The sequence below is a fragment of the Stenella coeruleoalba genome, assembly GCF_951394435.1.
Source record: "Stenella coeruleoalba genome assembly, contig: scaffold_164, whole genome shotgun sequence".
In the NCBI taxonomy this organism is placed as follows: Eukaryota; Metazoa; Chordata; class Mammalia; order Artiodactyla; family Delphinidae; genus Stenella; species Stenella coeruleoalba.
Genome location: NW_027646405.1, coordinates 227,269 through 299,357, shown reverse-complemented (window position 1 = coordinate 299,357; position 72,089 = coordinate 227,269).

Genomic DNA, 72,089 nt, shown 5'->3' with positions numbered 1-72,089 from the left:
CCTCTTTTCCTATGCTTTCAATGCAATTCCAGTCTACCTCCTGAAATCGGTTTCCTGCAATTCTGCCCCGCTTTCAAGTCCTCTTGGCAGCCTTACTTCAGTCTATTTTTGGACGATAGCTGTCATTTATAACTCTGCATGTTTGTGAATTACAGTGCCCCTGAGCTCCTTTCTTCAACTCGCTTTCTTGTGACCTGGCCGCAACACCGCAGGATGGCTTCAGGCCCTAATCTGGTTCCGGCACGGCACGCTGAGCCTTTGGTTATTTCCTCTTCCTGGTGGGAAATGAGAGTTAAATTTGCCCGTCCAGACACCTCCAGCTAGTCTCTCATTGGTTCTCGCTATTCCTGTTCATCTTCCGCAGAAATTGCAAACTGGGCCAAACAGGAGGTTAAAGGCGCTGACTCTCCAAGTGGGGAGAGTGTTAGTAAAGCGTCTGGAATGTTGCACCCGAGTACCAGGGGAGGAAAACTGAGACATCTTTGAACACGTCTCCTGTTCACATGGTTGATCATACTTGGGTTCCACATGCATGTTTTAGCTGAAAGAAGAATACTTTAAACGTCGGTATTTGAAACCCGTGGAATGGGTACCATGCAATATGACTTCAAAGGGTCTTCATTTGCTCACCGAACCTCTCCAATCCTATCACTGCTGCGTTTATGCCCCTGTACACATGCTTGATTCTCTTTCGGAGACATAGCAATCCATAGGTTTTAAGATACTTACTAGTCAGGTACATTCTTAGGCGTTTAATATGCGGTGTTGAGTCCATTTCGTTGAGCAAGGAGTAGCTCTTGTCTATTCCATATTTGGCTTAAGGAACTTTATCTGTGCTCATTTCAATCTCTCATTTTATGCAGCACCACAACTCACCTTTACCCTTAAGCAAGCATAAGTTGGTTTTCTAAATTTGAGACCCTGTTCTGTTTTGGAATCCAGTTCCTGTGTAGCCAAGTTTCATTCCGTGTATTACTGATATCTTATGATGTTTCTTTTTCTGTGTGACTTATTTCAGTTAGAATCATCATACCTGAATCCACTCATTGTGCTGCTAAGGGCCTGATGACACAGATTTCATTGCTGAGTGATATTGCTTTGTAAGTAAATACCACAACTTCTTTATCCATTTTTCACTTTCTGCGATGTTGAACTTGTACTGTAAACGAGGTTCTTGTAAACAGAGCCATTCCAAACTTTGGGGTGGCTGTGTCTTTTTGATTTTAAATTCCCTAAGCTATAGGACCATAAGTGGCAGTGCCCTAGGCTCTGTTGCTTTGTTTTTTCGATGTTTCAGGAAACACCATACACTTCTCCCGAGTGTTTGTTGGCAATTTACATCCCGCCCTTCAGCATAACAAGGCTCCCAGTTCTCCATGGCCTGTCCTGCCTTTCTGGATTTTACACTTTTTTCAGATGGCCCTTTTGACCGGGGGGAAGTGAGACTTCATTGTAGTGCAGATTTCCTTTGCAAGCTTGCTTGGTTGGCCAAAAGGGGCGTATGCGTTTTTTCCTGAATATATTCAGGAAAAAACGCATACGCCCTTATTGGCCAAGTGCATCATTGTGGACGTTCTGCCTCTTTTCCTATGCTTTCAATGCAATTCCAGTCTACCTCCTGAAATCGGTTTCCTGCAATTCTGCCCCGCTTTCAAGTCCTCTTGGCAGCCTTACTTCAGTCTATTTTTGGACGATAGCTGTCATTTATAACTCTGCAGGTTTGTGAATTACAGTGCCCCTGAGCTCCTTTCTTCAACTCTCTTTCTTGTGAGCTGGCCGCAACACCGCAGGATGGCTTCAGGCCCTAATCTGGTTCCGGCACGGCACGCTGAGCCTTTGGTTAATTCCTCTTCCTGGTGGGAAATGAGAGTTAAATTTGCCCGTCCAGACACCTCCAGCTAGTCTCTCATTGGTTCTCGCTATTCCTGTTCATCTTCCGCAGAAATTGCAAACTGGGCCAAACAGGAGGTTAAAGGGACTGACTCTCCAAGCGGGGAGAGTGTTAGTAAAGCGTCTGGAATGTTGCACCCGAGTACCAGGGGAGGAAAACTGAGACATATTTGAACACGTCTCCCGATCACATGGTTGATCATACTCTGGGTTCCACAGGCATGTTTTAGCTGAAGGAAGAATACCTAAAACCTGGGTAGTTGAAACCCGTGGAATGGGTACCATGCAATATGACTTCAAAGGGTCTTCATTTGCTCACCGAACCTCTCCAATCCTATCACTGCTGCGTTTATGCCCCTGTACTCATGCTTGATTCTCTTTCGGAGACATAGCAATCCATAGGTTTTAAGATACTTACTAGTCAGGTACATTCTTAGGCGTTTAATATGCGGTGTTGAGTCCATTTCGTTGAGCAAGGAGTAGCTCTTGTCTATTCCATATTTGGCTTAAGGAACTTTATCTGTGCTCATTTCAATCTCTGGTTTTATGCAGCACCCCAACTCACCTTTACCCTTAAGCAAGAATAAGTTGGTTTTCGAAATTTGAGACCCTTTTCTGTTCTGTAATTCAGTTCCTGTGTAGCCAAGTTTACATTCCGTTTATTACTGATATCTTATGATGTTTCTTTTTCTGTGTGACTAATTTCAGTTAAATTCATCATACCTGAATCCACTCATTGTGCTGCTAAGGGCCTGATGACACAGATTTCATTGCTGAGTGATATTGCTTTGTAAGTAAATACCACAACTTCTTTATCCATTTTTCACTTTCTGCGATGTTGAACTTGTACTGTAAACGAGGTTCTTGTAAACAGAGCCGTTCCAAACTTTGGGGTGGCTGTGTCTTTTTGATTTTAATTTCCCTAAGCTATAGGACCATAAGTGGAAGTGCCCTAGGTTCTGTTGCTTTGTTTTTTAGATGTTTCAGGAAACACCATACACTTCTCCCGAGTGGTTGTTGGCAATTTACATCCCGCCCATCAGCATAACAAGGCTCCCAGTTCTCCATGGCCTGTCCTGCCTTTCTGGATTTTACACTTTTTTCAGATGGCCCTTTTGACCGGGGGGAAGTGAGACTTCATTGTAGTGCAGATTTCCTTTGCAAGCTTGCTGGGTTGGCCAAAAAGTGTGTATGCGTTTTTTCCTGAATATATTCAAGAAAAAACGCATACACCCTTTTTGGCCAAGTGCATCATTGTGGACGTTCGGCCTCTTTTCCTATGCTTTCAATGCAATTCCAGTCTACCTCCTGAAATCGGTTTCCTGCAATTCTGCCCCGCTTTCAAGTCCTCTTGGCAGCCTTACTTCAGTCTATTTTTGGACGATAGCTGTCATTTATAACTCTGCAGGTTTGTGAATTACAGTGCCCCTGAGCTCCTTTCTTCAACTCGCTTTCTTGTGAGCTGGCCGCAACACCACAGGATGGCTTCAGGCCCTAATCTGGTTCCGGCACGGCACGCTGAGCCTTTGGTTAATTCCTCTTCCTGGTGGGAAATGAGAGTTAAATTTGCCCGTCCAGACACCTCCAGCTAGTCTCTCATTGGTTCTCGCTATTCCTGTTCATCTTCCGCAGAAATTGCAAACTGTGCCATACAGGAGGTTAAAGGCACTGACTCTCCAAGTAGGGAGAGTGTTAGTAAAGCTTCTGGAATGTTGCACCCGAGTACCAGGGTACGAAAACTGAGACATATTTGAACACGTCTCCCGATCACATGGTTGATCATACTCTAGGTTCCACATGCATGTTTTAGCTGAAGGAAGAATACCTTAAACCTGGGTAGTTGAAACCCGTGGAATGGGTACCATGCAATATGACTTCAAAGGGTCTTCATTTGCTCACCGAACCTCTCCAATCCTATCACTGCTGCTTTTATGACCCCTGTACACATGCTTGATTCTCTTTTGGAGACATAGCAATCCATAGGTTTTAAGATACTTACAAGTCAGGTACATTCTTAGGCGTTTAATATGCGGTGTTGAGTCCATTTCGTTGAGCAAGGAGTAGCTCTTGTCTATTCCATATTTGGCTTAAGGAACTTTATCTGTGCTCATTTCAATCTCTGGTTTTATGCAGCACCCCAACTCATCTTTACCCTTAAGCAAGCATAAGTTGGTTTTCTAAATTTGAGACCCTGTTCTGTTCTGTAATTCAGTTCCTGTGTAGCCAAGTTTCCATTCCGTGTATTACTGATATCTTATGATGTTTCTTTTTCTGTGTGACTTATTTCAGTTAGAATCATCATACCTGAATCCACTCATTGTGCTGCTAAGGGCCTGATGACATAGATTTCATTGCTGAGTGATATTGCTTTGTAAGTAAATACCACAACTTCTTTATCCATTTTTCACTTTCTGCGATGTTGAACTTGTACTGTAAACGAGGTTCTTGTAAACAGAGCCGTTCCAAACTTTGGGGTGGCTGTGTCTTTTTGATTTTAATTTCCCTAAGCTATAGGACCATAAGTGGCAGTGCCCTAGGCTCTGTTGCTTTGTTTTTTAGATGTTTCAGGAAACACCATACACTTCTCCCGAGTGTCTGTTGGCAATTTACATCCCGCCCATCAGCATAACAAGGCTCCCAGTTCTCCATGGCCTGTCCTGCCTTTCTGGATTTTACACTTTTTTCAGATGGCCCTTTTGACCGGGGGGAAGTGAGACTTCATTGTAGTGCAGATTTCATTTGCAAGCTTGCTTGGTTGGTCAAAAAGGGCGTATGCGTTTTTTCCTGAATATATTCAGGAAAAAACGCATACACCCTTTTTGGCCAAGTGCATCATTGTGGACGTTCTGCCTCTTTTCCTATGCTTTCAATGCAATTCCAGTCTACCTCCTGAAATCGGTTTCCTGCAATTCTGCCCCGCTTTCAAGTCCTCTTGGCAGCCTTACTTCAGTCTATTTTTGGACGATAGCTGTAATTTATAACTCTGCAGGTTTGTGAATTACAGTGCCCCTGAGCTCCTTTCTTCAACTCGCTTTCTTGTGAGCTGGCCGCAACACCGCAGGATGGCTTCAGACCCTAATCTGGTTCCGGCCCGGCATGCTGAGCCTTTGGTTAATTCCTCTTCCTGGTGGGAAATGAGAGTTAAATTTGCCCATCCAGACACCTCCAGCTAGCCTCTCATTGGTTCTCGCTATTCCTGTTCATCTTCCGCAGAAATTGCAAACTGTGCCAAACAGGAGGTTAAAGGCGCTGACTCTCCAAGTGGGGAGAGTGTTAGTAAAGCGTCTGGAATGTTGCACGTGAGTACCAGGGGAGGAAAACTGAGACATATTTGAACACGTCTCCCGATCACATGGTTGATCATACTGTGGGTTCCACATGCATGTTTTAGCTGAAGGAAGAATACCTAAAACCTTGGTAGTTGAAACCCGTGGAATGGGTACCATGCAATATGACTTCAAAGGGTCTTCATTTGCTCACCGAACCTCTCCAATCCTATCACTCCTGCGTTTATGCCCCTGTTCACATGCTTGATTCTCTTTTGGAGACATAGCAATCCATAGGTTTTAAGATACTTACTAGTCAGGTACATTCTTAGGCGTTTAATATGCGGTGTTGAGTCCATTTCGTTGAGCAAGGAGTAGCTCTTGTCTATTCCATATTTGGCTTAAGGAACTTTATCTGTGCTCATTTCAATCTCTGGTTTTATGCAGCACCCCAACTCACCTTTCCCCTTAAGCAAGCATAAGTTGGTTTTCTAAATTTGAGACCCTGTTGTGTTCTGTAATTCAGTTCCTGTGTAGCCAAGTTTCCATTCCGTGTATTACTGATATCTTATGATGTTTCTTTTTCTGTGTGACTTATTTCAGTTAGAATCATCATACCTGAATCCACTCATTGTGCTGCTAAGGGCCTGATGACACCGATTTCATTGCTGAGTGATATTGCTTTGTAAGTAAATACCACAACTTCTTTATCCATTTTTCACTTTCTGCGATGTTGAACTTGTACTGTAAACGAGGTTCTTGTAAACAGCCGTTCCAAACTTTGGAGTGGCTGTGTCTTTTTGATTTTAATTTCCCTAAGCTATAGGACCATAAGTGGCAGTGCCCTAGGCTCTGTTGCTTTGTTTTTTAGATGTTTCAGGAAACACCATACACTTCTCCCGAGTGTCTGTTGGCAATTTACATCCCGCCCATCAGCATAACAAGGCTCCCAGTTCTCCATGGCCTGTCCTGCCTTTCTGGATTTTACACTTTTTTCAGATGGCCCTTTTGACCGGGGGGAAGTGAGACTTCATTGTAGTGCAGATTTCCTTTGCAAGCTTGCTTGGTTGGTCAAAAAGGGCGTATGCGTTTTTTCCTGAATATATTCAGGAAAAAACGCATACACCCTTTTTGGCCAAGTGCATCATTGTGGACGTTCTGCCTCTTTTCCTATGCTTTCAATGCAATTCCAGTCTACCTCCTGAAATCGGTTTCCTGCAATTCTGCCCCGCTTTCAAGTCCTCTTGGCAGCCTTACTTCAGTCTATTTTTGGACGATAGCTGTAATTTATAACTCTGCAGGTTTGTGAATTACAGTGCCCCTGAGCTCCTTTCTTCAACTCGCTTTCTTGTGAGCTGGCCGCAACACCGCAGGATGGCTTCAGACCCTAATCTGGTTCCGGCCCGGCATGCTGAGCCTTTGGTTAATTCCTCTTCCTGGTGGGAAATGAGAGTTAAATTTGCCCATCCAGACACCTCCAGCTAGCCTCTCATTGGTTCTCGCTATTCCTGTTCATCTTCCGCAGAAATTGCAAACTGTGCCAAACAGGAGGTTAAAGGCGCTGACTCTCCAAGTGGGGAGAGTGTTAGTAAAGCGTCTGGAATGTTGCAGCCGAGTACCAGGGGAGGAAAACTGAGACATATTCGAACACGTCTCCCGATCACATGGTTGATCATACTGTGGGTTCCACATGCATGTTTTAGCTGAAGGAAGAATACCTAAAACCTTGGTAGTTGAAACCCGTGGAATGGGTACCATGCAATATGACTTCAAAGGGTCTTCATTTGCTCACCGAACCTCTCCAATCCTATCACTCCTGCGTTTATGCCCCTGTTCACATGCTTGATTCTCTTTTGGAGACATAGCAATCCATAGGTTTTAAGATACTTACTAGTCAGGTACATTCTTAGGCGTTTAATATGCGGTGTTGAGTCCATTTCGTTGAGCAAGGAGTAGCTCTTGTCTATTCCATATTTGGCTTAAGGAACTTTATCTGTGCTCATTTTAATCTCTGGTTTTATGCAGCACACCAACTCACCTTTCCCCTTAAGCAAGCATAAGTTGGTTTTCTAAATTTGAGACCCTGTTCTGTTCTGTAATTCAGTTCCTGTGTAGCCAAGTTTACATTCCGTGTATTACTGATATCTTATGATGTTTCTTTTTCTGTGTGACTTATTTCAGTTAGAATCATCATACCTGAATCCACTCATTGTGCTGCTAGGGGCCTGATGACACAGATTTCATTGCTGAGTGATATTGCTTTGTAAGTAAATACGACAACTGCTTTCTCCATTTTTCACTTTCTGTGATGTTGAACTTGTACTGTAAACGAGGTTCTTGTAAACAGAGCCGTTCCAAACTTTGGGGTGGCTGTGTCTTTTTGATTTTAATTTCCCTAAGCTATAGGACCATAAGTGGAAGTGCCCTAGGCTCTGTTGCTTTGTTTTTTAGATGTTTCAGGAAACACCATACACTTCTCCCGAGTGTCTGTTGGCAATTTACATCCCGCCCATCAGCATAACAAGGCTCCCAGTTCTCAATGGCCTGTTGCCTTTCTGGATTTTACACTTTTTTCAGATGGCCCTTTTGACCGGGGGGAAGTGAGACTTCATTGTAGTGCAGATTTCCTTTGCAAGCTTGCTTGGTTGGCCAAAAAGTGTGTATGCGTTTTTTCCTGAATATATTCAGGAAAAAACGCATACGCCCTTTTTGGCCAAGTGCATCATTGTGGACGTTCTGCCTCTTTTCCTATGCTTTCAACGCAATTCCAGTCTACCTCCTGAAATCGGTTTCCTGCAATTCTGCCCCGCTTTCAAGTCCTCTTGGCAGCCTTACTTCAGTCTATTTTTGGACGATAGCTGTCATTTATAACTCTGCAGGTTTGTGAATTACAGTGCCCCTGAGCTCCTTTCTTCAACTCGCTTTCTTGTGACCTGGCCGCAACACCGCAGGATGGCTTCAGGCCCTAATCTGGTTTCGGCACGGCACGCTGAGCCTTTGGTTAATTCCTCTTCCTGGTGGGAAATGAGAGTTAAATTTGCCCGTCCAGACACCTCCAGCTAGTCTCTCATTGGTTCTCGCTATTCCTGTTCATCTTCCGCAGAAATTGCAAACTGGGCGAAACAGGAGGTTAAAGGGACTGACTCTCCAAGTGGGGAGAGTGTTAGTAAAGCGTCTGGAATGTTGCACCCAAGTACCAGCGTACGAAAACTGAGACATATTTGAACACGTCTCCCGATCACATGGTTGATCATACTCTAGGTTCCACATGCATGTTTTAGCTGAAGGAAGAATACCTTAAACCTGGGTAGTTGAAACCTGTGGAATGGGTACCATGCAATATGATTTCAAAGGGTCTTCATTTGCTCACCGAACCTCTCCAATCCTATCACTGCTGCGTTTATGCCCCTGTACACATGCTTGATTCTCTTTCGGAGACATAGCAATCCATAGGTTTTAAGATACTTACTAGTCAGGTACATTCTTAGGCGTTTAATATGCGGTGTTGAGTCCATTTCGTTGAGCAAGGAGTAGCTCTTGTCTATTCCATATTTGGCTTAAGGAACTTTATCTGTGCTCATTTCAATCTCTGGTTTTATGCAGCACCCCAACTCTCCTTTACCCTTAAGCAAGCATAAGTTGGTTTTCTAAATTTGAGACCCTGTTCTGTTCTGTAATTCAGTTCCTGTGTAGCCAAGTTTACATTCCGTGTATTACTGATATCTTATGATGTTTCTTTTTCTGTGTGACTTACTTCAGTTAGAATCATCATACCTGAATCCACTCATTGTGCTGCTAAGGGCCTGATGACACAGATTTCATTGCTGAGTGATATTGCTTTGTAAGTAAATACCACAACTTCTTTATCCATTTTTCACTTTCTGCAATGTTGAACTTGTACTGTAAACGAGGTTCTTGTAAACAGAGCCGTTCCAAACTTTGGGGTGGCTGTGTCTTTTTGATTTTAATTTCCCTAAGCTATAGGACCATAAGTGGAAGTGCCCTAGGCTCTGTTGCTTTGTTTTTTAGATGTTTCAGGAAACACCATACACTTCTCCCAAGTGTCTGTTGGCAATTTACATCCCGCCCATCAGCATAACAAGGCTCCCAGTCCTCAATGGCCTGTTGCCTTTCTGGATTTTACACTTTTCTCAGATGGCCCTTTTGACCGGGGGGAAGTGAGACTTCATTGTAGTGCAGATTTCCTTTGCAAGCTTGCTTGGTTGGCCAAAAAGGGCGTATGCGTTTTTTCCTGAATATATTCAGGAAAAAACGCATACGCCCTTTTTGGCCAAGTGCATCATTGTGGACGTTCTGCCTCTTTTCCTATGCTTTCAACGCAATTCCAGTCTACCTCCTGAAATCGGTTTCCTGCAATTCTGCCCCGCTTTCAAGTCCTCTTGGCAGCCTTACTTCAGTCTATTTTTGGACGATAGCTGTCATTTATAACTCTGCAGGTTTGTGAATTACAGTGCCCCTGAGCTCCTTTCTTCAACTCGCTTTCTTGTGACCTGGCCGCAACACCGCAGGATGGCTTCAGGCCCTAATCTGGTTCTGGCACGGTACGCTGAGCCTTTGGTTAATTCCTCTTCCTGGTGGGAAATGAGAGTTAAATTTGCCCGTCCAGACACCTCCAGCTAGTCTCTCATTGGTTCTCGCTATTCCTGTTCATCTTCCGCAGAAATTGCAAACTGGGCCAAACAGGAGGTTAAAGGGACTGACTCTCCAAGTGGGGAGAGTTTTAGTAAAGCGTCTGGAATGTTGCACCCAAGTACCAGCATACGAAAACTGAGACATATGTGAACACGTCTCCCGATCACATGGTTGATCATACTCTAGGTTCCACATGCATGTTTTAGCTGAAGGAAGAATACCTTAAACCTGGGTAGTTGAAACCCGTGGAATGGGTACCATGCAATATGACTTCAAAGGGTCATCATTTGCTCACCGAACCTCTCCAATCCTATCACTGCTGCGTTTATGCCCCTGTACACATGCTTGATTCTCTTTCGGAGACATAGCAATCCATAGGTTTTAAGATACTTACTAGTCAGGTACATTCTTAGGCGTTTAATATGCGGTGTTGAGTCCATTTCGTTGAGCAAGGAGTAGCTCTTGTCTATTCCATATTTGGCTTAAGGAACTTTATCTGTGCTCATTTCAATCTCTGGTTTTATGCAGCACCCCAACTCACCTTTCCCCTTATGCAAGCATAAGTTGGTTTTCTAAATTTGAGACCCTGTTCTGTTCTGTAATTCAGTTCCTGTGTAGCCAAGTTTACATTCCGTGTATTACAGATATCTTATGATATTTCTTTTTCTGTGTGACTTACTTCAGTTAGAATCATCATACCTGAATCCACTCATTGTGCTGCTAAGGGCCTGATGACACAGATTTCATTGTTGAGTGATATTGCTTTGTAAGTAAATACCACAAGTTCTTTATCCATTTTTCACTTTCTGCGATGTTGAACTTGTACTGTAAACGAGGTTCTTGTAAACAGAGGCGTCCCAAACTTTGGGGTGGCTGTGTCTTTTTGATTTTAATTTCCCTAAGCTATAGGACCATAAGTGGCAGTGCCCTAGGCTCTGTTGCTTTGTTTTTTAGATGTTTCAGGAAACACCATACACTTCTCCCGAGTGTCTGTTGGCAATTTACATCCCGCCCATCAGCATAACAAGGCTCCCAGTTCTCCATGGCCTGTCCTGCCTTTCTGGATTTTACACTTTTTTCAGATGGCCCTTTTGACCGGGGGGAAGTGAGACTTCATTGTAGTGCAGATTTCCTTTGCAAGCTTGCTTGGTTGGCCAAAAAGGGCGTATGCGTTTTTTCCTGAATATATTCAGGAAAAAACGCATACGCCCTTCTTGGCCAAGTGCATCATTGTGGACGTTCTGCCTCTTTTCCTATGCTTTCAATGCAATTCCAGTCTACCCCCTGAAATTGGTTTCCTGCAATTCTGCCCCGCTTTCAAGTCCTCTTGGCAGCCTTACTTCAGTATATTTTTGGACGATAGCTGTCATTTATAACTCTGCAGGTTTGTGAATTACAGTGCCCCTGAGCTCCTTTCTTCAACTCGCTTTCTTTTGAGCTGGCCGCAACACCACAGGATGGCTTCAGGCCCTAATCTGGTTCCGGTACGGCACGCTGAGCCTTTGGTTATTTCCTCTTCCTGGTGGGAAATGAGAGTTAAATTTGCCCGTCCAGACACCTCCAGCTAGCCTCTCATTGGTTCTCGCTATTCCTGTTCATCTTCCGCAGAAATTGCAAACTGGGCCAAACAGGAGGTTAAAGGCGCTGACTCTCCAAGTGGGGAGAGTGTTAGTAAAGCGTCTGGAATGTTGCAGCCGAGTACCAGGGGAGGAAAACTGAAACATATTTGAACACGTCTCCCGTTCACATGGTTGATCATACTTGGGTTCCACATGCATGTTTTAGCTGAAGGAAGAATACCTTAAACCTGGAGAGTTGAGACCCGTGGAATGGGTACCATGCAATATGACTTCAAAGGGTCTTCATTTGCTCACCGAACCTCTCCAATCCTATCACTGCTGCGTTTATGCCCCTGTACACATGCTTGATTCTCTTTTGGAGACATAGCAATCCATAGGTTTTACGATACTTACTAATCAGGTAAATTCTTAGGCGTTTAATATACGGTGTTGAGTCCATTTCGTTGAGCAAGGAGTAGCTCTTGTCTATTCCATATTTGACTTAAGGAACTTTATCTGTGCTCATTTCAATCTCTGGTTTTATGCAGCACCCCAACTCACCTTTACCCTTAAGCAAGCATAAGTTGGTTTTCTAAATTTGAGACCCTGTTCTGTTCTGTAATTCAGTTCCTGTGTAGCCAAGTTTACATTCCGTGTATTACTGATATCTTATGATGTTTCTTTTTCTGTGTGACTTATTTCAGTTAGAATCATCATACCTGAATCCACTCATTGTGCTGCTAAGGGCCTGATGACACAGATTTCATTGCTGAGTGATATTGCTTTGTAAGTAAATACCACAACTTCTTTATCCATTTCTCACTTTCTGCGATGTTGAACTTGTACTGTAAACGAGGTTCTTGTAAACAGAGGCGTCCCAAACTTTGGGGTGGCTGTGTCTTTTTTATTTTAATTTCCCTAAGCTATAGGACCATAAGTGGCAGTGCCCTAGGCTCTGTTGCTTTGTTTTTTAGATGTTTCAGGAAACACCATACACTTCTCCCAGGTGTCTGTTGGCAATTTACATCCCGCCCATCAGTATAACAAGGCTCCCAGTTCTCCATGGCCTGTCCTGCCTTTCTGGATTTTACACTTTTTTCAGATTGCCCTTTTGACCGGCGGGAAGTGAGACTTCATTGTAGTGCAGATTTCCTTTGCAAGCTTGCTTGGTTGGCCAAAAAGGGCGTATGCGTTTTTTCCTGAATATATTCAGGAAAAAACGCATACGCCCTTTTTGGCCCATTGCATCATTGTGGACGTTCTGCCTCTTTTCCTATGCTTTCAATGCAATTCCAGTCTACCTCCTGAAATCGGTTTCCTGCAATTCTGCCCCGCTTTCAAGTCCTCTTGGCAGCCTTACTTCAGTCTATTTTTGGACGATAGCTGTCATTTATAACTCTGCAGGTTTGTGAATTACAGTGCCCCTGAGCTCCTTTCTTCAACTCGCTTTCTTGTGACCTGGCCGCAACACCGCAGGATGGCTTCAGGCCCTAAACTGGTTCCGGCCCGGCACGCTGAGCCATTGGTTATATCCTCTTCCTGGTGGGACATGAGAGTTAAATTTGCCCGTCCAGACACCTCCAGCTAGCCTCTCATTGGTTCTCGCTATTCCTGTTCATCTTCCGCAGAAATTGCAAACTGTGCCAAACAGCAGGTTAAAGGCGCTGACTCTCCAAGTGGGGAGAGTGTTAGTAAAGCGTCTGGAATGTTGCACCCGAGTACCAGGGGAGGAAAACTGAGACATATTTGAACACGTCTCCCGATCACATGGTTGATCATACTCTGGGTTCCACATGCATGTTTTAGCTGAAGGAAGAATACCTAAAACCTGGGTAGTTGAAACCCGTGGAATGGGTACCATGCAATATGACTTCAAAGGGTCTTCATTTGCTCACCGAACCTCTCCAGTCCTATCACTGCTGCGTTTATGCCCCTGTACACATGCTTGATTCTCTTTCGGAGACATAGCAATCTATAGGTTTTAAGATACTTACTAGTCAGGTACATTCTTAGGCGTTTAATATGCGGTTTTGAGTCCATTTCGTTGAGCAAGGAGTAGCTCTTGTCTATTCCATATTTGGCTTAAGGAACTTTATCTGTGCTCATTGCAATCTCTGGTTTTATGCAGCACCCCAACTCACCTTTCCCCTTAAGCAAGCATAAGTTGGTTTTCTAAATTTGAGACCCTGTTCTGTTCTGTAATTCAGTTCCTGTGTAGCCAAGTTTACATTCCGTGTATTACTGATATCTTATGATGTTTCTTTTTCTGTGTGACTTATTTCAGTTAGGATCATCATACCTGAATCCACTCATTGTGCTGCTAAGGGCCTGATGACCCAGATTTCATTGCTGAGTGATATTGCTTTGTAAGTAAATACCACAACTTCTTTATCCATTTTTCACTTTCTGCGATGTTGAACTTGTACTGTAAACGAGGTTCTTGTAAACAGAGCCGTTCCAAACTTTGGGGTGGCTGTGTCTTTTTGATTTTAATTTCCCTAAGCTATAGGACCATAAGTGGAAGTGCCCTAGGCTCTGTTGCTTTGTTTTTTAGATGTTTCAGGAAACACCATACACTTCTCCCAGGTGTCTGTTGGCAATTTACATCCCGCCCATCAGCATAACAAGGCTCCCAGTTCTCCATGGCCTGTTGCCTTTCTGGATTTTACACTTTTTTCAGATGGCCCTTTTGACCGGGGGGAAGTGAGACTTCATTGTAGTGCAGATTTCCTTTGCAAGCTTGCTTGGTTGGCCAAAAAGGGCGTATGCGTTTTTTCCTGAATATATTCAGGAAAAAACGCATACGCCCTTTTTGGCCAAGTGCATCATTGTGGACGTTCTGCGTCTTTTCCTATGCTTTCAATGCAATTCCAGTCTACCTCCTGAAATCAGTTTCCTGCAATTCTGCCCCGCTTTCAAGTCCTCTTGGCAGCCTTACTTCAGTCTATTTTTGGACGATAGCTGTCATTTATAACTCTGCAGGTTTGTGAATTACAGTGCCCCTGAGCTCCTTTCTTCAACTCGCTTTCTTGTGACCTGGCCGCAACACCGCAGGATGGCTTCAGGCCCTAATCTGGTTCCGGCCCGGCATGCTGAGCCTTTGGTTAATTCCTCTTCCTGGTGGGAAATGAGAGTTAAATTTGCCCGTCCAGACACCTCCAGCTAGCCTCTCATTGGTTCTCGCTATTCCTGTTCATCTTCTGCAGAAATTGCAAACTGTGCCAAACAGGAGGTTAAAGGTGCTGACTCTCCAAGTGGGGAGAGTGTTAGTAAAGCGTCTGGAATGTTGCACCCGAGTACCAGGGGAGGAAAACTGAGACATATTTGAACACATCTCCCGATCACATGGTTGATCATACTCTGGGTTCCACATGCATGTTTTAGCTGAAGGAAGAATACCTAAAACCTGGAGAGTTGAAACCCGTGGAATGGGTACCATGCAATATGACTTCAAAGGGTCTTCATTTGCTCACCGAACCTCTCCAATCCTATCACTGCTGCGTTTATGCCCCTGTACACATGCTTGATTCTCTTTCGGAGACATAGCAATCCATAGGTTTTAAGATACTTACTAGTCAGGTACATTCTTAGGCGTTTAATATGCGGTGTTGAGTCCATTTCGTTGAGCAAGGAGTAGCTCTTGTCTATTCCATATTTGGCTTAAGGAACTTTATCTGTGCTCATTTCAATCTCTGGTTTTATGCAGCAACCCACCTCACCTTTACCCTTAAGCAAGCATAAGTTGGTTTTCTAAATTTGAGAACCTGTTCTGTTTTGGAATTCAGTTCCTGTGTAGCCAAGTTTACATTCCGTGTATTACTGATATCTTATGATGTTTCTTTTCCTGTGTGACTTATTTCAGTTAGAATCATCGTACCTGAATCTACTCATTATGCTGCTACGGGCCTGATGACATAGATTTCATTGCTGAGTGATACTGCATTGTACGTAAGTACCACAAGTTCTTTATCCATTTTTCACTTTCTGCGATGTTGAACTTGTACTGTAAACGAGGTTCTTGTAAACAGAGCCGTTCCAAACTTTGGGGTGGCTGTGTCTTTTTGATTTTAATTTCCCTAAGCTATAGGACCATAAGTGGAAGTGCCCTAGGCTCTGTTGCTTTGTTTTTTAGATGTTTCAGGAAACACCATACACTTCTCCCAAGTGTCTGTTGGCAATCTACATCCCGCCCATCAGCATAACAAGGTTCCAAGTTCTCAATGGCCTGTTGCCTTTCTGGATTTTACACTTTTTTCAGATGGCCCTTTTGACCGGGGGGAAGTGAGACTTCATTGTAGTGCAGATTTCCTTTGCAAGCTTGCTTGGTTGGCCAAAAAGGGCGTATGCGTTTTTTCCTGAATATATTCAGGAAAAAACGCATACGCCCTTTTTGGCCAAGTGCATCATTGTGGACGTTCTGCCTCTTTTCCTATGATTTCAATGCAATTCCAGTCTACCTCCTGAAATCGGTTTCCTGCAATTCTGCCCCGCTTTCAAGTCCTCTTGGCAGCCTTACTTCAGTCTATTTTTGGACGATAGCTGTCATTTATAACTCTGCAGGTTTGTGAATTACAGTGCCCCTGAGCTCCTTTCTTCAACTCGCTTTCTTGTGACCTGGCCGCAACACCGCAGGATGGCTTCAGGCCCTAATCTGGTTCCGGCACGGCACGCTGAGCCTTTGGTTATTTCCTCTTCCTGGTGGGAAATGAGAGTTAAATTTGCCCGTCCAGACACCTCCAGCTAGCCTCTCATTGGTTCTCGCTATTCCTGTTCATCTTCCGCAGAAATTGCAAACTGTGTCAAACAGGAGGTTAAAGGCGCTGACTCTCCAAGTCGGGAGAGTGTTAGTAAAGCGTCTGGAATGTTGCACCCGAGTACCAGGGGAGGAAAACTGAGACATATTTGAACACGTCTCCTGTTCACATGGTTGATCATACTATGGGTTCCACATGCATGTTTTAGCTGAAGGAAGAATACCTTAAACCTGGAGAGTTGAGACCCGTGTAATGGGTACCATGCAATATGACTTCAAAGGGTCTTCATTTGCTCACCGAACCTCTCCAATCCTATCACTGCTGCGTTTATGCCCCTGTACACACACTTGATTCTCTTTTGGAGACATAGCAATCCATAGGTTTTAAGATACTTACTAGTCAGGTACATTCTTAGGCGTTTAATATGGGGTTTTGAGTCCATTTCGTTGAGCAAGGAGTAGCTCTTGTCTATTCCATATTTGGCTTAAGGAACTTTATCTGTGCTCATTTCAATCTCTGGTTTTATGCAGCACCCCAACTCACCTTTCCCCTTAAGCAAGCATAAGTTGGTTTTCTAAATTTGAGACCCTGTTCTGTTTTGGAATGTAGTTCCTGTGTAGCCAAGTTTCCATTCCGTGTATTACTGATATCTTATGATGTTTCCTTTTCTGTGTGCCTTATTTCAGTTAGAATCATCATACCTGAATCCACTCATTGTGCTGCTAAGGGCCTGATGACACAGTTTTCATTGCTGAGTGATATTGCTTTGTAAGTAAATACCACAACTTCTTTATCCATTTTTCACTTTCTGCGATGTTGAACTTGTACTGTAATCGAGGTTCTTGTAAACAGAGGCGTCCCAAACTTGGGGTGGCTGTGTCTTTTTGATTTTAAATTCCCTAAGCTATAGGACCATAAGTGGAAGTGCCCTAGGCTCTGTTGCTTTGTTTTTTAGATGTTTCAGGAAACACCATACACTTCTCCCGAGTGGTTGTTGGCAATTTACATCCCGCCCTTCAGCATAACAAGGCTCCCAGTTCTCCATGGCCTGTCCTGCCTTTCTGGATTTTACACTTTTTTCAGATGGCCCTTTTGACCGGGGGGAAGTGAGACTTCATTGTAGTGCAGATTTCCTTTGCAAGCTTGCTTGGTTGGCCAAAAAGGGCGTATGCGTTTTTTCCTGAATATATTCAGGAAAAAACGCATACGCCCTTTTTGGCCAAGTGCATCATTGTGGACGTTCTGCCTCTTTTCCTATGCTTTCAAGGCAATTCCAGTCTACCTCCTGAAATCGGTTTCCTGCAATTCTGCCCCGCTTTCAAGTCCTCTTGGCAGCCTTACTTCAGTATATTTTTGGACGATAGCTGTCATTTATAACTCTGCAGGTTTGTGAATTACAGTGCCCCTGAGCTCCTTTCTTCAACTCGCTTTCTTGTGAGCTGGCCGCAACACCGCAGGATGGCTTCAGGCCCTATTCTGGTTCCGGCACGGCATGCTGAGCCTTTGGTTAATTCCTCTTCCTGGTGGGAAATGAGAGTTAAATTTGCCCATCCAGCCACCTCCAGCTAGCCTCTCATTGGTTCTCGCTATTCCTGTTCATCTTCCGCAGAAATTGCAAACTGGGCCAAACAGGAGGTTAAAGGGACTGACTCTCCAAGTCGGGAGAGTGTTAGTAAAGCGTCTGGAATGTTGCACCCAAGTACCAGGGTACGAAAACTGAGACATATTTGAACACGTCTCCCGATCACATGGTTGATCATACTCTGGGTTCCACATGCATGTTTTAGCTGAAGGAAGAATACCTAAAACCTGGGTAGTTGAAACCCGTGGAATGGGTACCATGCAATATGACTTCAAAGGGTCTTCATTTGCTCACCGAACCTCTCCAATCCTATCACTGCTGCATTTATGCCCCAGTACACATGCTTGATTCTCTTTCAGAGACATAGCAATCCATAGCTTTTAAGATACTTACTAGTCAGGTACATTCTTAGGCGTTTAATATGCGGTGTTGAGTCCATTTCGTTGAGCAAGGAGTAGCTCTTGTCTATTCCATATTTGGCTTAAGGTACTTTATCTGTGCTCATTTCAATCTCTGGTTTTATGCAGCACCCCAACTCACCTTTCCCCTTAAGCAAGCATAAGTTGGTTTTCTAAATTTGAGACCCTGTTCTGTTCTGTAATTCAGTTCCTGTGTAGCCAAGTTTACATTCCGTGTATTACTGATATCTTATGATGTTTCTTTTTCTGTGTGACTTACTTCAGTTAGAATCATCATACCTGAATCCACTCATTGTGCTGCTAAGGGCCTGATGACACAGATTTCATTGCTGAGTGATATTGCTTTGTAAGTAAATACCACAACTTCTTTCTCCATTTTTCACTTTCTGCGATGTTGAACTTGTACTGTAAACGAGGTTCTTGTAAACGGAGGCGTCCCAAACTTTGGGGTGGCTGTGTCTTTTTGATGTTAATTTCCCTAAGCTATAGGACCATAAGTGGAAGTGCCCTAGGCTCTGTTGCTTTGTTTTTTAGATGTTTCAGGAAACACCGTACACTTCTCCAGAGTGGCTGTTGGCAATTTACATCCCGCCCATCAGCATAAGAAGGCTCCCAGTTCTCCATGGCCTGTCGTGCCTTTATGGATTTTACACTTTTTTCAGATGGCTCATTTGACCAGGTGGAAGTGAGACTTCATTGTAGTGCAGATTTCCTTTGCAAGCTTGCTTGGTTGGCCAAAAAGGGCGTATGCGTTTTTTCCTGAATATATTCAGGAAAAAACACATACGCCCTTTTTGGCCAAGTGCATCATTGTCGAGTTTCTGACTCTCTTCATATGCTTTCAATGCAATTCCAGTCTACCTCCTGAAATCGGTTTCCTGCAATTCTGCCTTGCTGTCAATTCCTCTTCATAGCCTTACCTCAATATATTTTTTAAAAATAGTTGGCCTTTATAACTCTGCAGGTTTTTGAATTGCAGTGGCCCTTAGCTCCATTGTTTAGCTCTTATTTTTGTGGTCTTTCCCCATAACCACAGGATTCCTTGAAGCCCTATTTTTCTTCTGGGGCACCTTGCTGTGCCTTTGGTTAATTCTTCTTACTGATGTGATATTAGAGTGACATGTGCCCATTGAAACTGCTACAGCTAGTTTCTCACTGGTTCCCCCTATTCCCATTCATCCTCTGCACTAACTGCAGACTGTGCGATACCAGAACTTAAAGGCATTGACTCCATGTGGGGATGTTGTTAGTAAAGCGGCTGGAATGTCGATCCGGAGCCCCAGGAGAGGAAAAATGAGGTGCGTTTTAGAAACCTTTCCCGATCATATGGTATACCAGTCCCTGGGTTTCCCAAGCATGGTTTAGCTGTAGGAAGATTCCCTTCAACCTGGAGTGTTGAGACCCTTGGAATGAGTAACATGAAGTATTGCATTAAACTTTCGGCAGTTGCTCACCAAAGCTCACCAATCCTGTCAGCCCCAAGTGTCCAGCCTTATGTCTTATCCAGCTGTGGGTTTATATGTGGTCAATCCAGGTTGCATCACAGCCCCTGAGCGAATTTTGTAAGAATTTTTCTCTCTTTCATTGTTTCAGCGTTTTGTTTTTAAAATTTATTTCTATAATGGGGTTTAGCTCCTTTTCACTGCTGTGTTTGTGCCGCTCTGCACACACTTGATTCCCTTATGGAGATATATCAATACATGGGTTTTAAGATTCTTATTCCTCGGATATATTTCTCTGCGGTGTATAGGGTGTGTTGAGGCCTGTTCATTGAGCAAGGTGTAGATCTTGTCTAATACCTATTTGGTTTATTGAACGGTATCTGTGCTAATTTCAAACTCTGGTTTTATGCATCACCCCACCTCTCCTTTCCCCTTAAGCTGACATAAGTGTGTTTTCTAAATGTGAGACACTGTTCTGTTCTGTAATTCATTTCTTGTGCAGCCATATTTACCCTCCCTCTATAAGTGATATCTTATGATATGTTTCTTTTTCTGTTTGACTTATTTCAAGTAGTATTATCGGACCTAAATCCACTCTTTATCCTTCTACTAGCCTTATTACATTGATTTCATGGTGAAGAGATATTCCATTGTACATAAGTACCACATCTTCTTTATCCATTGTTCTCTTTCCTGGGATATTTAAGGTGTACTGAAGTTGAGGTTCTTGTAAACAGAGTAGCCCTAAACTGTGGTGTGCTTGTGTCTTGTTGATTTTTAGACTTCCCTAGATATACTCCCATGATTGGAAGTGTCCTATGCTCTGTAGCTCTGTTTTTTAGATGATTTAGGAACCACCATACACTTCTCCAGAGTGGCTCTCGGCAGTTCACACACTGCCCATCAGCGTATAAAGGCTCCCTGTTCTCCATGGCCTGTCCTGCATTTCTGGTTTTTACAATTTTTTAGGATGGCCCTTTTGACCGGTGGGAAGTGAGACTTCTTTGTTGTGCACATTTGCATTGCTTGCTTGCTTCGTTGCCCATAAAGTGCGTATGCGTTTTTTCCTGGATATAATCAGGAAAAAACGCATACGCCCTTTTGGGCCAACTGCATCATTGTCGAAATTCTGCCGCTTTTCATGTGCGTTAAAGACGAGTCCAATCTATCTCTTGAAATCTGTTTCTTGCAATTCTGTCTTGCATTCAGATCCTCTTCTTTGCCTTACCTCAACATATTTTTGGACGTTAGTTTTCATTTATAACTCTGCAGGTTTGTGAATTGCAGTGACCCTGAGCTCCATTTTTTAAGTTGCTCTTTTGTGAGCTGGCCTCAAACCCGCAGGATTGCTTCAGGCCCTATTTTGGCTCCGGCGAGGCAGGCTGAGCCTTTCTTTAATTCTTATTCTTAATGGGAAATTAGAGTGATATGTGCCCGTCCAAACCCCTACAACTCTTCTCTCATTGGTTCCCCCTCTTCCCGTTCATCCTCCTCACAATTTGCAAAATGTGTGAAACAGAGGTTTAAATGTGCTGATTCTCCAAGTGGGGAGATTCTAAGTAGCGTGGCTGGAATGGTGAACAGGAGCACCAGGAGAGGATAAATGAGGTGCATTTTAGACACATCTCCCGATCACATGGTGTACAGTCCTCTGGGTTTTCCATGCATGTTTTAGCTGTAGGAAGATCCCTTGAACCTGCAGATTTGGGACCCATTGAATGGGTACCAGGTAGTATTACTTTAAAGGGTGTGCATTTCCTCACCCAACCTCACATTTCTCTTAGCGCAAACAGTTTCCAGCCTTATGTCTCATCCTGCTGTGGGTCTAGATGTGTTCAATCCATGTTGCATCACCGTCCCTGAGGAAAAGTTGTAAGAGGTTTTCTCTGTCTCTCTGTCGTTTATTTTTTTCAATTTATTACTATATTGGTTACAGCTGATTTTCAAAGCTCTGTTTCTTGCTGCTGTACATCCACTTGATTCACGTACAGAGAGACATCAATAAATTCTTTTTCAGATTCTTACCAGTCGTATATATTCTTTTCCGGTGACTTGAGTGTGCTGAGTGCAGTTCTTTTAGCTACCGTGTAGGCCTTGTTGATTATCAGTTTGGTATTTGGAATGGTATCTTTGCTAATTTCAACCTCCTGGATGATGCCTCACCCCTCCCCACCTTTCCCGTTTAGCAGCCTTATGCGTGTTTTCTACATATTTGACTATGTTTTTGTTTTGTAATTTATTTCATGTGTAGCCATTTTGGATTCCACCTTTAAGTGATATCTTATGATATGTGTCTTTTTCTTTTTGAATTCTGTCACTTAGAATGATCATACGTAACTCCTCCGGAGTTGTTACAACTGGCCATATTTCATTGATTTCCAGGCTGAATAATATTCCACTCTACCTAAGTACCACATCTCTATCCATTTTTTCCCTCCAGAGACATTTAAGTTATATCCTAGTCGAGGATCTTTTAAACAGAGAGGGGGTAAACATTGGGGTGCCTGTGTCCTCTCGATTTTTGTTTTTCCCAAGATATACGCCCATGAGTGCAAGTGCCCTATGCTCTGTAGCTCATTTTTTAGATGCTTTAGTAAACACAATACACTTCTCCAGAATGGCCGTTGGCAATATACATTTCCACTATAAGTCTCACAGGGCTCCCTCTTCTCGTTGCCCTGTCCTGCATTTCTGTTGTTTACGCTTTATGAGGATGGCTCTTCTGACTGATGCGAAGTGATATCTTTTGTGGTATTGACTTCCAGTGCCCACCTGTTTGGTTGGCTAAAAAAGTGTATGCCCTTTTCTTGAATATATACAGAAAAGAACGCATACACCCTTTTTGGCCAACTGCAATGTTGGCAATGTTCAGCTCCTTTTCTTGTGCTTAATGGCGAGTCCTTTCTACCTCTTCAAATCCCTTTCCTGCCATTCTCCCTTGCTTACAAGTCCTTTTCTCTGACTTTCCTCAAGACATTTTTCAGTGATGGATATTTTCAACTCTGCAGTTTTGTGAATTTTACTGCCCCTGAGTTCCATTGTTCAACTCGTGTTTATGGGAACTGGCCACAAAGCAGCGGGATTTCCTCAAGCCCTATACTGTTTCCATGGGCAACCCTAGCCTTTGGTCAATTCGTCTTCCTGATTGGAAATTAGAGTGACATGTGCCTGTCTGAACACCTAGGACTTGTCTCTCATTGTTCCTCATCTTTCCGCTTCATCCTCTGGACAAATTCCAAACTGTACGCAACAGGATGTTGACAGTGCTGACATCTCCAAGTGGGGAGACTGTTAGTAAAGACGCTGGAGGGGTGAACCCGAGCACCAGGAGATGAGGAGATGAGATGCCTTTTCCAAACTCTTCCCGATCAGACGGTATACCATCCTCTGGGTGTGACAGACATGTTTTAGCAGTAGGAAGAGTCCCATTCATGTAAGGAGAAGACCAGGGCTTTTTCAAAATCAGTGTCTCCCCGAAACCCAAACTGGGGAAGTTTTTAAGCTACGGCTACACATATGTTCATTAAGGGCCTTGGGAAGTAGGCAGAGTCCAAACTTTAGATGATTGAAGTCTTCAGGGTCAGAAGCACTCACCACCAGCTTCCCTTAGGCTACACTTTAACTGTCATTGATAGATGATGTCAATAAAAATATCTATTCTTTTTCAGATTATTTCCCCTTATAGGTTATTGCAAAATGTTGAGTGTAGTTCCCTGTGCTATACAGTAGTTCCTTGTTGATGATCTATTTTATACATAGCAGTGTGTATGTGTTCATTCCAAACTGTTAATTTATCCCTCCTCCCACCTTTCCCCTTTGGTAATAATAAATTATAAGATTTTATACTTCTCAGAAATGGGGGAGCTGAAAGAGAGGTATCATTTTCAATGGAAAAGCATTTAAAACAAGATTGAAGGTTTAACCAAGATTATTAGCTGTACATCCTTGGAAAGAAATCACTTCGTTTCTCTAATATTGACCTGACAAATAAGACAAACCTTTTCACTGAACTTGCTTATAAAAAGTGATGGAAATATCAAATGGAAGTGTTAAAAGCATCTTATTTTACCCGAGCCTTATACACTGTTCTATGTTAACTACAGTTTGGCTCACACATCTGTTCATTGAGGTTACAATAGTCTCAATTTCTGTTACTGATCCTCTAGAGTGGACCCCAACAAGTGTCCCCCTGCCCAGTGTCATTGGGGCCAACAGATCGAGACTGAGTTTGGTTCACAAGCAAAGGAAACTTTATATTTTGATCAGAGAATGGAGAGGTGAGAGCATGCACTACCCCGTGGGCTGTGGGCTGGGCTGCTGTGTAGAGATCCTGTCAGAGTCAGTGGGAGGGAGGGAGGCGGCGGAGCTCTCGAGGGCCGGGTTGGCTGTAGCTCAGGCTCTATATCGTGGAGTCTGCACTGGGCCCCAGGAGCTGAGGTGTCGCCCCAGCCATTCTGCACTAGGAAATCTGGTCTGAAGTGCCGGGTGTGGAACCTCTGCATGCGGGACCCTAGGAGCACGTGAAATTAGACAAAGCACAAAGGATAAAAAAGGTTAGACTTGACTTTATTGCCCAGATTCTATTTTTATCTCCCAGGGATTTTTAATGGGCTTTGCTGGGGACAAACCCCTCCTCTGCCTTTTGTCCCGTTCCTCATTCTTGGAGTGCTGAGGGTGCAGACCCTTCTTCTGTAACTGCTGAGTGCTGAGTTGGGAGCCCTCATACCCTGGGGCGAGGGTCAGAGCTTCTCCCCAGCAGCCTCCCGGTGACGTTGATTGTCCCCAGGACCCCTGCCTCCCTGCTCGTCCACCTGAGCACCAGCATTGGAAGTGTTATAGATTCTAATGACCTTTAAGGGTCCAGGAAAGAGATGTGCAGAGACGCTGTGGGGGCCGGTTTCACCCCGCCCCACATTTGTTCGGCCACCTTAGGCTGACCGTCTCTGCCAGCCTAGATGCTCTGACCAGTAGTCTGCGCTTTCTTCAGTTAGGCCCCTGAATTAACGTACAAACAGCACCAGGTGTCAGAGCCCTGCCCGCTCAACTCCCAGACAGTCCAGGGTCAGTGGTGACCAAGGACCATGATGGCTACTGAGTCAACAGCCTTTTGAAGTAAACAGGAGTCCAGCCGGTCTTATTGGCCACCATCATCACGGTGTCTGTAGGCTTTTCTATGGTGACAGTGTGGTATACTGTTCCCCCGCCAAGATTATTAGCTCCCCTCTGGGTGCAGTAAGTCCTGCAAGCAGTAGTCTACTCTTTTGGGACACACTCTTGTTGTTTTATGAGAGAAACTCCAGGTCAAGTGATGTTCACACGAGTCGTCATGGTGCCCTGTTGCCCCCGGTTATCTCTCTGGATGTTGGAGTTGGAGGGCCTCCTCACTCGAGGTTGGTGTGCCCACGGAGCGAACCCTGCAACTTCAGGGCATGGTTGGTGGTTAGGATCACCACGTGGGGTCCTTTTCCCTTAGGAGGGAGGTGGCCTTTTGGGCTGCTGATTTCCAGGTTTTTAGATACCGCCAGTATCTTGGCCAGATGTGGCAGTGGGCCAAGCCCCTTAGTGACCGTAGTTTATCCTACCTGGATGGCATTCTTGCATTGTTCCATTTCAAGTGGTCCCAGTTTTTGCACTAATTCTCCAATGGCGATTCACCTTTCACCGGGAATGTAAAGGTCAAAGGGTTTAGCTAAATTAGGGAGTTCCAGGGCAAGGGTCTGAATTGACTGCTCTTTCCATTCTTGAAAGGCCACTTCTGGATTCTATTCAAAAGGATCATCATCTTTTCCTTTCAGTGTTTCATATAGAGGCCCAGCTAGTAGACTGTAGTTAGGGATCCAGAAGCAGCAAACCCTGGCCTCCCCAGGAACCCCTAAGCTGTCTTCTAGTTTTAGAAAGGGGTAAGGCTGAAAATGGTTTCTTCCCTTTCCTGGGATGGGCTTCTCTGACCTTCTGTGAGAATGAAGCCCAGGCAGGTCACCGCAGTCTGTGATATTTGAGCTTTTTCTTGGACAACTTCTATCCTTTATTGGCTTGGTAGTTCAGAGGCCTCCTTAGTAGGGCTGGTGATCAGAATGTCGTCTGCATATTGAAGGAGGATTTCCTTTTCCAGAGGTAGAACTTTTAGGTCTTTAGCTAAGCTTTCCCCAAAGATGGTGTGGGAATTTTTGCACCCTTGGGGCCAGACGGCCCGGAAGTATTGTTTTAGTTGTATGTTGAGTCCTGCCACTCACAAGCCAAAATTTCTTGTGACTCTGGGACTAATGGAATACAAAAGAAGGCATCATTGAAGACTAATACAGAATACCATGTCCTGGTGGTTGGTAGAATGACCAGCAGGGTGTAGGAATTAGGAGCAACTGGAGGTATATCCTCGGTGGCTTCACTGACTGTCCTGACATCCTTTACCAGGTCCCCAGCGGCCCATGGGGCTCTCGTGGTCAGACCAATCCCAGAATATGGAGCTCACCTGGGCAGGTACCCCACCCCCACCCCAGCCCACGGGGCTCTCGTGGTCAGGCCCCTCCCAGGATACAGAGCTACCCTTGCAGGTACCGTGGCAGGGCTGGGCACACAGGAACCGTGCACATAGCCCTCATTGCAGAGCACCCCCAGCTCACCTGTCGCTCAGAGCTGACACAGAGCACCTCAGAGCAGGACTTGAACTAACAAACAGCAGCTGCGACAGGTCTGTGACCCTGGGCATCACTCCGTGAGGCCTCCCTCCACCTGGTCTTCCAGAGACTTCCACTGCACCCGGGGCACCAGGCCTCTGTCTCCAACCACCACCCACCCCTCCTCTCCCTGACTCCTGGGTTCCTCTCATTAGGAGAGGGTTTTCTTGAAGTTGTCTCCCACTCATGGGCCAGATAAAATGATTAGAAAACAAGCCAAAGCTGCAGCCCCTTGTCTATCCTGACTCTCAGGAGCCCACACCTGTTCCTTGGACCTGGCCGGTTCAGCAAGTTCCATTTTCTGCAACTGTGAGCCCCTGAGGGGTGATGATTGGCTGACCTGGGCAGCCTTACCGTGCCGGCCAGCCCTCCCCAGGTGTGCCTGGGTTGAGATCAATATAAATACCACTCCAGGCAGCAAGAGCCCCTGCAGCCGTGCCTGACGCCATTTTCTCTGCCCTGTCAGCAGTCTCGGGGCTGGGCTGGTGGGAGGGAGTGAGAGGCCACGGCTTTGTGGGTGGCCCAGTGTGAGTGGGGCTCTGCTGGACTTTCTGCAGCAGTTGCCAGGCTGCCACCTGCTAAAGAAGAGGGTGTGTCACCCATACCTGCTGCTGGAATTTCTCCCTGGGCAGAGGTGAGGAAGGAAAAAAGCAGTGGGGGCAGGGACAGGACGGGTATCTCAGGCAGGGAAATGGAAATCTTCCAGAAGAGCACCCAGGGCCAGGACCATCCTGGCTGGCCTGCAGGCACCAAGTCGGCCGGCATGCTGTCACTCGTGTGGCTCTATGGCCCTTCCTCTAGGCTTTCAAGTCCTTGTATATATTCAGGTGTTTTACCTGGGACGGGTGGGAATAGTTCAGCAGCAACTGGCCTGGGGCTCAGCTCACGTTTACTCACAGATGCCTCGGCACGGTGCCCCAGCTTTGCAATGAGGATGCTTGTTGCGTGGGGGCTGCTGGCTGAATGGGAGACGATTCCCCACCACTGACCAACTTCAGAATTGTTCACAACTGGAGCAAGTGCCCTGATACGGTTTTCCTCTGTGGAACTGGTGGGTTCTGTGTTTTTTTTCTCTTTTTCGTTTTTGGTTCAAGGTAGATTTTATTCCTCTTTTTTGTATTTACAGATATAAGCATGGAAATAATTTATTCATATAAATACATGTATGTGCAGGGAATAATTGTTTTTTCTGTTTTATTTTTTAAATTTTACTTCTTTTTAATTTTGAATTTTATTTTATATTTTTATACAGCAGGTTCTTATTGGTTATCTATTTTATACATATAAATGTATACATGCCAATCCCAGTCTCTCAACTCCTCCCACCACCACCCCCGAACAGCTTTCCCTCCTTGTTGTCCATACGTTTGTTGTCTACATCTGTTGCTCTATTTATGCCTTGCAAAATGGTTAATCTGTACAGTTTTTCTAGGTTCCACATATATGCATGAATATACAAGATTTGTTTTTCTCTTTCTGACTTACTTCACTCTGTATGACAGTCTCTAGATCCATCGACGTCTCTACAAATGACCCAATTTCATTCCTTTTCATGGCTTAGTAATATTCCATTTTATATATGTACCACAGCTTTATGCATTCGTCTGTCTGTGGGCATTTAGGTTGCTTCCATTACCTCGATATTGTAAACAGTGATGCAATGAACATTGCGGTGAATGACTCTTTTTGATTTATGGTTTTGTCTGGGTATATGTCCAGTACTGGGATTGCTGTATCATATGGTAATTCTATTGTTAGTTTCTTAAGAAATTCCATATTGTTCTCCATAATGACTGTATCAATTTATATTCCCAACAATAGTGGAAGAGGGTTCCTTTTCTCCACACCCTTTCCAGCATTTTTTCTTTGTAGATTTTCAATGATGCCTATTCTACCAGGTGTGAGGTGATACCTCATTGTTGAATCCATTTCGTTGAGCAAGGGGTAGCTCTTGTCTATTACATATTTGGCTTATGGAACGGTATCTGTGCTAATTTCAAACTCTGCTTTTATGCAGCACCCCAACTCACCTTCCCCCTTAAGCAGGCATAAGTTGGTTTTCTAAACTTGAGACCCTGTTCTGTTTTGTAATTCAGTTCATGTGTAGCCAAGTTCACATTCCGTGTATTAGTGATACCTTATGAAGTTTCTTTTTCTGTGTGACTTATTTCACTTAGAATCATCGTGCCTCAATCCACTCATTATGCTGGTACGGGCCTGGTGACATAGATTTCATTGCTGAGTGGTATTCTGTTGTACATAAGTACCGCAACTTCTTTATCCATTATTTGCTCTCTGGGATATTTAACTTGTGCCGTAGAAGAGATTCCTGTAAAAAGAGCCGTCCCAAATTTTGGGGTTGCTGTGTCTTTTTGATATTAATTTCCCTAAGCTATAGGACCATAAGTGGAAGTGCCCTAGGCTCTGTTGCTTTGTTTTTTAGATGTTTCAGGAAACACCATACACTTCTCCCGAGTGTCTGTTGGCAATTTACATCCCGCCCATCAGCATAACAAGGCTCCCAGTTCTCCATGGCCTGTCCTGCCTTTCTGGATTTTACACTTTATTCTGATGGCCCTTTTGACCGGGCGGAAGTGAGACTTCATTGTAGTGCAGATTTCCTTTGCAAGCTTGCTTGCTTGGCCAAAAAGGGCGTATGCGTTTTTTCCTGAATATATTTAGGAAAAAACGCATATGCCCTTTTGGCCAAGTGCATCATTGTGGACGTTCTGCCTCTTTTCCTACGCTTTCAATGCAATTCCAGTCTACCTCCTGAAATCGGTATCCTGCAATTCTGCCCCGCTTTCAAGTCCTCTTGGCAGCCTTACTTCAGTATATTTTTGGACGATAGCTGTCATTTATAACTCTGCAGGTTTGTGAATTACAGTGCCCCTGAGCTCCTTTCTTCAACTCGCTTTCTTTTGAGCTGGCCGCAACACCGCAGGATGGCTTCAGGCCCTAATCTGGTTCCGGCACGGCCCGCTGAGCCTTTGGTTATTTCCTCTTCCTGGTGGGAAATGAGAGTTAAATTTGCCCGTCCAGACACCTCCAGCTAGTCTCTCATTGGTTCTCGCTATTCCTGTTCATCTTCCGCAGAAATTGCAAACTGGGCCAAACAGGAGGTTAAAGGGACTGACTCTCCAAGTCGGGAGAGTGTTAGTAAAGCGTCTGGAATGTTGCACCCGAGTACCAGGGTACGAAAACTGAGACATATTTGAACACGTCTCCCGATCACATGGTTGATCATACTCTAGGTTCCACATGCATGTTTTAGGTGAAGGAAGAATACCTTAAACCTAGGTATTTGAAACCCGTGGAATGGGTACCATGCAATATGACTTCAAAGGGTCTTCATTTGCTCACCGAACCTCTCCAATCCTATCACTGCTGCGTTTATGCCCCTGTACACATGCTTGATTCTCTTTCGGAGACATAGCAATCCATAGGTTTTAAGATACTTACTAGTCAGGTACATTCTTAGGCGTTTAATATGCGGTGTTGAGTCCATTTCGTTGAGCAAGGAGTAGCTCTTGTCTATTCCATATTTGGCTTAAGGAACTTTATCTGTGCTCATTTCAATCTCTGGTTTTATGCAGCACCCCAACTCACCTTTACCCTTAAGCAAGAATAAGTTGGTTTTCTAAATTTGAGACCCTGTTCTGTTCTGTAATTCAGTTCCTGTGTAGCCAAGTTTACATTCCGTGTATTACTGATATCTTATGATGTTTCTTTTTCTGTGTGACTTATTTCAGTTAGAATCATCATACCTGAATCCACTCATTGTGCTGCTAAGGGCCTGATGACACAGATTTCATTGCTGAGTGATATTGCTTTGTAAGTAAATACCACAACTTCTTTATCCATTTTTCACTTTCTGCAATGTTGAACTTGTACTGTAAATGAGGTTCTTGTAAACAGAGCCGTTCCAAACTTTGGGGTGGCTGTGTCTTTTTTATTTTAATTTCCCTAAGCTATAGGACCATAAGTGGAAGTGCCCTAGGTTCTGTTGCTTTGTTTTTTAGATGTTTCAGGAAACACCATACACTTCTCCCGAGTGGTTGTTGGCAATTTACATCCCGCCCATCAGCATAACAAGGCTCCCAGTTCTCCATGGCCTGTCCTGCCTTTCTGGATTTTACACTTTTTTCAGATGGCCCTTTTGACCGGGGGGAAGTGAGACTTCATTGTAGTGCAGATTTCCTTTGCAAGCTTGCTTGGTTGGCCAAAAAGGGCGTATGCGTTTTTTCCTGAATATATTCAGGAAAAAACGCATACGCCCTTTTTGGCCAAGTGCATCATTGTGGACGTTCTGCCTCTTTTCCTATGCTTTCAATGCAATTCCAGTCTACCTCCTGAAATCGGTTTCCTGCAATTCTGCCCCGCTTTCAAGTCCTCTTGGCAGCCTTACTTCAGTCTATTTTTGGACGATAGCTGTCATTTATAACTCTGCTGGTTTGGGAATTACAGTGCCCCTGAGCTCCTTTTTTCAACTCACTTTCTTTGAGCTGGCTGCAACACCGCAGGATGGCTTCAGGCCCTAATCTGGTTCCGGCACGGCACACTGAGCCTTTGGTTATTTCCTCTTCCTGGTGGGAAATGAGAGTTAAATTTGCCCGTCCAGACACCTCCAGCTAGCCTCTCATTGGTTCTCGCTATTCCTGTTCATCTTCCGCAGAAATTGCAAACTGGGCCAAACAGGAGGTTAAAGGCGCTGACTCTCCAAGTGGAGAGAGTGTTAGTAAAGCGTCTGGAATGTTGCACCCGAGTACCAGGGGAGGAAAACTGAGACATATTTGAACACGTCTCCCGTTCACATGGTTGATCATACTTGGGTTCCACATGCATGTTTTAGCTGAAGGAAGAATACCTTAAACCTGGAGAGTTAAGACCCGTGGAATGGGTACCATGCAATATGACTTCAAAGGGTCTTCATTTGCTCACCGAACCTCTCCAATCCTATCACTGCTGCATTTATGCCCCTGTACACATGCTTGATTCTCTTTCGGAGACATAGCAATCCATAGGTTTTAAGATACTTACTAGTCAGGTACATTCTTAGGCGTTTAATATGCGGTGTTGAGTCCATTTCGTTGAGCAAGGAGTAGCTCTTGTCTATTCCATATTTGGCTTAAGGAACTTTATCTGTGCTCATTTCAATCTCTGGTTTTATGCAGCACCCCAACTCACCTTATCCTTAAGCAAGTTAAGTTGGTTTTCTAAATTTGAGACCCTGTTCTGTTCTGTAATTCAGTTCCTGTGTAGCCAAGTTTACATTCCGTGTATTACTGATATCTTATGATGTTTCTTTTTCTGTGTGACTTATTTCAGTTAGAATCATCATACCTGAATCCACCCATTATGCTGCTATGGGCCTGATGACATAGATTTCATTGCTGAGTGATACTGCATTGTACGTAAGTACCACAAGTTCTTTATCCATTTTTCACTTTCTGTGATATTGAACTTGTACGGTAAATGAGGTTCTTGTAACCGGAGGCGTCCCAAACTTTGGGGTGGCTGTGTCTTTTTGATTTTAATTTCCCTAAGCTATAGGACCATAAGTGGCTGTGCCCTAGGCTCTGTTGCTTTGTTTTTTAGATGTTTCAGGAAACACCATACACTTCTCCCGAGTGGCTGTTGGCAATTTACATCCCGCCCATCAGCATAACAAGGCTCCCAGTTCTCCATGGCCTGTCCTGCCTTTCTGGATTTTACACTTTTTTCAGATGGCCCTTTTGACCGGGGGGAAGTGAGACTTCATTGTAGTGCAGATTTCCTTTGCAAGCTTGCTTGGTTGGCCAAAAAGGGCGTATGCGTTTTTTCCTGAATATATTCAGGAAAAAACGCATACGCCCTTTTTGGCCAAGTGCATCATTGTGGACGTTCTGCCTCTTTTCCTATGCTTTCAATGCAATTCCAGTCTACCTCCTGAAATCGGTTTCCTGCAATTCTGCCCCGCTTTCAAGTCCTCTTGGCAGCCTTACTTCAGTCTATTTTTGGACGATAGCTGTCATTTATAACTCTGCAGGTTTGGGAATTACAGTGCCCCTGAGCTCCTTTCTTCAACTCGCTTTCTTTTGAGCTGGCCGCAACACCGCAGGATGGCTTCAGGCCCTAATCTGGTTCCGGCACGGCACGCTGAGCCTTTGCTTAATTCCTCTTCCTGGTGGGAAATGAGAGATAAATTTGCCCGTCCAGACACCTCCAGCTAGCCTCTCATTGGTTCTCGCTATTCCTGTTCATCTTCCGCAGAAATTGCAAACTGGGCCAAACAGGAGGTTAAAGGGACTCACTCTCCAAGTCGGGAGAGTGTTAGTAAAGCGTCTGGAATGTTGCACCCGAGTACCAGGGTACGAAAACTGAGACATATTTGAACACGTCTCCTGATCACATGGTTGATCATACTCTAGGTTCCACATGCATGTTTTAGCTGAAGGAAGAATACCTTAAACCTGGGTAGTTGAAACCCGTGGAATGGGTACCATGTAATATGACTTCAAAGGGTCTTCATTTGCTCACCGAACCTCTCCAATCCTATCACTGCTGCGTTTATGCCCCTGTACACATGCTTGATTCTCTTTCGGAGACATAGCAATCCATAGGTTTTAAGATACTTACTAGTCAGGTACATTCTTAGGCGTTTAATATGCGGTGTTGAGTCCATTTCGTTGAGCAAGGAGTAGCTCTTGTCTATTCCATATTTGGCTTAAGGAACTTTATCTGTGCTCATTTCAATCTCTGGTTTTATGCAGCACCCCAACTCACCTTTACCCTTAAGCAAGAATAAGTTGGTTTTCTAAATTTGAGACCCTGTTCTGTTCTGTAATTCAGTTCCTGTGTAGCCAAGTTTACATTCCGTGTATTACTGATATCTTATGATGTTTCTTTTTCTGTGTGACTTATTTCAGTTAGAATCATCATACCTGAATCCACTCATTGTGCTGCTAAGGGCCTGATGACACAGATTTCATTGCTGAGTGATATTGCTTTGTAAGTAAATACCACAACTTCTTTATCCATTTTTCACTTTCTGCAATGTTGAACTTGTACTGTAAATGAGGTTCTTGTAAACAGAGCCGTTCCAAACTTTGGGGTGGCTGTGTCTTTTTGATTTTAATTTCCCTAAGCTATAGGACCATAAGTGGAAGTGCCCTAGGTTCTGTTGCTTTGTTTTTTAGATGTTTCAGGAAACACCATACACTTCTCCCGAGTGGTTGTTGGCAATTTACATCCCGCCCATCAGCATAACAAGGCTCCCAGTTCTCCATGGCCTGTCCTGCCTTTCTGGATTTTACACTTTTTTCAGATGGCCCTTTTGACCGGGGGGAAGTGAGACTTCATTGTAGTGCAGATTTCCTTTGCAAGCTTGCTTGGTTGGCCAAAAAGGGCGTATGCGTTTTTTCCTGAATATATTCAGGAAAAAACGCATACGCCCTTTTTGGCCAAGTGCATCATTGTGGACGTTCTGCCTCTTTTCCTATGCTTTCAATGCAATTCCAGTCTACCTCCTGAAATCGGTTTCCTGCAATTCTGCCCCGCTTTCAAGTCCTCTTGGCAGCCTTACTTCAGTCTATTTTTGGACGATAGCTGTCATTTATAACTCTGCAGGTTTGTGAATTACAGTGCCCCTGAGCTCCTTTCTTCAACTCGCTTTCTTTTGAGCTGGCCGCAACACCGCAGGATGGCTTCAGGCCCTAATCTGGTTCCGGTACGACACGCTGAGCCTTTGGTTATTTCCTCTTCCTGGTGGGAAATGACAGTTAAATTTGCCCGTCCAGACACCTCCAGCTAGCCTCTCATTGGTTCTCGCTATTCCTGTTCATCTTCCGCAGAAATTGCAAACTGTGTCAAACAGGAGGTTAAAGGCGCTGACTCTCTAAGTCGGGAGAGTGTTAGTAAAGCGTCTGGAATGTTGCACCCGAGTACCAGGGGAGGAAAACTGAGACATATTTGAACACGTCTCCCGTTCACATGGTTGATCATACTCTGGGTTCCACATGCATGTTTTAGCTGAAGGAAGAATACCTTAAACCTGGAGAGTTGAGACCCATGTAATGGGTACCATGCAATATGACTTCAAAGGGTCTTCATTTGCTCACCGAACCTCTCCAATCCTATCACTGCTGCGTTTATGCCCCTGTACACACACTTGATTCTCTTTTGGAGACATAGCAATCCACAGGTTTTAAGATACTTACTAGTCAGGTACATTCTTAGGCGTTTAATATGGGGTTTTGAGTCCATTTCGTTGAGCAAGGAGTAGCTCTTGTCTATTCCATATTTGGCTTAAGGAACTTTATCTGTGCTCATTTCAATCTCTGGTTTTATGCAGCACCCCAACTCACCTTTCCCCTTAAGCAAGCATAAGTTGGTTTTCTAAATTTGAGACCCTGTTCTGTTTTGGAATGCAGTTCCTGTGTAGCCAAGTTTACATTCCGTGTATTACTGATATCTTATGATGTTTCTTTTTCTGTGTGACTTATTTCAGTTAGAATCATCGTACCTGAATCCACTCATTATGCTGCTACGGGCCTGATGACATAGATTTCATTGCTGAGTGATACTGCATTGTACGTAAGTACCACAAGTTCTTTATCCATTTTTCACTTTCTGTGATATTGAACTTGTACGGTAAATGAGGTTCTTGTAACCGGAGGCGTCCCAAACTTTGGGGTGGCTGTGTCTTTTTGATTTTAATTTCCCTAAGCTATAGGACCATAAGTGGCAGTGCCCTAGGCTCTGTTGCTTTGTTTTTTAGATGTTTCAGGAAACACCATACACTTCTCCCGAGTGGCTGTTGGCAATTTACATCCCGCCCATCAGCATAACAAGGCTCCCAGTTCTCCATGGCCTGTCCTGCCTTTCTGGATTTTACACTTTTTTCAGATGGCCCTTTTGACCGGGGGGAAGTGAGACTTCATTGTAGTGCAGATTTCCTTTGCAAGCTTGCTTGGTTGGCCAAAAAGGGCGTATGCGTTTTTTCCTGAATATATTCAGGAAAAAACGCATACGCCCTTTTTGGCCAAGTGCATCATTGTGGACGTTCTGCCTCTTTTCCTATGCTTTCAATGCAATTCCAGTCTACCTCCTGAAATCGGTTTCCTGCAATTCTGCCCCGCTTTCAAGTCCTCTTGGCAGCCTTACTTCAGTCTATTTTTGGACGATAGCTGTCATTTATAACTCTGCAGGTTTGTGAATTACAGTGCCCCTGAGCTCCTTTCTTCAACTCGCTTTATTTTGAGCTGGCCACAACATCGCAGGATGGCTTCAGGCCCTAATCTGGTTCCGGCATGGCACGCTGAGCCTTTGCTTAATTCCTCTTCCTGGTGGGAAATGAGAGATAAATTTGCCCGTCCAGACACCTCCAGCTAGCCTCTAATTGGTTCTCGCTATTCCTGTTCATCTTCCGCAGAAATTGCAAACTGGGCCAAACAGGAGGTTAAAGGGACTGACTCTCCAAGTCGGGAGAGTGTTAGTAAAGCGTCTGGAATGTTGCACCTGAGTACCAGGGTACGAAAACTGAGACATATTTGAACACGTCTCCCGATCACATGGTTGATCATACTCTAGGTTCCACATGCATGTTTTAGCTGAAGGAAGAATACCTTAAACCTGGGTAGTTGAAACCCGTGGAATGGGTACCATGCAATATGACTTCAAAGGGTCTTCATTTGCTCACCGAACCTCTCCAATCCTATCACTGCTACGTTCATGCCCCTGTACACATGCTTGATTCTCTTTCGGAGACATAGCAATCCATAGGTTTTAAGATACTTACTAGTCAGGTACATTCTTAGGCGTTTAATATGCGGTGTTGAGTCCATTTCGTTGAGCAAGGAGTAGCTCTTGTCTATTCCATATTTGGCTTAAGGAACTTTATCTGTGCTCATTTCAATCTCTGGTTTTATGCAGCACCCCAACTCACCTTTACCCTTAAGCAAGAATAAGTTGGTTTTCTAAATTTGAGACCCTGTTCTGTTCTGTAATTCAGTTCCTGTGTAGCCAAGTTTACATTCCGTGTATTACTGATATCTTATGATGTTTCTTTTTCTGTGTGACTTATTTCAGTTAGAATCATCATACCTGAATCCACTCATTGTGCTGCTAAGGGCCTGATGACACAGATTTCATTGCTGAGTGATATTGCTTTGTAAGTAAATACCACAACTTCCTTATCCATTTTTCACTTTCTGCGATGTTGAACTTGTACTGTAAACGAGGTTCTTGTAAACAGAGCCGTTCCAAACATTGGGGTGGCTGTGTCTTTTTGATTTTAATTTCCCTAAGCTATAGGACCATAAGTGGAAGTGCCCTAGGTTCTGTTGCTTTGTTTTTTAGATGTTTCAGGAAACACCATACACTTCTCCCGAATGGCTGTTGGCAATTTACATCCCGCCCATCAGCATAACAAGGCTCCCAGTTCTCTATGGCCTGTCCTGCCTTTCTGGATTTTACACTTTTTTCAGATGGCCCTTTTGACCGGGGGGAAGTGAGACTTCATTGTAGTGCAGATTTCCTTTGCAAGCTTGCTTGGTTGGCCAAAAAGGGCGTATGCGTTTTTTCCTGAATATATTCAGGAAAAAACGCATACGCCCTTTTTGGCCAAGTGCATCATTGTGGACGTTCTGCCTCTTTTCCTATGCTTTCAATGCAATTCCAGTCTACCTCCTGAAATCGGTTTCCTGCAATTCTGCCCCGCTTTCAAGTCCTCTTGGCAGCCTTACTTCAGTCTATTTTTGGACGATAGCTGTCATTTATAACTCTGCTGGTTTGGGAATTACAGTGCCCCTGAACTCCTTTTTTCAACTCGCTTTCTTTGAGCTGGCCGCAACACCGCAGGATGGCTTCAGGCCCTAATCTGGTTCCGGCACGGCACACTGAGCCTTTGGTTATTTCCTCTTCCTGGTGGGAAATGAGAGTTAAATTTGCCCGTCCAGACACCTCCAGCTAGCCTCTCATTGGTTCTCGCTATTCCTGTTCATCTTCCGCAGAAATTGCAAACTGGGCCAAACAGGAGGTTAAAGGCGCTGACTCTCCAAGTGGGGAGAGTGTTAGTAAAGCGTCTGGAATGTTGCACCCGAGTACCAGGGGAGGAAAACTGAGACATATTTGAACACGTCTCCCGTTCACATGGTTGATCATACTTGGGTTCCACATGCATGTTTTAGCTGAAGGAAGAATACCTTAAACCTGGAGAGTTGAGACCCGTGGAATGGGTACCATGCAATATGACTTCAAAGGGTCTTCATTTGCTCACCGATCCTCTCCAATCCTATCACTGCTGCGTTTATGCCCCTGTACACACACTTGATTCTCTTTTGGAGACATAGCAATCCATAGGTTTTAAGATACTTACTAGTCAGGTACATTCTTAGGCGTTTATTATGTGGTTTTGAGTCCATTTCGTTGAGCAAGGAGTAGCTCTTGTCTATTCCATATTTGACTTAAGGAACTTTATCTGTGCTCATTTCAATCTCTGGTTTTATGCAGCACCCCAACTCACCTTTCCCCTTAAGCAAGCATAAGTTGGTTTTCTAAATTTGAGACCCTGTTCTGTATTGGAATGCAGTTCCTGTGTAGCCAAGTTTACATTCCGTGTATTAGTGATATCTTATGATGTTTCTTTTTCTGTGTGACTTATTTCAGTTAGAATCATCGTACCTGAATCCACTCATTGTGCTGCTAAGGGCCTGATGACATAGATTTCATTGCTGAGTGATATTGCTTTGTAAGTAAATACCACAACTTCTTTATCCATTTTTCACTTTCTGTGATGTTGAACTTCTACTGTAAACGAGGTTCTTGTAAACAGAGGTGTCCCAAACTTTGGGGTGGCTGTGTCTTTTTGATTTTAATTTCCCTAAGCTATAGGACCATAAGTGGCAGTGCCCTAGGCTCTGTTGCTTTGTTTTTTAGATGTTTCAGGAAACACCATACACTTCTCCCGAGTGGCTGTTGGCAATTTACATCCCGCCCATCAGCATAACAAGGCTCCGAGTTCTCCATGGCCTGTCCTGCCTTTCTGGATTTTACACTTTTTTCAGATGGCCCTTTTGACCGGGGGGAAGTGAGACTTCATTGTAGTGCAGATTTCCTTTGCAAGCTTGCTTGGTTGGCCAAAAAGGGCGTATGCGTTTTTTCCTGAATATATTCAGGAAAAAACGCATACGCCCTTTTTGGCCAAGTGCATCATTGTGGACGTTCTGCCTCTTTTCCTATGCTTTCAATGCAATTCCAGTCTACCTCCTGAAATCGGTTTCCTGCAATTCTGCCCCGCTTTCAAGTCCTCTTGGCAGCCTTACTTCAGTCTATTTTTGGACGATAGCTGTCATTTATAACTCTGCAGGTTTGTGAATTACAGTGCCCCTGAGCTCCTTTGTTCAACTCGCTTTCTTTTGAGCTGGCCACAACACCGCAGGATGGCTTCAGGCCCTATTCTGGTTCCGGCACGGCACGCTGAGCCTTTGGTTAATTCCTCTTCCTGGTGGGAAATGAGAGTTAAATTTGCCCATCCAGCCACCTCCAGCTAGCCTCTCATTGGTTCTCGCTATTCCTGTTCATCTTCCGCAGAAATTGCAAACTGGGCCAAACAGGAGGTTAAAGGGACTGACTCTCCAAGTCGGGAGAGTGTTAGTAAAGCGTCTGGAATGTTGCACCCAAGTACCAGGGGAGGAAAACTGAGACATATTTGAACACGACTCCCGTTCACATGGTTGATCATACTCTGGGTTCCACATGCATGTTTTAGCTGAAGGAAGAATACCTTAAACCTGGAGAGTTGAGACCCGTGTAATGGGTACCATGCAATATGACTTCAAAGGGTCTTCATTTGCTCACCGATCCTCTCCAATCCTATCACTGCTGCGTTTATGCCCCTGTACACACACTTGATTCTCTTTTGGAAACATAGCAATCCATAGGTTTTAAGATACTTACTAGTCAGGTACATTCTTAGGCGTTTATTATGTGGTTTTGAGTCCATTTCGTTGAGCAAGGAGTAGCTCTTGTCTATTCCATATTTGGCTTAAGGAACTTTATCTGTGCTCATTTCAATCTCTGGTTTTATGCAGCACCCCAACTCACCTTTCCCCTTAAGCAAGCATAAGTTGGTTTTCTAAATTTGAGTCCCTGTTCTGTTTTGGAATGCAGTTCCTGTGTACCCAAGTTTACATTCCGTGTATTAGTGATATCTTATGATGTTTCTTTTTCTGTGTGACTTATTTCAGTTAGAATCATCGTACCTGAATCCACTCATTATGCTGCTACGGGCCTGATGACATAGATTTCATTGCTGAGTGATACTGCATTGTACGTAAGTACCACAAGTTCTTTATCCATTTTTCACTTTCTGTGATATTGAACTTGTACGGTAAATGAGGTTCTTGTAACCGGAGGCGTCCCAAACTTTGGGGTGGCTGTGTCTTTTTGATTTTAATTTCCCTAAGCTATAGGACCATAAGTGGAAGTGCCCTAGGCTCTGTTGCTTTGTTTTTTAGATGTTTCAGGAAACACCATACACTTCTCCTGAGTGTCTGTTGGCAATTTACATCCCGCCCATCAGCATAACAAGGCTCCCAGTTCTCCATGGCCTGTCCTGCCTTTCTGGATTTTACACTTTTTTCAGATGGCCCTTTTTACCGGGGGGAAGTGAGACTTCATTGTAGTGCACATTTCCTTTGCAAGCTTGCTTGGTTGGCCAAAAAGGGCGTATGCGTTTTTTACTGAATATATTCAGGAAAAAACGCATACGCCCTTTTTGGCCAAGTGCATCATTGTGGACGTTCTGCCTCTTTTCCTATGCTTTCAATGCAATTCCAGTCTACCTCCTGAAATCGGTTTCCTGCAATTCTGCCCCGCTTTCAAGTCCTCTTGGCAGCCTTACTTCAGTCTATTTTTGGACGATAGCTGTCATTTATAACTCTGCAGGTTTGTGAATTACAGTGCCCCTGAGCTCCTTTCTTCAACTCGCTTTCTTGTGACCTGGCCACAACACCGCAGGATGGCTTCAGGCCCTAATCTGGTTCCGGCACGGCACGCTGAGCCTTTGGTTAATTCCTCTTCCTGGTGGGAAATGAGAGTTAAATTTGCCCATCCAGCCACCTCCAGCTAGCCTCTCATTGGTTCTCGCTATTCCTGTTCATCTTCCGCAGAAATTGCAAACTGGGCCAAACAGGAGGTTAAAGGGACTGACTCTCCAAGTCGGGAGAGTGTTAGTAAAGCGTCTGGAATGTTGCACCCGAGTACCAGGGGAGGAAAACTGAGACATATTTGAACACGACTCCCGTTCACATGGTTGATCATACTCTGGGTTCCACATGCATGTTTTAGCTGAAGGAAGAATACCTTAAACCTGGAGAGTTGAGACCCGTGTAATGGATACCATGCAATATGACTTAAATGGGTCTTCATTTGCTCACCGATCCTCTCCAATCCTATCACTGCTGCGTTTATGCCCCTGTACACACACTTGATTCTCTTTTGGAGACATAGCAATCCATAGGTTTTAAGATACTTACTAGTCAGGTACATTCTTAGGCGTTTATTATGTGGTTTTGAGTCCATTTCTTTGAGCAAGGAGTAGCTCTTGTCTATTCCATATTTGGCTTAAGGAACTTTATCTGTGCTCATTTCAATCTCTGGTTTTATGCAGCACCCCAACTCACCTTTCCCCTTAAGCAAGCATAAGTTGGTTTTCTAAATTTGAGACCCTGTTCTGTTTTGGAATGCAGTTCCTGTGTAGCCAAGTTTACATTCCGTGTATTAGTGATATCTTATGATGTTTCTTTTTCTGTGTGACTTATTTCAGTTAGAATCATCGTACCTGAATCCACTCATTATGCTGCTACGGGCCTGATGACATAGATTTCATTGCTCAGTGATACTGCATTGTACGTAAGTACCACAAGTTCTTTATGCACTTTTCACTTTCTGTGATATTGAACTTGTACGGTAAATGAGGTTCTTGTAACCGGAGGCGTCCCAAACTTTGGGGTGGCTGTGTCTTTTTGATTTTAATTTCCCTAAGCTATAGGACCATAAGTGGAAGTGCCCTAGGCTCTGTTGCTTTGTTTTTTAGATGTTTCAGGAAACACCATACACTTCTCCTGAGTGTCTGTTGGCAATTTACATCCCGCCCATCAGCATAACAAGGCTCCCAGTTCTCCATGGCCTGTCCTGCCTTTCTGGATTTTACACTTTTTTCAGATGGCCCTTTTGACCGGGGAGAATTGAGACTTCATTGTAGTACAGATATCCTTTGCAAGTTTGCTTGGTTGGCCAAAAAGTGCGTATGCGTTTTTTCCTGAATATATTCAGGAAAAAACGCATACGCCCTTTTTGGCCAAGTGCATCATTGTGGACGTTCTGCCTCTTTTCCTATGCTTTCAATGCAATTCCAGTCTACCTCCTGAAATCGGTTTCCTGCAATTCTGCCCCGCTTTCAAGTCCTCTTGGCAGCCTTACTTCAGTATATTTTTGGACGATAGCTGTCATTTATAACTCTGCAGGTTTGTGAATTACAGTGCCCCTGAGCTCCTTTCTTCAACTTCCTTTCTTGTGACCTGGCCGCAACACCGCAGGATGGCTTCAGGCCCCAATCTGGTTCCGGCACGGCACGCTGAGCCTTCAGTTATTTCCTCTTCCTGGTGGGAAATGAGAGTTAAATTTGCCCGTCCAGACACCTCCAGCTAGTCTCTCATTGGTTCTCGCTATTCCTGTTCATCTTCCGCAGAAATTGCAAACTGGGCCAAACAGGAGGTTAAAGGCGCTGACTCTCCAAGTGGGGAGAGTGTTAGTAAAGCGTCTGGAATGTTGCACCCGAGTACCAGGGGAGGAAAACTGAGACATATTTGAACACGTCTCGCGTTCACATGGTTGATCATACTTGGGTTCCACATGCATGTTTTAGCTGAAGGAAGAATACCTTAAACCTGGAGAGTTAAGACCCGTGTAATGGGTACCATGCAATATGAATTCAAAGGGTCTTCATTTGCTCACCGAACCTCTCCAGTCCTATCACTGCTGCTTTTATGCCCCTGTACACATGCTTGATTCTCTTTCGGAGACATAGCAATCCCTAGGTTTTAAGATACTTACTAGTCAGGTACATTCTTAGGAGTTTAATATGCGGTGTTGAGTCCATTTCGTTGAGCAAGGAGTAGCTCTTGTCTATTCCATATTTGGCTTAAGGAACTTTATCTGTGCTCATTTCAATCTCTGGTTTTATGCAGCACCCCAACTCACCTTTCCCCTTAAGCAAGCATAAGTTGGTTTTCTAAATTTGAGACCCTGTTCTGTTCTGTAATTCAGTTCCTGTGTAGCCAAGTTTACATTCCGTGTATTACTGATATCTTATGATGTTTCTTTTTCTGTGTGACTTATTTCAGTTAGAATCATCATACCTGAATCCACTCATTGTGCTGCTAAGGGCCTGATGACACAGATTTCATTGCTGAGTGATATTGCTTTGTAAGTAAATACCACAACTTGTTTATCCATTTTTCACTTTCTGCGATGTTGAACTTGTACTGTAAACGAGGTTCTTGTAAACAGAGCCGTTCCAAACTTTGGGGTGGCTGTGTCTTTTTTATTTTAATTTCCCTAAGCTATAGGACCATAAGTGGAAGTGCCCTAGGTTCTGTTGCTTTGTTTTTTAGATGTTTCAGGAAACACCATACACTTCTCCCGAGTGGTTGTTGGCAATTTACATCCCGCCCATCAGCATAACAAGGCTCCCAGTTCTCCATGGCCTGTCCTGCCTTTCTGGATTTTACACTTTTTTCAGATGGCCCTTTTGACCGGGGGGAAGTGAGACTTCATTGTAGTGCAGATTTCCTTTGCAAGCTTGCTTGGTTGGCCAAAAAGGGCGTATGCGTTTTTTCCTGAATATATTCAGGAAAAAACGCATACGCCCTTTTTGGCCAAGTGCATCATTGTGGACGTTCTCCCTCTTTTCCTATGCTTTCAATGCAATTTCAGTCTACCTCCTGAAATCGGTTTCCTGCAATTCTGCCCCGATTTCAAGTCCTCTTGGCAGCCTTACTTCAGTCTATTTTTGGGCGATAGCTGTCATTTATAACTCTGCAGGTTTGTGAATTACAGTGCCCCTGAGCTCCTTTCTTCAACTCGCTTTCTTGTGAGCTGGCCGCAACACCGCAGGATGGCTTCAGGCCCTAATCTGGTTCCGGCACGGCACGCTGAGCCTTTGGTTAATTCCTCTTTCTGGTGGGAAATGAGAGTTAAATTTGCCCGTCCAGACACCTCCAGCTAGTCTCTCATTGGTTCTCGCTATTCCTGTTCATCTTCCGCAGAAATTGCAAACTGGGCCAAACAGGAGGTTAAAGGGACTGACTCTCCAAGTCGGGAGAGTGTTAGTAAAGCGTCTGGAATGTTGCACCCGAGTACCAGGGGAGGAAAACTGAGACATATTTGAACACGTCTCCCGATCACATGGTTGATCATACTCTGGGTTCCACATGCATGTTTTAGCTGAAGGAAAATACCTAAAACCTGGGTAGTTGAAACCCGTGGAATGGGTACCATGCAATATGACTTCAAAGGGTCTTCATTTGCTCACCGAACCTCTCCAATCCTATCACTGCTGCGTTTATGCCCCTGTACACATGCTTGATTCTCTTTCGGAGACATAGCAATCCATAGCTTTTAAGATACTTACTAGTCAGGTACATTCTTAGGTGTTTAATATGCGGTGTTGGGTCCATTTCGTTGAGCAAGGAGTAGCTCTTGTCTATTCCATATTTGGCTTAAGGAACTTTATCTGTGCTCATTTCAATCTCTGGTTTTATGCAGCACCCCAACTCACCTTTACCCTTAAGCAAGCATAAGTTGGTTTTCTAAATTTGAGACCCTGTTCTGTTCTGTAATTCAGTTCCTGTGTAGCCAAGTTTACATTCCGTGTATTACTGATATCTTATGATGTTTCCTTTTCTGTGTGCCTTATTTCAGTTAGAATCATCATACCTGAATCCACTCATTGTGCTGCTAAGGGCCTGATGACACAGTTTTCATTGCTGAGTGATATTGCTTTGTAAGTAAATACCACAACTTCTTTATCCATTTTTCACTTTCTGCGATGTTGAACTTGTACTGTAAACGAGGTTCTTGTAAACAGAGCCGTTCGAAACTTTGGGGTGGCTGTGTCTTTTTGATTTTAATTTCCCTAAGCTATAGGACCATAAGTGGAAGTGCCCTAGGTTCTGTTGCTTTGTTTTTTAGATGTTTCAGGAAACACCATACACTTCTCCTGAGTGGTTGTTGGGAATTTACATCCTGCCCGTCAGCATAACAAGGCTCCCAGTTCTCCATGGCCTGTCCTGCCTTTCTGGATTTTACACATTTTCAGATGGCCCTTTTGACCGGGGGGAAGTGAGACTTCATTGTAGTGCAGATTTCCTTTGCAAGCTTGCTTGGTTGGCCAAAAAGGGCGTATGCGTTTTTTCCTGAATATATTCAGGAAAAAACGCATACGCCCTTTTTGGCCAAGTGCATCATTGTGGACGTTCTGCCTCTTTTCCTATGCTTTCAATGCAATTCCAGTCTACCTCCTGAAATCGGTTTCCTGCAATTCTGCCCCGCTTTCAAGTCCTCTTGGCAGCCTTACTTCAGTCTATTTTTGGACGATAGCTGTCATTTATAACTCTGCAGGTTTGTGAATTACAGTGCCCCTGAGCTCCTTTCTTCAACTCGCTTTCTTGTGAGCTGGCCGCAACACCGCAGGATGTCTTCAGGCCCTAATCTGGTTCCGGTACGGCACGCTGAGCCTTTGGTTAATTCCTCTTCCTGGTGGGAAATGAGAGTTAAATTTGCCCGTCCAGACACCTCCAGCTAGTCTCTCATTGGTTCTCGCTATTCCTGTTCATCTTCCGCAGAAATTGCAAACTGGGCCAAACAGGAGGTTAAAGGGACTGACTCTCCAAGTGGGGAGAGTGTTAGTAAAGCGTCTGGAATGTTGCACCCGAATACCAGGGTACGAAAACTGAGACATATTTGAACACGTCTCCCGATCACATGGTTGATCATACTCTAGGTTCCACATGCATGTTTTAGCTGAAGGAAGAATACCTTAAATATGGGTAGTTGAAACCCGTGGAATGGGTACCATGCAATATGACTTCAAAGGGTCTTCATTTGCTCACCGAACCTCTCCAATCCTATCACTGCTGCGTTTATGCCCCTGTACACATGCTTGATTCTCTTTCGGAGACATAGCAATCCATAGGTTTTAAGATACTTACAAGTCAGGTACATTCTTAGGCGTTTAATATGCGGTGTTGAGTCCATTTCGTTGAGCAAGGAGTAGCTCTTGTCTATTCCATATTTGACTTAAGGAACTTTATCTGCGCTCATTTCAATCTCTGGTTTTATGCAGCACCCCAACTCACCTTTCCCCTTAAGCAAGCATAAGTTGGTTTTCTAAATTTGAAACCCTGTTCTGTTCTGTAATTCAGTTCCTGTGTAGCCAAGTTTACATTCCGTGTATTACTGATATCTTATGATGTTTCTTTTTCTGTGTGACTTATTTCAGTTAGAATCATCATACCTGAATCCACTCATTGTGCTGCTAAGGGCCTGATGACACAGATTTCATTGCTGAGTGATATTGCTTTGTAAGTAAATACCACAACTTTTTTCTCCATTTTTCACTTTCTGCGATGTTGAACTTGTACTGTAAACGAGGTTCTTGTAAACAGAGGCGTCCCAAACTTTGGGGTGGCTGTGTCTTTTTGATTTTAATTTCCCTAAGCTATAGGACCATAAGTGGAAGTGCCCTAGGCTCTGTTGCTTTGTTTTTTAGATGTTTCAGGAAACACCATACACTTCTCCCCAGTGGTTGTTGGCAATTTACATCCCGCCCATCAGCATAACAAGGCTCCCAGTTCTCCATGGCCTGTCCTGCCTTTCTGGATTTTACACTTTTTTCAGATTGCCCTTTTGACCGGGGGGAAGTGAGACTTCATTGTAGTGCAGATTTCCTTTGCAAGCTTGCTTGGTTGGCCAAAAAGGGCGTATGCGTTTTTTCCTGAATATATTCAGGAAAAAACGCATACGCCCTTTTTGGCCAAGTGCATCATTGTGGACGTTCTGCCTCTTTTCCTATGCTTTCAATGCAATTTCAGTCTACCTCCTGAAATCGGTTTCCTGCAATTCTGCCCCGCTTTCAAGTCCTCTTGGCAGCCTTACTTCAGTCTATTTTTGGGCGATAGCTGTCATTTATAACTCTGCAGGTTTGTGAATTACAGTGCCCCTGAGCTCCTTTCTTCAACTCGCTTTCTTGTGAGCTGGCCGCAACACCGCAGGATGGCTTCAGGCCCTAATCTGGTTCCGGCACGGCACGCTGAGCCTTTGGTTAATTCCTCTTTCTGGTGGGAAATGAGAGTTAAATTTGCCCGTCCAGACACCTCCAGCTAGTCTCTCATTGGTTCTCGCTATTCCTGTTCATCTTCCGCAGAAATTGCAAACTGGGCCAAACAGGAGGTTAAAGGGACTGACTCTCCAAGTCGGGAGAGTGTTAGTAAAGCGTCTGGAATGTTGCACCCGAGTACCAGGGGAGGAAAACTGAGACATATTTGAACACGTCTCCCGATCACATGGTTGATCATACTCTGGGTTCCACATGCATGTTTTAGCTGAAGGAAAATACCTAAAACCTGGGTAGTTGAAACCCGTGGAATGGGTACCATGCAATATGACTTCAAAGGGTCTTCATTTGCTCACCGAACCTCTCCAATCCTATCACTGCTGCGTTTATGCCCCTGTACACATGCTTGATTCTCTTTCGGAGACATAGCAATCCATAGCTTTTAAGATACTTACTAGTCAGGTACATTCTTAGGTGTTTAATATGCGGTGTTGGGTCCATTTCGTTGAGCAAGGAGTAGCTCTTGTCTATTCCATATTTGGCTTAAGGAACTTTATCTGTGCTCATTTCAATCTCTGGTTTTATGCAGCACCCCAACTCACCTTTACCCTTAAGCAAGCATAAGTTGGTTTTCTAAATTTGAGACCCTGTTCTGTTCTGTAATTCAGTTCCTGTGTAGCCAAGTTTACATTCCGTGTATTACTGATATCTTATGATGTTTCCTTTTCTGTGTGCCTTATTTCAGTTAGAATCATCATACCTGAATCCACTCATTGTGCTGCTAAGGGCCTGATGACACAGTTTTCATTGCTGAGTGATATTGCTTTGTAAGTAAATACCACAACTTCTTTATCCATTTTTCACTTTCTGCGATGTTGAACTTGTACTGTAAACGAGGTTCTTGTAAACAGAGCCGTTCGAAACTTTGGGGTGGCTGTGTCTTTTTGATTTTAATTTCCCTAAGCTATAGGACCATAAGTGGAAGTGCCCTAGGTTCTGTTGCTTTGTTTTTTAGATGTTTCAGGAAACACCATACACTTCTCCTGAGTGGTTGTTGGGAATTTACATCCCGCCCGTCAGCATAACAAGGTTCCCAGTTCTCCATGGCCTGTCCTGCCTTTCTGGATTTTACACATTTTCAGATGGCCCTTTTGACCGGGGGGAAGTGAGACTTCATTGTAGTGCAGATTTCCTTTGCAAGCTTGCTTGGTTGGCCAAAAAGGGCGTATGCGTTTTTTCCTGAATATATTCAGGAAAAAACGCATACGCCCTTTTTGGCCAAGTGCATCATTGTGGACGTTCTGCCTCTTTTCCTATGCTTTCAATGCAATTCCAGTCTACCTCTTGAAATCGGTTTCCTGCAATTCTGCCCCGCTTTCAAGTCCTCTTGGCAGCCTTACTTCAGTCTATTTTTGGACGATAGCTGTCATTTATAACTCTGCAGGTTTGTGAATTACAGTGCCCCTGAGCTCCTTTCTTCAACTCGCTTTCTTGTGAGCTGGCCGCAACACCGCAGGATGTCTTCAGGCCCTAATCTGGTTCCGGTACGGCACGCTGAGCCTTTGGTTAATTCCTCTTCCTGGTGGGAAATGAGAGTTAAATTTGCCCGTCCAGACACCTCCAGCTAGTCTCTCATTGGTTCTCGCTATTCCTGTTCATCTTCCGCAGAAATTGCAAACTGGGCCAAACAGGAGGTTAAAGGGACTGACTCTCCAAGTGGGGAGAGTGTTAGTAAAGCGTCTGGAATGTTGCACCCGAATACCAGGGTACGAAAACTGAGACATATTTGAACACGTCTCCCGATCACATGGTTGATCATACTCTAGGTTCCACATGCATGTTTTAGCTGAAGGAAGAATACCTTAAATATGGGTAGTTGAAACCCGTGGAATGGGTACCATGCAATATGACTTCAAAGGGTCTTCATTTGCTCACCGAACCTCTCCAATCCTATCACTGCTGCGTTTATGCCCCTGTACACATGCTTGATTCTCTTTCGGAGACATAGCAATCCATAGGTTTTAAGATACTTACAAGTCAGGTACATTCTTAGGCGTTTAATATGCGGTGTTGAGTCCATTTCGTTGAGCAAGGAGTAGCTCTTGTCTATTCCATATTTGACTTAAGGAACTTTATCTGTGCTCATTTCAATCTCTGGTTTTATGCAGCACCCCAACTCACCTTTCCCCTTAAGCAAGCATAAGTTGGTTTTCTAAATTTGAAACCCTGTTCTGTTCTGTAATTCAGTTCCTGTGTAGCCAAGTTTACATTCCGTGTATTACTGATATCTTATGATGTTTCTTTTTCTGTGTGACTTATTTCAGTTAGAATCATCATACCTGAATCCACTCATTGTGCTGCTAAGGGCCTGATGACACAGATTTCATTGCTGAGTGATATTGCTTTGTAAGTAAATACCACAACTTTTTTCTCCATTTTTCACTTTCTGCGATGTTGAACTTGTACTGTAAACGAGGTTCTTGTAAACAGAGGCGTCCCAAACTTTGGGGTGGCTGTGTCTTTTTGATTTTAATTTCCCTAAGCTATAGGACCATAAGTGGAAGTGCCCTAGGCTCTGTTGCTTTGTTTTTTAGATGTTTCAGGAAACACCATACACTTCTCCCCAGTGGTTGTTGGCAATTTACATCCCGCCCATCAGCATAACAAGGCTCCCAGTTCTCCATGGCCTGTCCTGCCTTTCTGGATTTTACACTTTTTTCAGATGGCCCTTTTGACCGGGGGGAAGTGAGACTTCATTGTAGTGCAGATTTCCTTTGCAAGCTTGCTTGGTTGGCCAAAAAGGGCGTATGCGTTTTTTCCTGAATATATTCAGGAAAAAACGCATACGCCCTTTTTGGCCAAGTGCATCATTGTGGACGTTCTGCCTCTTTTCCTATGCTTTCAATGCAATTCCAGTCTACCTCCTGAAATCGGTTTCCTGCAATTCTGCCCCGCTTTCAAGTCCTCTTGGCAGCCTTACTTCAGTCTATTTTTGGACGATAGCTGTCATTTATAACTCTGCAGGTTTGTGAATTACAGTGCCCCTGAGCTCCTTTCTTCAACTCGCTTTCTTTTGAGCTGGCCGCAACACCGCAGGATGTCTTCAGGCCCTAATCTGGTTCCGGCACGGCACACTGAGCCTTTGGTTAATTCCTCTTCCTGGTGGGAAATGAGAGTTAAATTTGCCCGTCCAGACACCTCCAGCTAGTGTCTCATTGGTTCTCGCTATTCTTGTTCATCTTCCGTAGAAATTGCAAACTGGGCCAAACAGGAGGTTAAAGGGACTGACTCTCCAAGTGGGGAGAGTGTTAGTAAAGCGTCTGGAATGTTGCACCCGAGTACCAGGGTACGAAAACTGAGACATATTTGAACACGACTCCCGATCACATGGTTGATCATACTCTGGGTTCCACATGCATGTTTTAGCTGAAGGAAGAATACCCAAAACCTGGGTAGTTGAAACCCGTGGAATGGGTACCATGCAATATGACTTCAAAGGGTCTTCATTTGCTCACCGAACCTCTCCAATCCTATCACTGCTGCGTTTATGCCCCTGTACACATGCTTGATTCTCTTTCGGAGACATAGCAATCCATAGGTTTTAAGATACTTACTAGTCAGGTACATTCTTAGGCGTTTAATATGCGGTGTTGAGTCCATTTCGTTGAGCAAGGAGTAGCTCTTGTCTATTCCATATTTGGCTTAAGGAACTTTATCTGTGCTCATTTCAATCTCTGGTTTTATGCAGCACCCCAACTCACCTTTCCCCTTAAGCAAGCATAAGTTGGTTTTCTAAATTTGAGACCCTGTTCTGTTCTGTAATTCAGTTCCTGTGTAGCCAAGTTTACATTCCGTGTATTACTGATATCTTATGATGTTTCTTTTTCTGTGTGACTTATTTCAGTTAGAATCATCATACCTGAATCCACTCATTGTGCTGCTAAGGGCCTGATGACACAGATTTCATTGCTGAGTGATATTGCTTTGTAAGTAAATACCACAACTTCTTTCTCCATTTTTCACTTTCTGCGATGTTGAACTTGTACTGTAAACGAGTTTCTTGTAAACAGAGCCGTTCCAAACTTTGGGGTGGCTGTGTCTTTTTGATTTTAATTTCCCTAAGCTATAGGACCATAAGTGGAAGTGCCCTAGGTTCTGTTGCTTTGTTTTTTAGATGTTTCAGGAAACATCATACACTTCTCCCGAGTGTCTGTTGGCAATTTACATCCCGCCCATCAGCATAACAAGGCTCCCAGTTCTCCATGGCCTGTCCTGCCTTTCTGGATTTTACACTTTTTTCAGATGGCCCTTTTGACCGGGGGGGAAGTGAGACTTCATTGTAGTGCAGATTTCCTTTGCAAGCTTGCTTGGTTGGCCAAAAAGGGCGTATGCGTTTTTTCCTGAATATATTCAGGAAAAAACGCATACGCCCTTTTTGGCCAAGTGCATCATTGTGGACGTTCTGCCTCTTTTCCTATGCTTTCAATGCAATTTCAGTCTACCTCCTGAAATCGGTTTCCTGCAATTCTGCCCCGCTTTCAAGTCCTCTTGGCAGCCTTACTTCAGTCTATTTTTGGACGATAGCTGTCATTTATAACTCTGCAGGTTTGTGAATTACAGTGCCCCTGAGCTCCTTTCTTCAACTCGCTTTCTTGTGAGCTGGCCGCAACACCGCAGGATGGCTTCAGGCCCTAATCTGGTTCCGGCACGGCACGCTGAGCCTTTGGTTAATTCCTCTTCCTGGTGGGAAATGAGAGTTAAATTTGCCCGTCCAGACACCTCCAGCTAGTCTCTCATTGGTTCTCGCTATTCCTGTTCATCTTCCGCAGAAATTGCAAACTGGGCCAAACAGGAGGTTAAAGGGACTGACTCTCCAAGTCGGGAGAGTGTTAGTAAAGCGTCTGGAATGTTGCACCCGAGTACCAGAGGAGGAAAACTGAGACATATTTGAACACGTCTCCCGATCACATGGTTGATCATACTCTGGGTGCCACATGCATGTTTTAGCTGAAGGAAAATACCTAAAACCTGGGTAGTTGAAACCCGTGGAATGGGTACCATGCAATATGACTTCAAAGGGTCTTCATTTGCTCACCGAACCTCTCCAATCCTATCACTGCTGCGTTTATGCCCCTGTACACATGCTTGATTCTCTTTCGGAGACATAGCAATCCATAGGTTGTAAGATACTTACTAGTCAGGTACATTCTTAGGTGTTTAATATGCGGGGTTGAGTCCATTTCGTTGAGCAAGGAGTAGCTCTTGTCTATTCCATATTTGGCTTAAGGAACTTTATCTGTGCTCATTTCAATCTCTGGTTTTATGCAGCACCCCAACTCACCTTTACCCTTAAGCAAGCATAAGTTGGTTTTCTAAATTTGAGACCCTGTTCTGTTCTGTAATTCAGTTCCTGTGTAGCCAAGTTTACATTCCGTGTATTACTGATATCTTATGATGTTTCTTTTTCTGTGTGACTTATTTCAGTTAGAATCATCATACCTGAATCCACTCATTGTGCTGCTAAGGGCCTGATGACACAAATTTCATTGCTGAGTGATATTGCTTTGTAAGTAAATACCACAACTTCTTTCTCCATTTTTCACTTTCTGCGATGTTGAACTTGTACTGTAAACGAGGTTCTTGTAAACAGAGGCGTCCCAAACTTTGGGGTGGCTGTGTCTTTTTGATTTTAATTTCCCTAAGCTATAGGACCATAAGTGGAAGTGCCCTAGGTTCTGTTGCTTTGTTTTTTAGATGTTTCAGGAAACACCATACACTTCTCCCGAGTGGTTGTTGGCAATTTACATCCCGCCCATCAGCATAACAAGGCTCCCAGTTCTCCATGGCCTGTCCTGCCTTTCTGGATTTTACACTTTTTTCAGATGGCCCTTTTGACCGGGGGAAAGTGAGACTTCATTGTAGTGCAGATTTCCTTTGCAAGCTTGCTTGGTTGGCCAAAAAGGGCGTATGCGTTTTTTCCTGAATATATTTAGGAAAAAACGCATACGCCCTTTTTGGCCAAGTGCATCATTGTGGACGTTCTGCCTCTTTTCCTATGCTTTCAATGCAATTCCAGTCTACCTCCTGAAATCGGTTTCCTGCAATTCTGCCCCGCTTTCAAGTCCGATTGGCAGCCTTACTTCAGTCTATTTTTGGACGATAGCTGTCATTTATAACTCTGCAGGTTTGTGAATTACAGTGCCCCTGAGCTCCTTTCTTCAACTCGCTTTCTTTTGAGCTGGCCGCAACACCGCAGGATGGCTTCAGGCCCTAATCTGGTTCCGGCATGGCACGCTGAGCCTTTGGTTAATTCCTCTTCCTGGTGGGAAATGAGAGTTAAATTTGCCCGTCCAGACACCTCCAGCTAGCCTCTCATTGGTTCTCGCTATTCCTGTTCATCTTCCGCAGAAATTGCAAACTGGGCCAAACAGGAGGTTAAAGGGACTGACTCTCCAAGTGGGGAGAGTGTTAGTAAAGCATCTGGAATGTTGCACCCGAGTACCAGGGGAGGAAAACTGAGACATATTTGAACTTGTCTCCCGATCACATGGTTGATCATACTCTAGGTTCCACATGCATGTTTTAGCTGAAGGAAGAATACCTTAAACCTGGGTAGTTGAAACCCTTCGAATGGGTACCATGCAATATGACTTCAAAGGGTCTTCATTTGCTCACCGAACCTCTCCAATCCTATCACTGCTGCGTTTATGCCCCTGTACACATGCTTGATTCTCTTTTGGAGACATAGCAATCCCTAGGTTTTAAGATACTTACAAGTCAGGTACCTTCTTAGGCGTTTAATATGCGGTGTTGAGTCCATTTCGTTGAGCAAGGAGTAGCTCTTGTCTATTCCATATTTGGCTTAAGGAACTTTATCTGTGCTCATTTCAATCTCTGGTTTTATGCAGCACCCCAACTCACCTTTACCCTTAAGCAAGCATAAGTTGTTTTTCTAAATTTGAGACCCTGTTCTGTTCTGTAATTCAGTTCCTGTGTAGCCAAGTTTCCATTCCGTGTATTACTGATATCTTATGATGTTTCTTTTTCTGTGTGACTTATTTCAGTTAGAATCATCATACCTGAATCCACTCATTGTGCTGCTAAGGGCCTGATGACATAGATTTCATTGCTGAGTGATATTGCTTTGTAAGTGAATACCACAACTTCTTTATCCATTTTTCACTTTCTGCGATGTTGAACTTGTACTGTAAACGAGGTTCTTGTAAACAGAGCTGTTCCAAACTGTGGGGTGGCTGTGTCTCTTTGATTTTAATTTCCCTAAGCTATAGGACCATAAGTGACAGTGCCCTAGGCTCTGTTGCTTTGTTTTTTAGATGTTTCAGGAAACACCATACACTTCTCCCGAGTGTCTGTTGGCAATTTACATCCCGCCCATCAGCATAACAAGGCTCCCAGTTCTCCATGGCCTGTCCTGCCTTTCTGGATTTTACACTTTTTTCAGATGGCCCTTTTGACCGGGGGGAAGTGAGACTTCATTGTAGTGCAGATTTCCTTTGCAAGCTTGCTTGGTTGGCCAAAAAGGGCGTATGCGTTTTTTCCTGAATATATTCAGGAAAAAACGCATACGCCCTTTTTGGCCAAGTGCATCATTATGGACGTTCTGCCTCTTTTCCTATGCTTTCAATGCAATTCCAGTCTACCTCCTGAAATCGGTTTCCTGCAATTCTGCCCCGCTTTCAAGTCCTCTTGGCAGCCTTACTTCAGTCTATTTTTGGACGATAGCTGTCATTTATAACTCTGCAGGTTTGTGAATTACAGTGCCCCTGAGCTCCTTTCTTCAACTCGCTTTCTTGTGACCTGGCCGCAACACCGCAGGATGGCTTCAGGCCCTAATCTGGTTCCGTCACGGCACGCTGAGCCTTTGGGTAATTCCTCTTCCTGGTGGGAAATGAGAGTTAAATTTGCCCGTCCAGACACCTCCAGCTAGCCTCTCATTGGTTCTCGCTATTCCTGTTCATCTTCCGCAGAAATTGCAAACTGGGCCAAACAGGAGGTTAAAGGGACTGACTCTCCAAGTGGAGAGAGTGTTAGTAAAGCGTCTGGAATGTTGCACCCGAGTACCAGGGTACGAAAACTGAGACATATTTGAACACGTCTCCCGTTCACATGGTTGATCATACTCTGGGTTCCACATGCATGTTTTAGCTGAAGGAAGAATACCTTAAACCTGGAGAGTTGAGACCCGTGTAATGGGTACCATGCAATATGACTTCAAAGGGTCTTCATTTGCTCACCGAACCTCTCCAATCCTATCACTGCTGCGTTTATGCCCCTGTACACACGCTTGATTCTCTTTCGGAGACATAGCAATCCATAGGTTTTAAGATACTTACTAGTCAGGTACATTCTTAGGCGTTTAATATGGGGTTTTGAGTCCATTTCGTTGAACAAGGAGTAGCTCTTGTCTATTCCATATTTGGCTTAAGGAACTTTATCTGTGCTCATTTCAATCTCTGGTTTTATGCAGCACCCCAACTCACCTTTCCCCTTAAGCAAGCATAAGTTGGTTTTCTAAATTTGAGACCCTGTTCTGTTTTGGAATGCAGATCCTGTGTAGCCAAGTTTACGTTCCGTGTATTAGTGATATCTTATGATGTTTCTTTTTCTGTGTGACTTATTTCAGTTAGATTCATCGTACCTGAATCCACTCATTATGCTGCTACGGGCCTGATGACATAGATTTCATTGCTGAGTGATACTGCATTGTACGTAAGTACCACAAGTTCTTTATCCATTTTTCAATTTCTGTGATATTGAACTTGTACGGTAAACGAGGTTCTTGTAAACGGAGGCGTCCCAAATTTTGGGGTGGCTGTGTCTTTTTGATTTTAATTTCCCTAAGCGATAGGACCATAAGTGGAAGTGCCCTAGGCTCTGTTGCTTTGTTTTTTTTATGTTTCAGGAAACACCATACACTTCTCCCGAGTGTCTGTTGGCAATTTACATCCCGCCCATCAGCATAACAAGGCTCCCAGTTCTCCATGGCCTGTCCTGCCTTTCTGGATTTTACACATTTTTCAGATGGCCCTTTTGACCGGGGGGAAGTGAGACTTCATTGTAGTGCAGATTTCCTTTGCAAGCTTGCTTGGTTGGCGAAAAAGGGCGTATGCGTTTTTTCCTGAATATATTCAGGAAAAAACGCATACGCCCTTTCTGGCCAAGTGCATCATTGTGGACGTTCTGCCTCTTTTCCTATGCTTTCAGTGCAATTCCAGTCTACCTCCTGAAATCGGTTTCCTGAAATTCTGCCTTGCTTTCAATGCCTCTTCATAGCCTTACCTCAATATATTTTTTAAAAATAGTTGGCCTTTATAACTCTGCAGGTTTTTGAATTGCAGTGGCCCTTAGCTCCATTTTTTAGCTCTTATTTTTGTGGTCTTGCCCCATAACCACAGGATTCCTTGAAGCCCTATTTTTCTTCTGGGGCACCTTGCTGTGCCTTTGGTTAATTCTTCTTACTGATGTGATATTAGAGTGACATGTGCCCATTGAAACCGCTACAGCTAGTTTCTCACTGGTTCCCCCTATTCCCATTCATCCTCTGCACTAACTGCAGACTGTGCGATACCAGAACTTAAAGGCATTGACTCCATGTGGGGATGTTGTTAGTAAAGCGGCTGGAATGTCGATCCGGAGCCCCAGGAGAGGAAAAATGAGGTGCGTTTTAGAAACCTTTCCCGATCATATGGTATACCAGTCGCTGGGTTTCCCAAGCATGGTTTAGCTGTAGGAAGATTCCCTTCAACCTGGAGTGTTGGGACCCTTGGACTGAGTAGCATGAAGTATTGCATTAAACTTTCGGCAGTTGCTCACCAAAGCTCACCAATCCTGTCAGCCCCAAGTGTCCAGCCTTATGTCTTATCCAGCTGTGGGTTTATATGTGGTCAATCCAGGTTGCATCACAGCCCCTGAGCGAATTTTGTAAGAATTTTTCTCTCTTTCATTGTTTCAGCGTTTTGTTTTTAAAATTTATTTCTATAATGGGGTTTAGCTCCTTTTCACTGCTGTGTTTGTGCCGCTCTGCACACACTTGATTCCCTTATGGAGATATATCAATACATGGGTTTTAAGATTCTTATTCCTCGGATATATTTCTCTGCGGTGTATAGGGTGTGTTGAGGCCTGTTCATTGAGCAAGGTGTAGATCTTGTCTAATACCTATTTGGTTTATTGAACGGTATCTGTGCTAATTTCAAACTCTGGTTTTATGCATCACCCCACCTCTCCTTTCCCCTTAAGCTGACATAAGTGTGTTTTCTAAATGTGAGACACTGTTCTGTTCTGTAATTCATTTCTTGTGCAGCCATATTTACCCTCCCTCTATAAGTGATATCTTATGATATGTTTCTTTTTCTGTTTGACTTATTTCAAGTAGTATTATCGGACCTAAATCCACTCTTTATCCTTCTACTAGCCTTATTACATTGATTTCATGGTGAAGAGATATTCCATTGTACATAAGTACCACATCTTCTTTATCCATTGTTCTCTTTCCTGGGATATTTAAGGTGTACTGAAGTTGAGGTTCTTGTAAACAGAGTAGCCCTAAACTGTGGTGTGCTTGTGTCTTGTTGATTTTTAGACTTCCCTAGATATACTCCCATGATTGGAAGTGTCCTATGCTCTGTAGCTCTGTTTTTTAGATGATTTAGGAACCACCATACACTTCTCCAGAGTGGCTCTCGGCAGTTCACACACTGCCCATCAGCGTATAAAGGCTCCCTGTTCTCCATGGCCTGTCCTGCATTTCTGGTTTTTACAATTTTTTAGGATGGCCCTTTTGACCGGTGGGAAGTGAGACTTCTTTGTTGTGCACATTTGCATTGCTTGCTTGCTTCGTTGCCCATAAAGTGCGTATGCGTTTTTTCCTGGATATAATCAGGAAAAAACGCATACGCCCTTTTGGGCCAACTGCATCATTGTCGAAATTCTGCCGCTTTTCATGTGCGTTAAAGACGAGTCCAATCTATCTCTTGAAATCTGTTTCTTGCAATTCTGTCTTGCATTCAGATCCTCTTCTTTGCCTTACCTCAACATATTTTTGGATGTTAGTTTTCATTTATAACTCTGCAGGTTTGTGAATTGCAGTGACCCTGAGCTCCATTTTTTAAGTTGCTCTTTTGTGAGCTGGCCTCAAACCTGCAGGATTGCTTCAGGCCCTATTTTGGCTCCGGCGAGGCAGGCTGAGCCTTTCTTTAATTCTTATTCTTAATGGGAAATTAGAGTGATATGTGCCCGTCCAAAGCCCTACAACTCTTCTCTCATTGGTTCCCCCTCTTCCCGTTCATCCTCCTCACAATTTGCAAAATGTGTGAAACAGAAGTTTAAATGTGCTGATTCTCCAAGTGGGGAGATTCTAAGTAGCGTGGCTGGAATGGTGAACAGGAGCACCAGGAGAGGATAAATGAGGTGCATTTTAGACACATCTCCCGATCACATGGTGTACAGTCCTCTGGGTTTTCCATGCATGTTTTAGCTGTAGGAAGATCCCTTGAACCTGCAGATTTGGGACCCATTGAATGGGTACCAGGTAGTATTACTTTAAAGGGTGTGCATTTCCTCACCCAACCTCACATTTCTCTTAGCGCAAACAGTTTCCAGCCTTATGTCTCATCCTGCTGTGGGTCTAGATGTGTTCAATCCATGTTGCATCACCGTCCCTGAGGAAAAGTTGTAAGAGGTTTTCTCTGTCTCTCTGTCGTTTATTTTTTTCAATTTATTACTATATTGGTTACAGCTGATTTTCAAAGCTCTGTTTCTTGCTGCTGTACATCCACTTGATTCACGTACAGAGAGACATCAATAAATTCTTTTTCAGATTCTTACCAGTCGTATATATTCTTTTCCGGTGACTTGAGTGTGCTGAGTGCAGTTCTTTTAGCTACTGTGTAGGCCTTGTTGATTATCAGTTTGGTATTTGGAATGGTATCTTTGCTAATTTCAACCTCCTGGATGATGCCTCACCCCTCCCCACCTTTCCCGTTTAGCAGCCTTATGCGTGTTTTCTACATATTTGACTATGTTTTTGTTTTGTAATTTATTTCATGTGTAGCCATTTTGGATTCCACCTTTAAGTGATATCTTATGATATGTGTCTTTTTCTTTTTGAATTCTGTCACTTAGAATGATCATACGTAACTCCTCCGGAGTTGTTACAACTGGCCATATTTCATTGATTTCCAGGCTGAATAATATTCCACTCTACCTAAGTACCACATCTCTATCCATTTTTTCCCTCCAGAGACATTTAAGTTATATCCTAGTCGAGGATCTTTTAAACAGAGAGGGGGTAAACATTGGGGTGCCTGTGTCCTCTCGATTTTTGTTTTTCCCAAGATATACGCCCATGAGTGCAAGTGCCCTATGCTCTGTAGCTCATTTTTTAGATGCTTTAGTAAACACAATACACTTCTCCAGAATGGCCGTTGGCAATATACATTTCCACTATAAGTCTCACAGGGCTCCCTCTTCTCGTTGCCCTGTCCTGCATTTCTGTTGTTTACGCTTTATGAGGATGGCTCTTCTGACTGATGCGAAGTGATATCTTTTGTAGTATTGACTTCCAGTGCCCACCTGTTTGGTTGGCTAAAGAAGTGTATGCCCTTTTCTTGAATATATACAGAAAAGAACGCATACACCCTTTTTGGCCAACTGCAATGTTGGCAATGTTCAGCTCCTTTTCTTGTGCTTAATGGCGAGTCCTTTCTACCTCCTCAAATCCCTTTCCTGCCATTCTCCCTTGCTTACAAGTCCTTTTCTCTGACTTTCCTCAAGACATTTTTCAGTGATGGATATTTTCAACTCTGCAGTTTTGTGAATTTTACTGCCCCTGAGTTCCATTGTTCAACTCGTGTTTATGGGAACTGGCCACAAAGCAGCGGGATTTCCTCAAGCCCTATACTGTTTCCATGGGCAACCCTAGCCTTTGGTCAATTCGTCTTCCTGATTGGAAATTAGAGTGACATGTGCCTGTCTGAACACCTAGGACTTGTCTCTCATTGTTCCTCATCCTTCCGCTTCATCCTCTGGACAAATTCCAAACTGTACGCAACAGGATGTTGACAGTGCTGACATCTCCAAGTGGGGAGACTGTTAGTAAAGACGCTGGAGGGGTGAACCCGAGCACCAGGAGATGAGGAGATGAGATGCCTTTTCCAAACTCTTCCCGATCAGACGGTATACCATCCTCTGGGTGTGACAGACATGTTTTAGCAGTAGGAAGAGTCCCATTCATGTAAGGAGAACACCAGGGCTTTTTCAAAATCAGTGTCTCCCCGAAACCCAAACTGGGGAAGTTTTTAAGCTACGGCTACACATATGTTCATTAAGGGCCTTGGGAAGTAGGCAGAGTCCAAACTTTAGATGATTGAAGTCTTCAGGGTCAGAAGCACTCACCACCAGCTTCCCTTAGGCTACACTTTAACTGTCATTGATAGATGATGTCAATAAAAATATCTATTCTTTTTCAGATTATTTCCCCTTATAGGTTATTGCAAAATGTTGAGTGTAGTTCCCTGTGCTATACAGTAGTTCCTTGTTGATGATCTATTTTATACATAGCAGTGTGTATGTGTTCATTCCAAACTGTTAATTTATCCCTCCTCCCACCTTTCCCCTTTGGTAATAATAAATTATAAGATTTTATACTTCTCAGAAATGGGGGAGCTGAAAGAGAGGTATCATTTTCAATGGAAAAGCATTTAAAACAAGATTGAAGGTTTAACCAAGATTATTAGATGTACATCCTTGGAAAGAAATCACTTCGTTTCTCTAATATTGACCTGACAAATAAGACAAACCTTTTCACTGAACTTGCTTATAAAAAGTGATGGAAATATCAAATGGAAGTGTTAAAAGCATCTTATTTTACCCGAGCCTTATACACTGTTCTATGTTAACTACAGTTTGGCTCACACATCTGTTCATTGAGGTTACAATAGTCTCAATTTCTGTTACTGATCCTCCAGAGTGGACCCCAACAAGTGTCCCCCTGCCCAGTGTCATTGGGGCCAACAGATCGAGACTGAGTTTGGTTCACAAGCAAAGGAAACTTTATATTTTGATCAGAGAATGGAGAGGTGAGAGCATGCACTACCCCGTGGGCTGTGGGCTGGGCTGCTGTGTAGAGATCCTGTCAGAGTCAGTGGGAGGGAGGGAGGCGGCGGAGCTCTCGAGGGCCGGGTTGGCTGTAGCTCAGGCTCTATATCGTGGAGTCTGCACTGGGCCCCAGGAGCTGAGGTGTCGACCCAGCCATTCTGCACTAGGAAATCTGGTCTGAAGTGCCGGGTGTGGAACCTCTGCATGCGGGACCCTAGGAGCACGTGAAATTAGACAAAGCACAAAGGATAAAAAAGGTTAGACTTGACTTTATTGCCCAGATTCTATTTTTATCTCCCAGGGATTTTTAATGGGCTTTGCTGGGGACAAACCCCTCCTCTGCCTTTTGTCCCGTTCCTCATTCTTGGAGTGCTGAGGGTGCAGACCCTTCTTCTGTAACTGCTGAGTGCTGAGTTGGGAGCCCTCATACCCTGGGGCGAGGGTCAGAGCTTCTCCCCAGCAGCCTCCCGGTGACGTTGATTGTCCCCAGGACCCCTGCCTCCCTGCTCGTCCACCTGAGCACCAGCATTGGAAGTGTTATAGATTCTAATGACCTTTAAGGGTCCAGGAAAGAGATGTGCAGAGACGCTGTGGGGGCCGGTTTCACCCCGCCCCACATTTGTTCGGCCACCTTAGGCTGACCGTCTCTGCCAGCCTAGATGCTCTGACCAGTAGTCTGCGCTTTCTTCAGTTAGGCCCCTGAATTAACGTACAAACAGCACCAGGTGTCAGAGCCCTGCCCGCTCAACTCCCAGACAGTCCAGGGTCAGTGGTGACCAAGGACCATGATGGCTACTGAGTCAACAGCCTTTTGAAGTAAACAGGAGTCCAGCCGGTCTTATTGGCCACCATCATCACGGTGTCTGTAGGCTTTTCTATGGTGACAGTGTGGTATACTGTTCCCCCGCCAAGATTATTAGCTCCCCTCTGGGTGCAGTAAGTCCTGCAAGCAGTAGTCTACTCTTTTGGGACACACTCTTGTTGTTTTATGAGAGAAACTCCAGGTCAAGTGATGTTCACACGAGTCGTCATGGTGCCCTGTTGCCCCCGGTTATCTCTCTGGATGTTGGAGTTGGAGGGCCTCCTCACTCGAGGTTGGTGTGCCCACGGAGCGAACCCTGCAACTTCAGGGCATGGTTGGTGGTTAGGATCACCACGTGGGGTCCTTTTCCCTTAGGAGGGAGGTGGCCTTTTGGGCTGCTGATTTCCAGGTTTTTAGATACCGCCAGTATCTTGGCCAGATGTGGCAGTGGGCCAAGCCCCTTAGTGACCGTAGTTTATCCTACCTGGATGGCATTCTTGCATTGTTCCATTTCAAGTGGTCCCAGTTTTTGCACTAATTCTCCAATGGCGATTCACCTTTCACCGGGAATGTAAAGGTCAAAGGGTTTAGCTAAATTAGGGAGTTCCAGGGCAAGGGTCTGAATTGACTGCTCTTTCCATTCTTGAAAGGCCACTTCTGGATTCTATTCAAAAGGATCATCATCTTTTCCTTTCAGTGTTTCATATAGAGGCCCAGCTAGTAGACTGTAGTTAGGGATCCAGAAGCAGCAAACCCTGGCCTCCCCAGGAACCCCTAAGCTGTCTTCTAGTTTTAGAAAGGGGTAAGGCTGAAAATGGTTTCTTCCCTTTCCTGGGATGGGCTTCTCTGACCTTCTGTGAGAATGAAGCCCAGGCAGGTCACCGCAGTCTGTGATATTTGAGCTTTTTCTTGGACAACTTCTATCCTTTATTGGCTTGGTAGTTCAGAGGCCTCCTTAGTAGGGCTGGTGATCAGAATGTCGTCTGCATATTGAAGGAGGATTTCCTTTTCCAGAGGTAGAACTTTTAGGTCTTTAGCTAAGCTTTCCCCAAAGATGGTGTGGGAATTTTTGCACCCTTGGGGCCAGACGGCCCGGAAGTATTGTTTTAGTTGTATGTTGAGTCCTGCCACTCACAAGCCAAAATTTCTTGTGACTCTGGGACTAATGGAATACAAAAGAAGGCATCATTGAAGACTAATACAGAATACCATGTCCTGGTGGTTGGTAGAATGACCAGCAGGGTGTAGGAATTAGGAGCAACTGGAGGTATATCCTCGGTGGCTTCACTGACTGTCCTGACATCCTTTACCAGGTCCCCAGCGGCCCATGGGGCTCTCGTGGTCAGACCAATCCCAGAATATGGAGCTCACCTGGGCAGGTACCCCACCCCCACCCCAGCCCACGGGGCTCTCGTGGTCAGGCCCCTCCCAGGATACAGAGCTACCCTTGCAGGTACCGTGGCAGGGCTGGGCACACAGGAACCGTGCACATAGCCCTCATTGCAGAGCACCCCCAGCTCACCTGTCGCTCAGAGCTGACACAGAGCACCTCAGAGCAGGACTTGAACTAACAAACAGCAGCTGCGACAGGTCTGTGACCCTGGGCATCACTCCGTGAGGCCTCCCTCCACCTGGTCTTCCAGAGACTTCCACTGCACCCGGGGCACCAGGCCTCTGTCTCCAACCACCACCCACCCCTCCTCTCCCTGACTCCTGGGTTCCTCTCATTAGGAGAGGGTTTTCTTGAAGTTGTCTCCCACTCATGGGCCAGATAAAATGATTAGAAAACAAGCCAAAGCTGCAGCCCCTTGTCTATCCTGACTCTCAGGAGCCCACACCTGTTCCTTGGACCTGGCCGGTTCAGCAAGTTCCATTTTCTGCAACTGTGAGCCCCTGAGGGGTGATGATTGGCTGACCTGGGCAGCCTTACCGTGCCGGCCAGCCCTCCCCAGGTGTGCCTGGGTTGAGATCAATATAAATACCACTCCAGGCAGCAAGAGCCCCTGCAGCCGTGCCTGACGCCATTTTCTCTGCCCTGTCAGCAGTCTCGGGGCTGGGCTGGTGGGAGGGAGTGAGAGGCCACGGCTTTGTGGGTGGCCCAGTGTGAGTGGGGCTCTGCTGGACTTTCTGCAGCAGTTGCCAGGCTGCCACCTGCTAAAGAAGAGGGTGTGTCACCCATACCTGCTGCTGGAATTTCTCCCTGGGCAGAGGTGAGGAAGGAAAAAAGCAGTGGGGGCAGGGACAGGACGGGTATCTCAGGCAGGGAAATGGAAATCTTCCAGAAGAGCACCCAGGGCCAGGACCATCCTGGCTGGCCTGCAGGCACCAAGTCGGCCGGCATGCTGTCACTCGTGTGGCTCTATGGCCCTTCCTCTAGGCTTTCAAGTCCTTGTATATATTCAGGTGTTTTACCTGGGACGGGTGGGAATAGTTCAGCAGCAACTGGCCTGGGGCTCAGCTCACGTTTACTCACAGATGCCTCGGCACGGTGCCCCAGCTTTGCAATGAGGATGCTTGTTGCGTGGGGGCTGCTGGCTGAATGGGAGACGATTCCCCACCACTGACCAACTTCAGAATTGTTCACAACTGGAGCAAGTGCCCTGATACGGTTTTCCTCTGTGGAACTGGTGGGTTCTGTGTTTTTTTTCTCTTTTTCGTTTTTGGTTCAAGGTAGATTTTATTCCTCTTTTTTGTATTTACAGATATAAGCATGGAAATAATTTATTCATATAAATACATGTATGTGCAGGGAATAATTGTTTTTTCTGTTTTATTTTTTAAATTTTACTTCTTTTTAATTTTGAATTTTATTTTATATTTTTATACAGCAGGTTCTTATTGGTTATCTATTTTATACATATAAATGTATACATGCCAATCCCAGTCTCTCAACTCCTCCCACCACCACCCCCGAACAGCTTTCCCTCCTTGTTGTCCATACGTTTGTTGTCTACATCTGTTGCTCTATTTATGCCTTGCAAAATGGTTAATCTGTACAGTTTTTCTAGGTTCCACATATATGCATGAATATACAAGATTTGTTTTTCTCTTTCTGACTTACTTCACTCTGTATGACAGTCTCTAGATCCATCGACGTCTCTACAAATGACCCAATTTCATTCCTTTTCATGGCTTAGTAATATTCCATTTTATATATGTACCACAGCTTTATGCATTCGTCTGTCTGTGGGCATTTAGGTTGCTTCCATTACCTCGATATTGTAAACAGTGATGCAATGAACATTGCGGTGAATGACTCTTTTTGATTTATGGTTTTGTCTGGGTATATGTCCAGTACTGGGATTGCTGTATCATATGGTAATTCTATTGTTAGTTTCTTAAGAAATTCCATATTGTTCTCCATAATGACTGTATCAATTTATATTCCCAACAATAGTGGAAGAGGGTTCCTTTTCTCCACACCCTTTCCAGCATTTTTTCTTTGTAGATTTTCAATGATGCCTATTCTACCAGGTGTGAGGTGATACCTCATTGTTGAATCCATTTCGTTGAGCAAGGGGTAGCTCTTGTCTATTACATATTTGGCTTATGGAACGGTATCTGTGCTAATTTCAAACTCTGCTTTTATGCAGCACCCCAACTCACCTTCCCCCTTAAGCAGGCATAAGTTGGTTTTCTAAACTTGAGACCCTGTTCTGTTTTGTAATTCAGTTCATGTGTAGCCAAGTTCACATTCCGTGTATTAGTGATACCTTATGAAGTTTCTTTTTCTGTGTGACTTATTTCACTTAGAATCATCGTGCCTCAATCCACTCATTATGCTGGTACGGGCCTGGTGACATAGATTTCATTGCTGAGTGGTATTCTGTTGTACATAAGTACCGCAACATCTTTATCCATTATTTGCTCTCTGGGATATTTAACTTGTGCCGTAGAAGAGATTCCTGTAAAAAGAGCCGTCCCAAATTTTGGGGTTGCTGTGTCTTTTTGATATTAATTTCCCTAAGCTATAGGACCATAAGTGGAAGTGCCCTAGGCTCTGTTGCTTTGTTTTTTAGATGTTTCAGGAAACACCATACACTTCTCCCGAGTGTCTGTTGGCAATTTACATCCCGCCCATCAGCATAACAAGGCTCCCAGTTCTCCATGGCCTGTCCTGCCTTTCTGGATTTTACACTTTATTCTGATGGCCCTTTTGACCGGGCGGAAGTGAGACTTCATTGTAGTGCAGATTTCCTTTGCAAGCTTGCTTGCTTGGCCAAAAAGGGCGTATGCGTTTTTTCCTGAATATATTTAGGAAAAAACGCATATGCCCTTTTGGCCAAGTGCATCATTGTGGACGTTCTGCCTCTTTTCCTACGCTTTCAATGCAATTCCAGTCTACCTCCTGAAATCGGTATCCTGCAATTCTGCCCCGCTTTCAAGTCCTCTTGGCAGCCTTACTTCAGTATATTTTTGGACGATAGCTGTCATTTATAACTCTGCAGGTTTGTGAATTACAGTGCCCCTGAGCTCCTTTCTTCAACTCGCTTTCTTTTGAGCTGGCCGCAACACCGCAGGATGGCTTCAGGCCCTAATCTGGTTCCGGCACGGCCCGCTGAGCCTTTGGTTATTTCCTCTTCCTGGTGGGAAATGAGAGTTAAATTTGCCCGTCCAGACACCTCCAGCTAGTCTCTCATTGGTTCTCGCTATTCCTGTTCATCTTCCGCAGAAATTGCAAACTGGGCCAAACAGGAGGTTAAAGGGACTGACTCTCCAAGTCGGGAGAGTGTTAGTAAAGCGTCTGGAATGTTGCACCCGAGTACCAGGGTACGAAAACTGAGACATATTTGAACACGTCTCCCGATCACATGGTTGATCATACTCTAGGTTCCACATGCATGTTTTAGGTGAAGGAAGAATACCTTAAACCTAGGTATTTGAAACCCGTGGAATGGGTACCATGCAATATGACTTCAAAGGGTCTTCATTTGCTCACCGAACCTCTCCAATCCTATCACTGCTGCGTTTATGCCCCTGTACACATGCTTGATTCTCTTTCAGAGACATAGCAATCCATAGCTTTAAGATACTTACTAGTCAGGTACATTCTTAGGCGTTTAATATGCGGTGTTGAGTCCATTTCGTTGAGCAAGGAGTAGCTCTTGTCTATTCCATATTTGACTTAAGGAACTTTATCTGTGCTCATTTCAATCTCTGGTTTTATGCAGCACCCCAACTCACCTTTACCCTTAAGCAAGAATAAGTTGGTTTTCTAAATTTGAGACCCTGTTCTGTTCTGTAATTCAGTTCCTGTGTAGCCAAGTTTACATTCCGTGTATTACTGATATCTTATGATGTTTCTTTTTCTGTGTGACTTATTTCAGTTAGAATCATCATACCTGAATCCACTCATTGTGCTGCTAAGGGCCTGATGACATAGATTTCATTGCTGAGTGATATTGCTTTGTAAGTAAATACCACAACTTCTTTATCCATTTTTCACTTTCTGCGATGTTGAACTTGCACTGTAAACGAGGTTCTTGTAAACAGAGGCGTCCCAAACTTTGGGGTAGCTGTGTCTTTTTGATTTTAATTTCCCTAAGCTATAGGACCATAAGTGGAAGTGCCCTAGGCTCTGTTGCTTTGTTTTTTAGATGTTTCAGGAAACACCATACACTTCTCTCGAGTGTCTGTTGGCAATTTACATCCCGCCCATCAGCATAACAAGGCTCCCAGTTCTCCATGGCCTGTCCTGCCTTTCTGGATTTTACACTTTTTTCAGATGGCCCTTTTGACTGGGGTGAAGTGAGACTTCATTGTAGTGCAGATTTCCTTTGCAAGCTTGCTTGGTTGGCCAAAAAGTGGGTATGCGTTTTTTCCTGAATATATTCAGGATAAAACGCATACGCCCTTTTTGGCCAAGTGCATCATTGTGGACGTTCTGCCTCTTTTCCTATGCTTTCAATGCAATTCCAGTCTACCTCCTGAAATCGGTTTCCTGCAATTCTGCCCCGCTTTCAAGTCCTCTTGGCAGCCTTACTTCAGTCTATTTTTGGACGATAGCTGTCATTTATAACTCTGCAGGTTTGTGAATTACAGTGCCCCTGAGCTCCTTTCTTCAACTCGCTTTCTTGTGACCTGGCCGCAACACCGCAGGATGGCTTCAGGCCCTAATCTGGTTCCGGCCCGGCATGCTGAGCCTTTGGTTAATTCCTCTTCCTGGTGGGAAATGAGAGTTAAATTTGCCCGTCCAGACACCTCCAGCTAGCCTCTCATTGGTTCTCGCTATTCCTGTTCATCTTCCGCAGAAATTGCAAACTGGGCCAAACAGGAGGTTAAAGGGACTGACTCTCCAAGTCGGGAGAGTGTTAGTAAAGCGTCTGGAATGTTGCACCCGAGTACCAGGGGAGGAAAACTGAGACATATTTGAACACGTCTCCCGATCACATGGTTGATCATACTCTGGGTTCCACATGCATGTTTTAGCTGAAGGAAGAATACCTAAAACCTCGGTAGTTGAAACCCGTGGAATGGGTACCATGCAATATGACTTCAAAGGGTCTTCATTTGCTCACCGAACCTCTCCAATCCTATCACTGCTGCGTTTATGCCCCTGTACACATGCTTGATTCTCTTTCAGAGACATAGCAATCCCTAGGTTTTAAGATACTTACTAGTCAGGTACATTCTTAGGCGTTTAATATGCGGTGTTGAGTCCATTTCGTTGAGCAAGGAGTAGCTCTTGTCTATTCCATATTTGGCTTAAGGAACTTTATCTGTGCTCATTTCAATCTCTGGTTTTATGCAGCACCCCAACTCACCTTTCCCCTTAAGCAAGCATAAGTTGGTTTTCTAAATTTGAGAACCTGTTCTGTTTTGGAATTCAGTTCCTGTGTAGCCAAGTTTCCATTCCGTGTATTACTGATATCTTATGATGTTTCTTTTTCTGTGTGACTTATTTCAGTTAGAATCATCATACCTGAATCCACTCATTATGCTGCTACGGGCCTGGTGACATAGATTTCATTGCTGAGTGATACTGCATTGTACGTAAGTACCACAAGTTCTTTATCCATTTTTCACTTCCTGTGATATTGAACTTGTACGGTAAACGAGGTTCTTGTAAACAGAGGCGTCCCAAACATTGAGGTGGCTGTGTCTTTTTGATTTTAATTTCCCTAAGCTATAGGACCATATGTGGAAGTGCCCTAGGTTCTGTTTCTTTGTTTTTTAGATGTTTCAGGAAACACCATACACTTCTCCCGAGTGGTTGTTGGCAATTTACATCCCGCCCATCAGCATAACAAGGCTCCCAGTTCTCCATGGCCTGTCCTGCCTTTCTGGATTTTACACTTTTTTCAGATGGCCCTTTTGACCGGGGGGAAGTGAGACTTCATTGTAGTGCAGATTTCCTTTGCAAGCTTGCTTGGTTGGCCAAAAAGGGCGTATGCGTTTTTTCCTGAATATATTCAGGAAAAACCGCATACGCCTTTTTGGCCAAGTGCATCACTGTGGACGTTCTGCCTCTTTTCCTATGCTTTCAATGCAATTCCAGTCTACCTCCTGAAATCGGTTTCCTGCAATTCTGCCCCGCTTTCAAGTCCTCTTGGCAGCCTTACTTCAGTCTATTTTTGGACGATAGCTGTCATTTATAACTCTGCAGGTTTGTGAATTACAGTGCCCCTGAGCTCCTTTCTTCAACTCGCTTTCTTGTGAGCTGGCCGAAACACCGCAGGATGGCTTCAGGCCCTAATCTGGTTCTGGCACGGCACGCTGAGCCTTTGGTTAATTCCTCTTCCTGGTGGGAAATGAGAGTTAAATTTGCCCGTCCAGACACCTCCAGCTAGCCTCTCATTGCTTCTCGCTATTCCTGTTCATCTTCCGCAGAAATTGCAAACTGGGCCAAACAGGAGGTTAAAGGCACTGACTCTCCAAGTGGGGAGAGTGTTAGTAAAGCGTCTGGAATGTTGCACTCGAATACCAGGGTACGAAAACTGAGACATATTTGAACACGTCTCCCGTTCACATGGTTGATCATACTTGGGTTCCACATGCATGTTTTAGCTGAAGGAAGAATACCTTAAACCTGGAGAGTTGAGACCCGTGTAATGGGTACCATGCAATATGACTTCAAAGGGTCTTCATTTGCTCACCGAAACTCTCCAATCCTATCACTGCTGCGTTTATGCCCCTGTACACATGCTTGATTCTCTTTTGGAGACATAGCAATCCATAGGTTTTACGATACTTACTAGTCAGGTACATTCTTAGGCGTTTAATATGCGGTGTTGAGTCCATTTCGTTGAGCAAGGAGTAGCTCTTGTCTATTCCATATTTGACTTAAGGAACTTTATCTGTGCTCATTTCAATCTCTGGTTTTATGCAGCACCCCAACTCACCTTTACCCTTAAGCAAGAATAAGTTGGTTTTCTAAATTTGAGACCCTGTTCTGTTCTGTAATTCAGTTCCTGTGTAGCCAAGTTTACATTCCGTGTATTACTGATATCTTATGATGTTTCTTTTTCTGTGTGACTTATTTCAGTTAGAATCATCATACCTGAATCCACTCATTGTGCTGCTAAGGGCCTGATGACATAGATTTCATTGCTGAGTGATATTGCTTTGTAAGTAAATACCACAACTTCTTTATCCATTTTTCACTTTCTGCGATGTTGAACTTGCACTGTAAACGAGGTTCTTGTAAACAGAGGCGTCCCAAACTTTGGGGTAGCTGTGTCTTTTTGATTTTAATTTCCCTAAGCTATAGGACCATAAGTGGAAGTGCCCTAGGCTCTGTTGCTTTGTTTTTTAGATGTTTCAGGAAACACCATACACTTCTCTCGAGTGTCTGTTGGCAATTTACATCCCGCCCATCAGCATAACAAGGCTCCCAGTTCTCCATGGCCTGTCCTGCCTTTCTGGATTTTACACTTTTTTCAGATGGCCCTTTTGACTGGGGTGAAGTGAGACTTCATTGTAGTGCAGATTTCCTTTGCAAGCTTGCTTGGTTGGCCAAAAAGTGGGTATGCGTTTTTTCCTGAATATATTCAGGATAAAACGCATACGCCCTTTTTGGCCAAGTGCATCATTGTGGACGTTCTGCCTCTTTTCCTATGCTTTCAATGCAATTCCAGTCTACCTCCTGAAATCGGTTTCCTGCAATTCTGCCCCGCTTTCAAGTCCTCTTGGCAGCCTTACTTCAGTCTATTTTTGGACGATAGCTGTCATTTATAACTCTGCAGGTTTGTGAATTACAGTGCCCCTGAGCTCCTTTCTTCAACTCGCTTTCTTGTGACCTGGCCGCAACACCGCAGGATGGCTTCAGGCCCTAATCTGGTTCCGGCCCGGCATGCTGAGCCTTTGGTTAATTCCTCTTCCTGGTGGGAAATGAGAGTTAAATTTGCCCGTCCAGACACCTCCAGCTAGCCTCTCATTGGTTCTCGCTATTCCTGTTCATCTTCCGCAGAAATTGCAAACTGGGCCAAACAGGAGGTTAAAGGGACTGACTCTCCAAGTCGGGAGAGTGTTAGTAAAGCGTCTGGAATGTTGCACCCGAGTACCAGGGGAGGAAAACTGAGACATATTTGAACACGTCTCCCGATCACATGGTTGATCATACTCTGGGTTCCACATGCATGTTTTAGCTGAAGGAAGAATACCTAAAACCTCGGTAGTTGAAACCCGTGGAATGGGTACCATGCAATATGACTTCAAAGGGTCTTCATTTGCTCACCGAACCTCTCCAATCTTATCACTGCTGCGTTTATGCCCCTGTACACATGCTTGATTCTCTTTCAGAGACATAGCAATCCCTAGGTTTTAAGATACTTACTAGTCAGGTACATTCTTAGGCGTTTAATATGCGGTGTTGAGTCCATTTCGTTGAGCAAGGAGTAGCTCTTGTCTATTCCATATTTGGCTTAAGGAACTTTATCTGTGCTCATTTCAATCTCTGGTTTTATGCAGCACCCCAACTCACCTTTCCCCTTAAGCAAGCATAAGTTGGTTTTCTAAATTTGAGAACCTGTTCTGTTTTGGAATTCAGTTCCTGTGTAGCCAAGTTTCCATTCCGTGTATTACTGATATCTTATGATGTTTCTTTTTCTGTGTGACTTATTTCAGTTAGAATCATCGTACCTGAATCCACTCATTATGCTGCTACGGGCCTGGTGACATAGATTTCATTGCTGAGTGATACTGCATTGTACGTAAGTACCACAAGTTCTTTATCCATTTTTCACTTCCTGTGATATTGAACTTGTACGGTAAACGAGGTTCTTGTAAACAGAGGCGTCCCAAACTTTGAGGTGGCTGTGTCTTTTTGATTTTAATTTCCCTAAGCTATAGGACCATATGTGGAAGTGCCCTAGGTTCTGTTTCTTTGTTTTTTAGATGTTTCAGGAAACACCATACACTTCTCCCGAGTGGTTGTTGGCAATTTACATCCCGCCCATCAGCATAACAAGGCTCCCAGTTCTCCATGGCCTGTCCTGCCTTTCTGGATTTTACACTTTTTTCAGATGGCCCTTTTGACCGGGGGGAAGTGAGACTTCATTGTAGTGCAGATTTCCTTTGCAAGCTTGCTTGGTTGGCCAAAAAGGGCGTATGCG